Source organism: Stegodyphus dumicola, chromosome 1, assembly GCF_044657685.1.
Source record: "Stegodyphus dumicola isolate Sdum_Otavi_A_Nest chromosome 1, ASM4465768v1".
NCBI lineage: Eukaryota > Metazoa > Arthropoda > Arachnida > Araneae > Eresidae > Stegodyphus > Stegodyphus dumicola.
In genome coordinates, this window is record NC_140768.1 from 205,206,239 (window position 1) to 205,278,327 (window position 72,089).

General features: G+C 33.0%; 1 protein-coding gene and 1 long non-coding RNA gene across 2 annotated transcripts; one reads left to right on the forward strand and one right to left on the reverse strand.

The window, feature by feature from the left end:
* The first annotated feature begins 7,470 nt into the window (after positions 1 to 7,470).
* On the forward strand, positions 7,471 to 7,968 carry LOC146999448 (histone-lysine N-methyltransferase SETMAR-like). The gene has a single exon (XM_085806649.1). It carries the CDS (start codon positions 7,471 to 7,473, stop codon positions 7,966 to 7,968), a length of 498 nt encoding a protein of 165 aa, XP_085662775.1.
* Positions 7,969 to 20,368: 12,400 nt separating this feature from the next.
* LOC146999449 (uncharacterized) lies at positions 20,369 to 24,890 on the reverse strand. Its single transcript, XR_015039694.1, has 2 exons — positions 24,406 to 24,890; positions 20,369 to 20,532 (listed from the first exon to the last, which is right to left on the reverse strand). It is a non-coding gene; the product is annotated as an uncharacterized LOC146999449 (long non-coding RNA).
* Between the last annotated feature and the right edge of the window lie 47,199 nt (positions 24,891 to 72,089).

The window sequence follows — 72,089 nt, forward strand, 5'->3', positions numbered from 1 at the left end:
TCTTCATATAGAATGAGCAAAGCAATTGTTAGTCGATCTTCTTGTTATTTCCTTGACTTTAAATCTCGTGTCATTCAGTATTTTCCGCTGAACACGAACAAGATTGTTGAGAAAGATAGCTTCCCCGCAAAGCTGTTTTAGGGTTGCAGGGAAAGACAGGGTTGCTAGATTTGGCACGAAATCGTCCATTTGGCGACCAAATAGGCAATATGCCATAAACGGGGCGAGAGCATTCTAGAACTCAGTCATAACCCCAGAATATTCTCGAAGGTAGATTAAAGCTTTATACAACCTGCCTGTACGTGGAATAGTAGTATCTTAAATTGAGTATGCAGTAGTAATGTCTCGAGTTCAGAGATTGATTTAGCGATTGACCGAGTCGGTAGATGTAATTTAGAGCTTTGTCGTAAGGCCATCTTTACCGTTATAGCCTGAAGGTTGTGTTGCTGATTGTTTCAGAGTGTTTATCGTAGATTTTCGACGACTGTAAACATGTCCTTGGAGCTCTTCTGTATAATAATAACAAATAAATTGTGTTTTGATTCTTCATTAAGTGTTATCATCAGTTACTGCAAATCCACGAGCCCGTATAAGGCAACAATATTTTCTGATGCTAATGCCTCAAAAGATTGAACTTCACAAAAATCATCTTCTATAATTCTTGGTCTGTGCCCTTTTTTTACCGCTTCTTAGGAAGGGAATAAATCACCGTAGCACAAAATTAAGTAACATTGCCCTTTTTCTCTGGGACTAAGGCCATCTTCAGGCAAAAATTTGATCAGAGAACGATGCTAAATTAAACATTTCTGAGCAAATTAACACATTTACATCATTCTTTAAAGACTTCTTTTTATTATACTTCCAAACGCGTACGAAACTTCCTTACTTATTCATTGAATATTGCCACTACATGTTTGAAAAAAAAAAAAAAAAAAGAAAAAAAGAACCTATTCCAAACAATTTTTTATACATGACGCCGAGAACTTTCTTATATAGTACCTATTCTAGTTTATAAAGTATCTAAATAAGTAAACTGAACTATTTTTGTAGTTTCATTATAATACCTTTCAGATTAGTTACCTCACACTCTCTCCTTTTTACCTGTCGCCAATCTAGTGTGTAGTATATATGTACATAAGTGAGGGAGGTAGTGATTTTATCAAAAATTTCGACAGTTAATTTTCAGTAAATTAGAGTCCCCATAACCTGTTGCTTTGCTATTTTGGAGTAGTATCTGCTTGTGTATATGTATGTAACAATTTGTTCGCCTATGATAAGTCTTCAGACTTCCAAAATTTCCTTATCCGTGTTTAACTTTCCTGAATTCATATTGTTGCGAATTTTGTACATAGATATATGATTCTAGTGCAGTTATATGTAAAATTGTTCTAATTTTTTTTTTTTTTTTTTTTTTTGTGTGTGTGTGTGTGTGTGTGTGTAATGTAACACGAAACAAATTTTAAGCTATGCCGGAAAAGTAACATTAGAAGGACAAGTGCATTTAACATTGAGTAAATGGGTATCTCGGTAATTTGGTGAGATATCGCCAAGCTGACAACTATTTTTGCGACTTATTTTGTCAATAAATTTGATATTGTCTGCACAATATCCCCCCGCCTTATATATCAAGTTGTTTGAATCCAACCTATAAATAATGGGTTTAATAATTATTCCTGGTGTTTCTCAGGGAAGAATGATTTAATTTTGAATTTTAACTTAAACGCCTTCTTTATGATCAAAATATACAACGAGAATCGAAAACAACTTTGAATCTTTCGCATTTGAAGGATTTGTGTAAATGGCTTTGAAACCAGCATTTTCTAATTTGTTTTCAGAGTGGCGATCATGGTTTTTATCACCTCTTTAACTACACCTCAGTTTTTGCAAATGCACAACAGAATTTATTTTCGAACAATGCTTTGAATAATTTTGAAGTACAATGAAAGTCTAATTGTGCGCAATAGAATAAAAATAAAAATAATCCTGGAATAAAAATAGTCCTTCGGTCAGTGCATGCTGTTGTTCCTCCTCATCATATTCGTTTTTGCAAAATATTGCGCGACATTATAGGAAGATACTGTTGTTTGATTCTCTTTCTTATACTGTCAGAGGCCATCCGACCGGGATAGTGGTTAGCGAAGCTGACTGCCGTATCGCAGGCCCTGGTTCGAATCCCAGACAAGACATGGATGACTGTAAATGTACAGTGTCTTTGCAGCATGGAGGGCCCTTTAATTATGCGGCGACTCGAAATTCCTCTCGAGAGATTAATGGTAGGGGAAGATGGGTTAGAATCTCTTGGGCCCGTCCCCCGCGGCGCGCTATATCAAAATTGGGTGAGAAACTGAGCAAAGTCATACTGTCACCTGTTAGATGCTCAAGGATGTTGCCAACAGCAGGCGCAATCTTGTGTTCCTTGCTACGATGGATTTCGTGGGCTTGTTCTGATGTTACAGTCAGACAAGTGCGAAAAGTCCGGGACACAATATGTCATGTACCGTCCAGCTAGGATACAAGACATTATCGTAATTGAAAATGTTAAATAGCGTCGAATGTAGTGAATATCAGAATCAATTTTTGTCGGCTTTATTAAAGGAAATTCTTTCGCCATTTCGTTATTAAATTTGCAACTACATTTTTGTCTGCCACTTTGAAGTATTTTGAAAAAAATCCAATTTAAAATTTTTGTTAATTGTACTAAAACTTAGATTATTAAATAATTGTGCCAACCAAGCACTAGTACATACGCAAGTCCGGTGGTCCTTTGCAGGAAGAAAAATGGGCTACCACCCGATCACCCGGGCACATATAGCTTTTTTATTATCGCAAACTTAACAGTATAACAAAATATCCTACGTATCCCCTACCAATAATTGATCAAATCATTAGAAAAATTCGTTCGATTAAGTTTATGACAACCGTCTGGTTATTTTCAAATCGCCATAAGACCTGAAGATGTTCAAAAGACTGCGTTCATTACAAAGTCAGACGCCTATGCCTTCTTAAAAATGCCCTTTGGGTTAAGCGGAGCGTCGGCTACTTTTCAAAAAGCAATGGAAATAGGTTTAAGGCCAAATTTGGGTAAAAGTACAATCATTTATCTTGATGATGTAATAGTTACCAGCGAAACATTGGATTAACATGTGAAACATTTGGAAGAAGGTTTTGCCTTACTTAACGAGGCCGGTTTTAAAATAAATGCAAGAAAGTTCAAGTTCGCGGGGAAGGAATTGCGGTACCTTGGGTACAAGATTTCAAATAAGGGCATAGAGACCGATAATTTCAAAATATTAGCGATTAAGAGTTATCCTCCCACAAACACGGCTAAGAAATTATCTTCGTTTTTGGGCTCGTGTTCCTATTACAGAATGTTAATCAAAGACTTCGCTAAAATTGTGAATCCTCTTCTAGTGATGAAAAGAAAGAAAGCTGGATTTTTTGGACAGCCGAGGCGAACACCGCTTTTGAACAACTAAAAAATGCCCTAATTAATGCCCCAGTCCTTAAATTCTCAGAAGGCGAACAATGCCTAGAGATTGCTGCAGATGCATCCGATTATGCAATTGGAGCGGTGCTTTCCCAGAATGGGCAACTTATAGCCTTCTTTTCGAAAACTCTAAATTCTACCTAAAGGAACTATTCAGCAACAGAGCGAGAAACGATCGCTGTTTTATTAGAGGTTCAGAAATTTCGTGTCTACTTCGGAAGTTCTCCGATAGCAGTATACTCGGACCATGCGGCAGGGGGTCGCTTGTATTCGGGGAACCATTTATAGTTTCGCCTGATACGGTGGACATTAAAGTTACAACAATTCAATTTAATTATAAAACACATGCCGGGAAAAGAGTATTTAGTTGCCGATGCCCTTTCAAGAATAAAAATAGATGTGAAAGGAAATACAGTTAAGTGTGCTATGTTCACCTCAAAAGTTAATGAGTCCCTGGAAACAACAGTTGAGGAATTAAGAAAGGACTCGGAATTCAAAGATATTTACGCTTATCTTGAAGACTCTGTAAAGTTTGAACATACAGATTTAACAGCTATTCGCAATAAGGCACAGCACTACGAAATAATCGACAAACTTCTATTCTATACCAAAGTAACAAATGATAATCAGGAATAACGACCAGTGATCCCAGCGAGTCTACGTTTAATTTTTTTTAGAAGATTTGCATGATCTGCCCTCCGCTGATCATTTCGGAATTCGAAAAACCGTACAGAGGGTACGCAATTTTCCCTAGTTACAAATACTAGTTACGGCGTATGTTAAAGCGTGCCATATGTGCCAGTTAATAAATTATGTTAATTACAGCCCGGTCGGGTATTTAAAAAACATAAAGACCACTTTCCCAAATGAAATGCTTGGCATAGATTTGCTTGGACCCTACCCTAAGACGGACAAAAATAAATAAAAATAGATATTTGTTAACTATTGTAGACCATTTTTCAAAATCGGTAGAAATGGTCCCTCTTAAACGAGCTTCAGCTAAAATAGTCGCAGATTCGTTTTTAAATAAGTATGTGATGTAGCCGTTCCTCAATAGACACTAATGCCGGCTAGCTTTAAACGGATTTATTAACAGAGCACACAGGAACGGTTACAAACAAAAGAAATATACATAAAAATGAAACATATACCAAATGGAACATCAAACATTGAGAATAACATAACATAGTAAGCTATCATCATGGCGCCTGGAGGTCGACTGACGTTTTTTCATATCGCCACGAGATGGCGTTTAAATAAAATAGTTCGGTTACAGTTCATGAGTTCATGGCGTGAATAAAATAGTTCAATTACACTTAAATAGGTCTGTTACAAGTATATTTTAAAATACGAGGCCCCACTAAAAGTAATATCAGATAAAAGAAAACAGTTTGTTAGCAGTATATTTAAAAAATTGTGCACAGGACTTATCATACGCCATCTAAAAATGGTACCATATAGACCACAATGGAATATTGCGGAACGCGTAAATAAGAATATTGTAAAAATTATCAGGGATACGTTAAGAATTTTCATGACCACTGAGACAGCTATGTCAATGAGTTAGGTTTTGCCTTGAGAACAGTAAAGTACGATACTACACAGAAGACTCCCGCGAAAATACTTTTAGGAAGAAAAATCATCGCCTTCGGATAAGCTCTTCTTTGTACAGCAAAGGCAAGAAGAATTCAAGTTAAAAGACACACAGAGGGTTATCGACGAAGCAATTAAGAACTCTAATGTAGCAAGACGGAAGCAAAAGTTGTATTACGATAGAAATGGAATATAAAGTGGGGCAGAAAGTACTCAAGTTGAAACACTCATTATCATCCGCACGCAAAAACAGGGTGGCGAAGTTTCAGTCCAGGTTTTTGAAGGCCCGTACATTGTTGAGAGAATACGGGAAGCCACGTTTTATTTAAATGCCGAAAATGTCCAACAACTGGTCGCAAATATCGACCACATAAAGCCTTACTATAGCCGAAATGATTTTCAAATTTTACAGGATCCTGGAAGGGAGAAAAGAATTCCGCCAGCTCAAAAGCCCAGCTGGGTCCCCAAGACAAAAAAGAAAACAGACTGATCAATCACCGACCATGCGGATTCAACCAGGTAAAGGTCCAGGCGCACAGAAACGTAGGAAGGTGACGCCGACGGACCAAAGAGCCAGAACCGAGGATTCAACGAAAACACCAGTACCGCCGGCTAAGAGAGTGAGGCCTGTAGAGGAGGTTCCAGCGAGACGGAATTTTCAATGACGTACAGAATCAAGAATACGTAGACCGCGTTTTCCATCGGCAACAACTGCGAGGGAGGTCCAAGGAGATCCAGAATTGAGGACGAGAAGAGATGAAAGACCAGCTGATACAACCGTGACTGACCAGAAGTTAGAAGGTCCAAGCGCAAGTTCAAAGACCCTGAAGGACGGATGGCCCCGCCAAAGCTCAAGAGGAGACTGAAGTTCCAAAACCCACAGCCGTTACACAAGAATTTCAAATTCCTAGACAAGGGGGAAAAGAGAAAAAGGAGTGAAGCGAACGGCACGGAAGCATCAAAGTTCTAGAAGAAGGTTGGGGGTCATGAGGTTTCCGAGTTTGAACAATTCTGCCAGATCAGGATGGAGGAGTACAGAAAAAGATAAGTGACAATTTCTTTGAAGTTCAACTTATATCATCTTGTTATAAGTTGCTAAAGATTCTTAGTATATTTAAATCGCAAATTTCGAAACTTAACTGTAAATAGTTTGAAATCGAATAAATTTATGTTTGCAATTTGGCGAGAAGCTACTAGCAGTAAAAAAAAAAAAAAAAAAAAAAAAAACAAGACCTTTTAAGTTGCGAGAATTAAATTGTGAATATGTTTAGTCGGAAAGACTCTTTGAATACTGAAATCTGTTAACTTATAGTTAAGATTTCGTGTATAGATGGTAAATTGTAACAAAGCAACTATGACTGTTGATGTAAAGTGAATTCAAAAGTGATGTGTAAATATCTAAATGTTCATGTTAAAGTAGAAATGTTTAACCTTTCTGTCGTAAATTTAAAACTTTTAGAGGAGATAAATTTTGGCATCCCTGTAAATGAATTTGTGAAAGAATTGAATGCTTTAGAATATATGTATATGTCTGTTTAATGTTAGGCTATCCAGTTAACACTTTTAAAAGTAAATTTAAGCTTTCGCTTAGTACATTAGGAAAGTGAGGTCGTGTAGGGAGTCTAGTGAGGTCTAGTATGTCAAATGTAACAAGTTAGATGTTGTGCAGCGGTAGGTTTGTTCGCGGTAACACAAAATAAGTGCCCTTAGTACAAGGGGCGATCAAATGAAAAGGTACGAAACGACGTAAAATCGTAACAGTTAAATTTTTGCATATTCCGCTATGGCAGAACGTAAAGAGACATCTCGGGATGCGATTGGAGTCTCTGACTGGGATCGAAGCATGCGGGGTCGCCCGCATGGGCAGGAAAGAGCAGAGGCTCTTATCAAAAGGGCGTTCAAATGATGCGGCAGTCCGTATGAGGACAGGATGGCGTTCGCGTTGCAAAATTCGACGAATGAGCAGCGAGGTGTTATCCGATTTCTGACAGCGGAAGGTGAAAACTGGCAGTTACTCATCGCCGGATGGTGACAGTTTACGGGGAGAAATGTGTCTCTGACAAGTCTTTCAGAAAATGGAGTGCTCGTTTTCGTGCAGGCCGTGAGAGTGTGGGTGATGACCCGAGACCAGGCCAGGTAAACACTGTCATCACGAGCGATCTCATCGACAAGGTGGACGACCAAGTGAGAAATAATCGGCGTGTCACATTGCGAATGTTGGCGGTGAAGGTCGATGTCAGCTATGGAACCGTGTGGACAGTTGTTCACGACAGGTTGTGATATCGGAAGGTGTGTGCCGCTTGGATTCCGAAGCAGCTCACCGACCAGCAAAACGAACTGCGTATGAGGCACTGCAACATCTGTTTCGGTATCAGGAAGACCCCGCTTTCATGGGGCGGATCGTCACAGATGATGAGACCTGCTGCCATCACTACGAGTCAGAGACAAAGTGGGACAGCATGCAGTGGAAGCATGTGTCGTCACCTCCCCCTAAAAAGTTCAAAGCTGCACCGTCAGCAGGCAAGGTGTTGCTCACTGTCGTTTTCGACGTTCAAGGTCCGCTACTTGTAGAATTCCTCGAGCGCAGAAAAACCATTATCTCCGATGTGTACTGTGAAATACTCGGACGCCTACGCAGGTCTATCAAGAAGAAAAGACCGGAGCTGCTCACGGAGGGTATGGTTCTGCTCCATGATAACGCGCGTCCACACGTCTCCAGAGTCACACACATGGAACTGTCCAAGTTCAAGTGGGAGACGTTGGACCATCCGCCCTACAGTCCGGACATGTCGCCCTGCGATTTCCATGTTTTTGGTCCACTGAAGAAACACCTGAAAGGGGAGCGCTTCAACTCGGACGACGTACTCAAGGACGCTGTGGAGGACTAGGTCTCGTCACGGCCACAGGAATTCTGGGAACAAGGAATTCTGCGGCTTGTTCATCAGTGGGATCGTTGTGCTCAGGCCTATGGTATATATTTTGAATAAAGTCTACATTTGTACCCACCGTGTCGTTTCGTACCTTTTCATTTGATCACCCCTTGTATATTTCACAACATTTGCTGGAGACCACGGGGGAGACAGAAGTTTAAGTATGAATGAAAGTGTATGAGGGCCAAATGAGGCAAATAAGGAGTAATTGTAGGAGATATGGAAAATATTTGCAATGTACAAAACTAATGTTGTTTCCTTCCATATATGGAAGGTCCAAGACTAAAAACAGCTGAATAACGTATGGATTAATAGAAGAAGTTGATGTTTGTCCAAAAATAGATGAAAATTATAAAATTTTATAAAATTGTCTAGCTTTAGTCTAGCTTTAGATTTGTTGTAAAGTTGGTCCTAACAACAGAAGTTCACGTTCAACAGTAACTCAGCATTACACTGTGAGGAATCCTACAATTATGAAAACGGAAAGACGGTTCTCAGACAAAATCTTCAACAATGAAACCCCGATCCCATCCAACCCAGTAGTAGACTTTATCCGTAGACTTCTTATCGTATGAGGGTAAGCATAGCTTTATGGCGCACTTACTAAGAGACTGGCATCCCTCTTCGTCGATGGTCATTTATTTACTACCAACATAAAAGTATACATTCAGTTGTAATATCTAATTGTTTACCTTCTGATGTGACAGCTAAATACGCGTAGGAACCACACAGGAGAAAAGTAAAAAGAACACTTTATTAAAATCTTTGTTGTTCACAGTGTATCGACTTGATGCTAACAAACCGCGCCTCACTCGGCTGGTAACTCAAATAACAAGAACTAAGCTAAAAATTCGAAGATATTAGCAAGCAGTAGAATTACTCTACAGGTCTCAGATAATCTTAATACAATATCTCGTATCTTAACCCGCGTGGAACTCTAGTGGCAACAAAATAATAGCTGTTACCCCACTTTAACCAGCAATAAAAGCAGAACCAGAAGCTCAGGCTACAAAGGTACGTCGCTTGCCCACACTCTGTAACTTTCCCTTCGAGAACTCAGTATTTAAACCTTTTCTGCCTCAAGGTAGAATTTGCATTACTTCACGCGCGCTATCAAATTTAAATATTCTGTCATTGAGAAATAGGAGAATTAGGCTTATAGGAAAGAAAGGAAACTTAAATTGAACTGGTTATTAAAATTAAATGTAAATCTCCTACACATTTAGCAAATTTCTGATAACAAGCTGTAAGATATAATACTGCACTTACCTATTTTTAATACAATCTGCCTTTTTCAATACAGCAATCTTACTTTGGACTTTCGAGAAAGCAGCCGTAAATGCCAAATTTTAAGAAAAAATGAACTCGAGCCAGTAGATTTGTAAGTGGATGTTTTCGTATGATTATTTTGTCGCGTCGAAAAGGCAGTCATGGCAGTGCTGGAAAAAACTTTAGTAGAATTTCGGGCAGACGCATAAATTTCATTTCTCACTTCGTTGCATTTCGCCAGCTTTGCATTTCGTCACGAGGATCTGGATTTCAGGAAACGTAGAACTCGGCAATATGATGAAAAATTCAAAAGAGACTCTAGGGCGCTGTAGCAGATTTTTTTAGCGAATAAAAAAGAGCAGAGATCTCATATATAGAACTGCTGTCTCTAATACTTTAAGCCAATAATGCAGTATAAAAAATTGTTTCCTCATAAAAATATGTCATATAATTACATTTCTTCCTTTTTTTTACTCTTATACAAAGTATATTTTTATTTGCTGTTTGAAACAAGCACATGCTTTTATTTTATATACAGATTTTAGTTGTACGGTAGGACTAATGCAGAGAATTTTCCTAAAATTGTGTTAGGGTCTAGTGTTAGATTCTGCGCAGGAAAGGATTATGCAATTTACTCTAAAAATGTTATTATAATTAACACCTGACAGAGATTATGAAAAACATTTCAGTATTTCAATGCTATGCATTAAGCACCTAACTGTCAAGCTGATGGGACAAATGTCCCTTTTTAAAAAGTATGTTTTATTAATCTGCTTATTACTTAAGCAGATTAATAAAACATATTTTATTAATTACTTCGAAAATTAAAATGCAATTACTGTGCATTTTAATTTTCGAATTGGAATTATTAATGCAGTCTTTAAAACTTTTATTGGACTGTTTTTCAAAAAGACAATGTTCTGAGATTTGAAACAGATGAATTTAAGAGGCAAAAATTCTTATCAGATACGAAACTCATCTCTTGAACAGCTTAGCCATTTTAATGTTTAAGTTACACAAATAAACTACTAAATTAATGAAATATTGAAAATAATCACATCAGTAAAGCAAATTAAAAAATATGGTAATAACAAGCTTAATCATTAAATCTAAAATAAATTAGTAAGAAGATACTGAAAGATTACAAATCTCAAAACGTTTTCTTTCTACTATTTCTACTAAATTTTTATTCGATTAAAACAGTAACAGACGATTATTGTTAAAGTTTAAAAAATTAATATTTAAGATAACTGAGGCTTTACCTTTGCTCAAATGGAAAAATATTAGATACAGATAAATGAAAAAGTATTCTTCTCTACGCTAACTGCAGAACAGACAATTCTGCTACGTTTGCATTGTCCTTAGAGATAGCAAATTAAGCAGTCCTTTTCCGGATTCGGTTAAGAATGCCTTTGAGAATTGTTGCTTAGACTAGGCACGAGAATTGTTTCCGTTAATTGAAGATTGTTCTGGTTTTTTTCATCGTAAGTTTATACATATAACTCCAGTTGCTCCTAAAAACGAAATCCATCGCAGATTTTCCATATACATCCATTCTATCCCAGATAGTAATCCATTACATAAATTTCGTTGTTCTGGAAAATGACAATTAATGTTTAACATTGTGCTAAAATGTTTAGGATTGTTGTACAATCCTTAAAAAGACTATAGTGTGCCATTAATGTGATAATTTTTAAGCCTCTTTCTACCACGCGGTCACTATAATGGTTAGCAATGCTGACTGTCGTACCGATAGTCACGGGCTTGGATCCCGGAGAAAGCTTAAATATTTGTTAAGCGCACAGTACCTATGCGACATGAGAACATTTGAAATAATGGTGTATTGAAAGTATGTAAGGCCCAAACTTTTTAGCTATCATGCAACGTGACTAAATCTCAATTTCCAACCTGGCGAATACTCGCACAGGCGTAAAGATTAACGCAATAGGAAAAGTGTGTAAAACGCCCTTTTTTTAATCGCAGTTCTTTAATTGAAAGGCGCAGATTTGCTTGTGGGAATCATATCGACTACGACTACCTGCGGTGAGTACTTAAAGATAATTTAACAATAAATTCAAAAGTTAAAAAGTAGTGCTAGTCTGCACAATTTAATTTAGTCTAACAGGCTGACTCGGCAACCTACAGCAGCGACAGACTAAATAAACGGCCAGAATGCGTAGCCGCTACTAATGCTGTTATCATATACGACATTTGTTGTCGGAACAAAACGTTTGGTGGAACAGTTCTGAGAATCGCTCTTCTGCAAAATAGGGTTCGCATCTTCACTTGGTAAACAGGCTGAAAGCCAAACAAGAAACAGTTATCGCTCAGACGTTTCCTTTCAAGTGACGTTTGCTCCTTCGTGCTGTTTTGTATAGCTCACACTCTTTTCGTTTTAAACTTTATTGTTAGTTATGGAAGATAATAGAAAGGTAATTGCTATCAAGTTAATCACTTTGAGCTCCACTCTGGCACTTCAAGTAACAGATAAGCACACTTCTGGTTATAGCAATCAATTACATCAGTAATTCAATTACATTCTGTATGCACTAAGAATAGTTTAAATCGTGTGCTGGATAAGTCTATTTATCAGACATTACTTATGTGTATATTCTGATGTCTGCATTCCAATGAAAATTTGATGGCTCACTGGAAAACTGGTGACTTGGTGAAAGCGTTTTCTTGACTAACTTTATGGCTCATAATTACTGATCTGTCCATAAATATAAGCAAACAGACAAAAAAAAATCTAGACCTTCTATGACAAAAATCCATATGGCTGATATTTACATCCTCACAGCCAGCAGATACTATTCAGCAAAATGAAGATTAAATGAAACATATGAATACATGAACAATCAAACATGTGCGAGTTGTTTACTGTCCCATAAAACACTCAGTAATATACCTAAAACACATTAATTATACCAACTCTAGAAATTAGGAGGTGCGCATGATGAGTTTGTTTTATGTAATTACGGGAAAGCCTCGAGGGATATCTGCATAACAGAAGGCATCCTTATGTAGAAGATTTTTTGAAACTGGCTCGTATACCAGTTACAAATGAAGAAAACCAAGAAGACGCCCATCTAGCCAGCCCGTTCGCGGCATTCTAACCTCAGACAGAACTACCAGTGTTCAACGACGATTCGGCCACTAGTAGGCCCGTGCACATAATTAGAAAGTACAATGCATTATGTAAACATACATGAAAGTTATAATCAGTTGTGCACTGTTTTAAGTAATCAAATGTTATAAATGCACGGCTGTTACATTTCTTATTATTTATTAGCCATGTTTATATTATGTAGTTATACATATGATATAATTATGAATTCAACCAAAAACAAAATGTGTACACACTTTAGTACTCAAATTTTCATCAATTATTTTTCAACTGATCATTGCATATCCATAATAATTTGCAAATAACTGATGACTACAGTTACTGCCAATTACATGATCGTTATATGAATTAGAAGTAACTTCAAATAAACGTTTTGGCGATGTTCACTTTTTTATTTATACATACATATATATACACATCTAATAATCATATATTTACATACAGATAAAGAGATTCAATGGTTTAGAAGTTGTTGATATATATTTATTAGTATTGTTGTAATGAATATGATTTATATTAATGAATGTATATACAAATGTTTTTCATCATGTATAATAATAAATCCATAAATTTCCAATGTTCCAATATGTAGCATTTACAATAAAAGTATAGTTTCTAATGTATTATAATCCAAAAAGAATTTCATTAATAACATGAAAATAATAGACAAATTTAATGAGTATTCTTATTATTACATAAGCTATGCTTTTTTTTATGCCTCTTTTATGCTGTTTAAAATGTGCCACTGATTATGCAGTTAACAATTTAAAATATAAGTAATTAGGAGAAAAGCCGCGCTTATACAAAAGGATTTAAAAAAATTATTCAACTTAAATTTAAAAAATAAAATTCCATTATTTAACAGTGATAATATAGGATCAGCACGAAATACAGCAAACTTGGCGAACTTTGGGCGACGAACCATTTGTAAACATATCCGAACTGCAAAAACGTCGTAAAATGCTGTCAGTTCTGAAATTTCCACGATTATATATTTAATGAATATATAACATTTTTAAAATGACTCAGGCAGTTATATTACAACAAAACAGCAATAAATAAATCGGCCTGTACTTCCACCTTCCAGGACTTCACAGCGAGACCCATCGCCATATTGAAAGTTACCCGTGATCCTTCAGAAGGAGAACTTATGCCTGATTGGTTGAACGTACGAGGAACACGTCTCGAGACGGAACATTTTCGGGAAAGTTTCAAAATGTTTCTCATAGCCGGGACATGTTCCGCCTAGCTAGACGAAACATTTCTCGGAACCCTCCCGCTTAAAGCAGTGCTACTAGAATCTCGTTTCTCGGAATTGTTCCGCGTAGCCGCGCGCGTTCCTAGAAGTGATAGCCTCTGATTAACGGTCGGAGGGCAAAATAAGAAACGTGCACTCCTCTAGCGAAATCATGCTCTGTCTAACTTTCTCGTTTCACTCGTATAAATGCTCTCTTTCATCTATTTAATTTGTTTCCTGTCGAGTAAATGCGAGGAGAAATAGAGAATTCAGACAAAATACCAAAATTAAAATAACTTTAGTGAACCAAAGGGAACCCTGCAGGTACGTATAGTAGCAGAAGAAAAGATAGGCAACCGCTCGGGTGTAATTCTTTCGCCAGCTCTGGTGCACGCTTGACAATGATCTAAAGACACAGCTGAATAATAGATGGATATTAGCTACTCTTGCGTTAAGTTGTAAGTTTCCAGCCGTTTGGAATAATAACAAAATATCCTTTCTCTGGTGAAGTAAAAGTAGGTTCTCTTAGCAATTGTATGAAACTTCAGAATGAGTTTTCGGATCTTTTATATTAAAGAATTTCCATATTTCATTTTACGGGTTTTGATTTCTGCTCTGCCTAACTTTCAGCAGTATATATACTTTGTGAAGTAATGGTGAGCATGACCTTTTTTCAGACAAGGCGGACGTACTGAGAGATTGTTTAGCTACATTTTTCAAAAACTAGGAGAAAGTTAACAGCTTTCAACACGATTTGTTAGGTTTCTGTTATTGAATATACCTCAGGTTATATACTTTTGAATATACCTATGGAAATATGGATGCAACTGGTTAGCGTAACCTACTATTATGGTTTAAATATTGTCACCTTAAATCTTGAAAATTAATTTTATGCTATTTTCTCTAAGCAAAAGTAAAGTTGTGACAGAGTAAGTAAGTCACCTATACTCTAGTTTGTCTAGCGTTCGAATCTCGGCAAACAAGCTGGCTGAATGGATGTTTTCGTGGTTTTCCCTAGTGGTAAGGGCAAATCGATCCAGTGTCCATTAGAAAATTCTCTAAAAAGACGACCCACCACTAAGTAAATAGTCCTAATGTGCTCTGACAGAATTAAATAATGCAATCTAATTTTTATTTTCTGTATGTGTTGGCCCACCAGCGGCCGAGCGGTAAAGACGCTGAACACTGGTAGTTCGGTTCGAGGTTCGAATCCCGCGAAGGGGCTGGCTGCCAGGGTGTTTTCGTAGTGTAACGTGTATACGATCCAGTTTAACTTAGAAAGTCCTCCACGAAGGCATCCCTCCCCTTAGGCGTGTGCTTTGCCATAATTGAATAATCCAATCCAATTTGTATGTGTTGATGTTATTACCATGTAAAGAAACATGAAAGAAAATATTTTTTAAATAAACATTTTACTGTAGATGTCTTCTTATAGTAAAGCAGTAATAAACTGATTTTCTTTTAAAATTAGTTCAGTGTGTAAAATCCAAACTTTATAAAGTCCAATTAAGAAACCTAATGATTTGTCTTCTTTTTTTTTTTCAAGTGCATGTTAGTTGCATAAGTATTATTTTTTCGCATAAAATTCTTAATCACACCCTTATTTTTTACAGAAGTTACTTTATATATTATACTTGTTATATGCAAACAAATTATGTATATTTATAGTTATCACATACAAACAAAAGTGAGGATTAAATCCCAGGCACAGGAAGAATTGAATCTCGGAACAAATAACATAAATTATGCATAAAAATTCTTGGTTTATTAAAATCGGTTTTAGCAGAAAACATTATTTTTCTATCGCATAGACTCTTCTCTTCTCTTTTTTTCCCTTCTTTCATTTTCCCTCTTATATTATTACTCAATCATGACCATGGTTGGGTCAATTATTACTCAACCAATGTAGAAAGACAATTTTTAGGCTACAATAAGTTTAGTTTTCCTTTAAAAGTACAAAGCTAAAGTTGTTTTTAGTTTATAAATGAAGTGATGTGTCTATAAGAGTCCTCATACCGCCTTTATTTTTGCAAAAGTCTTGCAGATATAGAGAAAATAATCATGTTACAGCATCTATAAATTTAAAAAATCTTAAAAAAAAGAATTTTAGAAAAATTACAACTTGCAAAGTTTCATGCGCCGGCTCGTATAGTGGAAGTATGTTAAAATTTATTTTCATTCTGAAGTTTAAAACATAAAGCATTTTGTTACTGTGCATTAGATATTCATCCACATATTTGATTGAGATATGAGATCTTGTTCTAGGCTCATACATTTTGAATGATGAAATATTTGTATTTGTGTGTAACTAAAAATTAAATATTAATAGAAAGCGTTCCCGTGTTAATATTTTAAGTGACGCCTGTAGTTATGTGGTGGGTGATTCTTGAAAAATAATGATCAATATCATATATTTAAAAAAATCTGATGTGGACAGAGCATACTTCTTTGTAAAGCCTATTAAATTATTCACATTTTTCATGCATTTTATTTAAACTTAATTCCTCGGATTTCATTAGATATATATTTCTCATTCATTTAATTCACTTCTAAATTCGTGTCAAAGCGAAATTACATAAAATCTAAAAGTATCTTCATTAAAAATTGTAAAATATAGAAAAAATATAAAACACCAAATACAGTTAAAAAACAATTATTACAGTTAAAATTAAAGTTTCTACGGAAAACAAGCAACTCGGTCAGAGGGCAAGAGGGCAGATTTTCTATGCACAAAACCGAAAGTTTATATTGGGTCTCATTTATCACAAAAATGCTGTAGGTGCAGAAACTGACTTAAATCACGATTTTGCCAAGTTTCAAATGTAAACAAGTTGCTGCTCCGTTCCTCTTAGTTGCACTTAAATTTAAATTGTTGATAATTCTACAGCTATTGCATGAAGGTCAAGTAAAGACATAAAATCCTTAATCGGAACATAAAAGCCACATAATTCAATAACTTTTAAAGCAAACAATGCACAATTTACCAACATATAAAAATAAAAATTCTAAGCTCATCGAGCCAAGTAACAGAGTGGAATTATATATATACGATTGGTGCAACCGATTGCAATGAAAACGGGAGGTGCACAACTACATATTACAGCAGTCTCATACACAAAATTTCAAAGTTCTCGTTCTTGAGTTATGCGAGATACATGCATACGTATTTACTCACATACAGACGTAAAGAAAAAATCTCTTCTGAATCCATTTTACAATCCTTTTCGGCAAAAACAGTCCTTTTTTATGTCCGTACGAACAGATGTCAACTAAAAGCATCAAACAAATAGATTCGAGACCGGTTGAAATGGATATTTTCGCTGAAATATGAGACTCGAAATTTTTCGCGATTAGAATACTTCCTTTACTCCGTACAAGGAAGTAAAAAGAATATGTTATTCACAAATTTTTACATTAATTCTGCTCTGTACAGAAATGACCGTCTTTAATTCTGTCACTTAAATAACTTGTAACATCAGTTAATTGTTCAAATTAAAATTCAAAATTATTTCCGGTTAGATTAAATTATTTGTACTGTGATAAATTCTTAGGCTATAAGTTATAACTTATAGTATTAAATTAGTAATATATGAGAATACTTACATTGCATTTTTTTAGCATTTGGAAGCTTATAAATTATTGTCTGAAAATTATTTTGTCATGGTTTATGTAATAATATTATAAAATTAAATAATATTTACGCAGCCAGCCAGATAGGAAAAAAATCACTCTTGAAGTATTTAAATTTTTTCTTAACAGATCCCTCAAGAAATTCCCAAAAGATGTCAGATAACCCAAATTTTCAAATTAAACACTTTATCGGTTTCTGTCGTACGGTACATTTTTTATGTTTTATTTTTTCAAACTGAGTATAAACTTTTATTATAGGTATTGAGGGAACTGTATAAAATGTTAAATTTCGTAGGATTTACAAAATTGATTTTTTAACTTTAAAAATGTTAAACATGATTATTTTCCTTAATTAAAGCATTTTTTTTTATTTGGAAGTGTCTGTGAACAAGAAATGCAAACACAAATGTCGCATAAAGACTTTCAAACATGGTGTTTAATAGCAATTTTTATATTTGAGCTAATTCGTTTTTTTTTTCCTGTCTATGGCAAAATCTTTATAGTTCTAAGAAGCCTACATGATTTCTCTGCAACAGAGAAATTCCCTCCGCCTTTCCATAATATGATGATACAAAAGACTTTTAATGGTATTTTTGGGAATATTTAAGTAAGTAAAGCTTAAGAATTGAATCAAGATGAAAAGTAAATTGAGATAACTAGGAAAAATAACTTTCTTGTTGAATTTCATCATTTTCAAGTACAGTGCGTTATTAATTTGGAAACGCGTGCACTTTTGTAGAATACTTTACTCGGTAAGTTAATAGAATATTTATTTCTTTTCTGTCTCATAAGGATGCGTACACATAAGAATGAAACTTTTAAATTTTTAAGATAAGAGAAAATAAAATTGAAATGTGCCATATAAAACTGAAATAAGAAAGGAGGAAAAGATGTTTACGCTGCTCTAAAAAATGGCTTCAATTCGCAATAAAAATGGAAATTTTTAAGAGAATTTCATGTTTGTTTATAAGATCAAGATAGGATAGAATTTGTTATCTTGGAAGAACACTGGAAAAAGTAATATTAAAAATGAAACCTAGGAAAATATTTTTTATTCAGTAACAAAGTTTTTGTTCATGATATTTTCTTTTTCGTTTGCTTACTGTTCTCTCTGGTGCCTTTACACTAGAGACAGTACTGCAATATAAAAAGGTACTTTTTGTGAAAATGAAAAAATATAGTACTGGTTGAATGTAAGGAGGCTTCATATGTAGCAGATATTTTACAAGGGAGAAAAAGGCTTGCATGTAATACACTGTAAAAAAAAAATCTGTAAAGTTACTAAGAAAACTCATGGAAACTGGGATGCCATGGGTTATTTGAGTAACAGAAACAGGTGTTTTCTTTGTAACATTACAAGAGTTTTGCCTGTAATGGTTACAGATCTTTTTCTTGTAATATCACAGCATATAGTTATGTAAGTAGAACATATTTTTCTCATGTAAATTCCCAAACAATATATCTTTAATAATTACAGATTATTTGCGTGTAATATTACAGCAAATAATTATGTAAAAAGAACATGTTTTTCTCATGTAAAATCCCAAACGATATATCTGTAATGGTTACAGATTATTTGCGTGTAATATTACAGCAAATAATTATGTAGAAAGAACATGTTTTTCTCATGTAAAATCTCAACAGATATATCTGTAACCGTTACAGGTTATTTACTTGTATTATTATAGCAAGTTATTATGTGAGTAGAAGATACTTTTCTTACGTAAAATTCCAATGGTTGTATCTGTAAAGGTTTCAGATTATTTCCTTCTAATATCCCATTAAGTAATTATGTGTGTAGAATATATTTTTCATAGATAATACTAAAGGATATGTTTATAAAAGTAGTAGATTTTTTTTGTCTAAAATGATGCTTATTATAATAAAATATATTGAAATCAAGATATTTTGAGTAAAACAATATCTTCATGTGTATATCATTATACAGATATATGCAAGTGAAGCATAATAGTTTGGCTTTTTAAATTAGTCAATTTGACCTCAGAATAGCATTAATTTAAAAGATGTGCTTTCAACAGCAATGTTCTTTTTTCAAAAAGTAACATTAGTCTGTTGCAGAGTATTTTTGTTTTATGAAGAGAAACTTATGTCTGATATTATTGAAAGGCCTTTCATATTATCATTTTGATTAATTTAAAAGTTCAAATTGATATGCTACTCCTTATATTTGCCCTGTAAAATAGCTGAAAAAATAGTATGTTTTATTTGCATGTTTTAGTGTCAGTTAATAAGATATGTTCTAGAACTTTCTTTTTAGTAATTTTAGCTAAAATAGACATATGTTGCTTTAGATTTAACTTATATGAGTAAACGTGTTGCATGTTGATATGATCATATTATTACAGTAAAAGACATTTTGTGAAATATTTCTATGAAGAACTCAGAACAGCTGTTCTTCATATTTCAAAAATATATTCTCTCCTTCTAAAAAATGACATTTTCCGTAAATTAAAGAATTCAACATAGCAATGAACTTCATTTTCTTACTACAAGGAATTCAAATTTTGCTCATACGTTTGAATTACAACGTCTAACTAATTTTTTTATTCTTATCTGCACTCTGTTTGTCAACAGTCTGCTATTGTTTGAAATAATGCATAACTTTTTTACTTACCTTCAAATAATTTCCTTTGCATTAACAGATAGAAGTCTTTCATTAAAAACCTAATGTCATGCTTTTTGAATAAGCATAAAACTTTGCCAACTGACCTTAATTTTTAAAGCCTTGTTTCCCTTAAAATTCTTAATACAATTATGCCTTTAAGAAATTTATTTCTAAAATTAATACTTCAGTTTAGCTTAAAATTTAATGCATTTATTTTTACCAATAATTTTTTACAAACATAATATGTAATAAATCTAAGCTTAATATTTACCATTTCGAAAGTGATACTAAAAAAGTATTCCTAGATATTATAAATTTCGAGATTCGCATACAAAATTGTGAAATAAACATGTGACAACAGAAAACAAACTTTATGCTCTCTTTATATTACAGCATGTTAATTAAGAAGTTTATTGAATTTATAATTTTATTGTGAAACACTATGAAGCAAATAATATGCTAATTAAAATACAGAAGTAAAAATAATTTATTACTTAATTCATAAACTTTACATAAAACCTGAAAAAAAGAATTAATTAAAAAATAACATAATTTAATAAACATTTCATAAAAACTCGTTTCGACTGCTTGGAAAAAATGAATGGTTTTTCTCCTCTTTGTAAACCATGTCTCCTAAATAAAGAAAAAAACATTTCTTTTAAAATCATAATCATGCTCTTAAAAAGCTTATAAAAATTATTTTAATAGATGTTTTAAACATGTGCTTATATAACACTTTTAATCATATTTCTTTATAATATCTTAATTAATTAAGAACAGCTTAAATTCTTTAAAAAATTGGATTACAGTGAACCGTCTCATTACGACAAGCTACCTCAGTCAATCACTTTTTAAATTTAATCAGCATCCCTCATAAAATAACGAATTAGTAAACATAACTTCGCTAGGATGCCCACTATCATTTAAAGATCAAAATTTTCAGGAATCACGTAGCTTAGAGAAGGTTCATTGTACAAAAACAGCCAATATTCAAATATTTTCATAAATGAAGCCACCATAGTTATTAAATATAATATACAGTATACTTATATTCAGAATTCAGAACTTGAATAAATTTCTCGAACTGTTTTAGCATTCGAAAAATATTATATTTATTACCTTAAATTTCTAAAACAATATTACATATTCGTCCAAAGGAATCACTGGGACTCGGACAACATTTTCCCCCTACCTTTCTTTTAGCACAGGATTCTGAATATGTTTTAAAGATTTAGGTAATGTTTGTCTTCCTTAAGGCGCTCACAAAACAAGTTACCCTAAATGTTTTGTCCGCATAGTGGTCATTTTCATCTTACTAACTGATTTGCTAGTGGATTTTGGATGCATTGCCTATCATTGATGAAACAATAATAGTGAACAGCTTCAAGAAAATGGGGATATCTAATGCTCTTGATGCCATATTCCCACTTATTTTTACTAATTTTATCTTCCGAAAATTAAGAGGGAGAAATTAAACGAATAATTTAATTTCCAAAGGACAGTCACAGTAGGAATATAACAAATGAAAAGTAATCATGGATAAACTACTACTATCACAATATTATTTATTTAAAAGAAACCTCTATTTCAATAAGAATACACACAATTGCAACATCTAATAAGTTATCTCATTTCTTCTTTATAATTTGAACTTCTGTCATTCTCATTGTTGTTCTTGCAAATCCTTAGGCCTCAGATCATACATAAATAATTAGAGAAGGTTGTGGTCCGATGCTTGCTAGGGTGATCATTCAGCTGATATGGCAAAATTGCACAGTGAATGGCAGTTGGTATTTGCTTTCACTATCATAGATCATTGTTTGTATTAGGCTGACGTAATATTCAACAGTTAGAAGAGAAAGATTCAACGGGGGCCTTAAGTGTGCAAAAGTTTGCCTTTGTTAGTATGACGAAAACAATCATTATGTTGATAAATCCATTTTAAAATCTTGGAATATTCATTTTCTGAATGCATTAAAAGGGAGAAAATTATGTAAATATTTTTTTAATTTTCCGAATCTGGTTCTAAAGCTGGGTGGGGTGGAATATGCAACGCAATACGATAATTCTGAAGATCATTGCTCGTGGCAGTACAAACTAAACGGTGATAACTTGCATGCTGTAGAAAAAGACACAAATTGCAGTTCCAGATGCATTAAATGCTTTGAGGTCTAGGGAGTAGCAGTGGGCGATACTAAGAGTGAAATTCAATGTATAGGGAAGTAGGAATGAAAATTACTTTTATTAGATAACTTAAATGGTTATGTTACTAAGCGTTCTTATTGGAATGTAGGTTTCTTTTAAATAATAATACTATGATAGTTACCAGTAGTTCATTCATGAATATTTTTGATTGGTTATGATCTTATTGTAATCACATCCTTCAAAATTAAATTGATTGCTTAATTTCCCCCTTGATTTTCATACTATAATATAAAAGGAGGAAAATAGTCTGGAAGTAAACATAACTCCTCTTTCTCTCTATATATATAGACATGTATCTTCGTGTGCAACTAAGCAAAACAAATGTGACTTTTTCTTCTTTAAAAAAATTGTGTAAATAAATTGAATTAAGTTCATTTCAAAGACTTATGACACATGAAATATACATGATCAAAATAAATTAGAAAATTAAGTTCAAATAAATTTTAAGCTAAATTACGTGTTGCAATAATTCAGTTGTAATAATTAATACTAACAAAACCAAACATCATATTCCCATTCTGCAAAGTATAAAAATTCTTCTGCAAAACTGAAAAAATGACCAACACTTTGGCTTATTTGATAACTTTCAAATTCACTCATTTGTTTGCATTTAGAATTTATAACTTTAATTTTCCACAGAAATTTGTTTTTGATTTTAAAAAATTTCACTGGCATAATTTCATTCACTTCATATATTAATAGATGCAGAAGGTTTTTGTACCTTACATAATTTTAAATCTTATGTAAACTAACGTAATTAATAACAAAATCAAAACATAGATCAGAAACAGCATAAAATTTAATTAATAATTACTACTAGTGTCACACAAAATGCTATGAAATTAATTAATAAAATAAGAATGAGATAAAATATATAGAATTAATATTCCACATGTGTGAAGTTTGGAAGTTTTACTTTAAATATTTTTTTTAATTAAGTATTTTTAAAAATGACCCCTTAAATCATGGGACCTTTCGTAATTAGAACTTGCAAATCTGCTTCGCTAGTCTTTCATAACATTGCTTTTCTTTTATTAACAAGAAATATTGCATTCAGTTATTTAATTTAAGATATAAAAAATAATGCTACTGAAAGGCATGAATACTTACTTAAATTTGAAATTAATTTGGTTGACTTAAAATAATATTTAAAAAAAATAAATCTTCATATATAGGTCTAAAAATCAGACCTTATTAATTTTCTTTTATTTGAACGATATCTGAATTCTGCCTTAGTTTGGACTAGTAAATCATTGGGCAATTAAATGCCAAGCTATAAGAGAACTAATGTAGTTAACAAATGCACTGAATTTTATTTCCGGTATTAACTTTCAAAGAAAGTAAAATTTTCTGCATATTTGCATCATTTGGATTGATAGAATATGGCAAAGCATGCAAAGGCTATCAGCCTAAAGGAAAGTATATATTCATAGGCGGTTTTGTAAGGAAAAGTAGCTTGCATTTCCATTTATTCATGTGTATATATATATATATTGTTAATGCTAAAATCAATGCTTCATTAAAAATTCATTATTATTTTATTTTTAATACAACATACAGATACAGAATTGTTTTAAATTCCAATAAACAATAATAATTTATTTTTAAGAAAACTTATTTTATGATTTATATATCATATTACATGAATAAGAGAAACATTTGTCAAGAAATGTATTAAACTTGTATTAGCAGATTCATGCTATCCTAGTAACAAGACTATCATACTTCAAAACTGTATTAAAACTGGGCAAAATAAAATCAACATAAATTCTACATTAAATGTTTAAAAACTTATAAGTATGCAATGGTAGTTATATATACAATATAATATATGTTGTCATTTATAAAATATTAATGAAATGATATTTTTGGAAATAATGCACAAAATTTTAGTTTTGTTTTATAATTAGTTTAACGAATTGTTAGAAAAATATTTTAGGTCATTTCCATTTTTCCCCTGTTGATATTGGTATATTAAAATATATGGAATAATTAAGTTGCATCTACTTAGTAAAACAAAACATTACGAAAAGTATGATACGGCATATTTTTAATCAATATAATTACTTCATTTTGGAATTATAATATTTTCGTAAGAAATTAATACCACTGAAAAAAATATTATTACACTAAAGGAATAAACGAGATTCTCGACCGCGTTGTTCAAGTTTTTGTAATTTTACTTCATAACACACTCGTACATAAACATATTAGACTGAATTATAAACCAAGTATAACTAATTAGATAATCCTAGAAAAAGAATAAACTAAACCTAGTAAGCAAAAAAATATATACATTACATTCAGAATTCTAAATGTTTATATAAACGTTTCTCGCAAGGCCTGCCGGGAAAAAGATGTCAAACGTTCTTTGGTCAGACGATTGGAAAAGAACGCTAAAATGATTAGTTTTGTTTTCAACAACCACATTACCATTTCAATTATATACCACAAACAGTGATTAAATTTTGGAATAATTAGTTTTAAATAATAATAAGGGCAGTTGAAGGCGTAATTTATCGGATGCACAATGCCAAAATACTACTATTAGATCTGCATTTGGAATAAATATTTTGCACTCTTTCAACTCATTAGACATTACGAACACTGATATTAATTAATCGCAATGCTTAAACGTTTAAATACTTACTCACTACATATAACAGTGCAAAGTGCATGAGAATAATCTGCATAAAATGAACAAAAAATATTTCAAGTAGTAATTGTAAACATTTTCTTACTTACCTGCGCTATACAACCAACATGCATTCAGCCATGTTTTTTTCTGCAACTAGCTTTCAAACACTTTTCTCCTGATTGGCTAATTTCCAGTCAGTCACGTGATTCTTCCGCGCGGCTACTGAAACATTATCTGTAATCTTACAAGCAAATCTGCTGTTACCGCTACAGTTTGCTTTCAACCTGTTACCATTACAGGAAATTCTTCTGTAACTTTTTGATTTCTGTAACTTTACAAAACTTTTGCCTGTAAAGAGCGAACTTTTTTTTTACAGTGTAGCCTGATATATTCGAACTTGATATACTGAAAATTATTTACAGGAGATATAAGTTATAGATCTAAATGTTATATTTTAAACGAAACTGAGTGAATATGGTTTATAGCTATATAACTAACTGAAATTATTCCTCTATTAACTCATATTGGTATTGCAATGATGTAAGTGAAACAAGTTATCTCATAGTAATGAGGGAACAGTAATATATAAGATTGAACAGCTCCGTTTTGTAATCATAAATTACGCAACATGTAGTTCCTAGCACAAGATGTCAACAGTCCGTAACAATGGCTCCCCTCATTCACTTATGCATCCCTTCTAACAGTTCTAGTTTTCGGTGCTCTATGAAATCAGTATATTTGGCATGAAATAAAAATTAAACATATTTATTAGTTAAACCATAATATACTTTTATTACGTTAGCTAAAAGTACAGAGGACGTCAAGCATTTTTAGAACAATTCCAATAAAAAATTTTAAAAAGCAAATGTTTTGGAATAAACATTTCTGTCAACAGATTATTATTTGAAATGAGAAATATCTCCTACTATATTTTAATTTATTTCTCTTTCGAATGTCACATGTAAATAAGCTTCAGAGTGAAGGATATGTTTTTTGCAGAATCTAAAGTAGTTCTATTTTATAATTCATAAACTTTGTGAAATGCATAGTATTAACATTTCTAAATGCAAAATAAGCAGCCTTATTAATCTAAGAGGGAAAAGCTGTCAATCATCATTTCTACATGGAAAGAAGAATCCTAATAAATACGCGAAAAAGTTAAAGTATATGACTTAATACACGTACTGTTTCTAATGTAAAAGTCAAATCGGCAGTAACAACTAAAAATTCAGCGATGCAGAAATCAATTGCAGAGTATTTAAATACATCTGTAGTAGCAATAAATAAAATGATAAACAAAGATTTGAAATTAAATAAAGCTAAAAAACATAATGTTCACTGGCTTCTGCCAAGGCATGTGCTGAACGCAGAACAATTTCTAGAACCCTGTATGAAAAGTATTTAGAGAGAGATAAATGTAAATACATTATGGCCCTTGATGAAGTATAGCTTTAACTAAAGGATTGAAAAACAAAAGTCTGCTTATTATCGAAAACAAAAAAAGAAAATTATATAGACTCGGTTCCGCAATGCAAAGAAAGTTTGAATAAAGGGTTTATAACCGTCACAGGTTTCTCTCGCATTACAAAATTTAAAATAAGAAGAACGGGGAGTCACGTTAAAAATCAACATATTATTAAGAGAATGTCTTGAGTTCAACATTTACAGAAAAAAATTACATTTCTTTATTGCAATGACTTTCAAAGAATGAAATTTTATCAAGACGAAGCAACAAGTCATACTTCGAAAAGTACCACTGCATTTATCAACAAAATGAAAGCTGCTACAGGTATTGCATATATCTCATTTCAGTGTATTTCTGCAAAGCCCAATAGTGTTTAACCTGCGAACTGTTGTGCCTTTGGTCTCTTGAAAAGAGCTCATTCTAAGAGCCAACCCACCGCGATTGAGGGACTCTGGAAAGCAGAGGAAAAGGAATGGAAATCAATACCCCTGGAAATTTAACGAAAACGTAAACACTCTCCGTACAATATTAAGATTTTGAAACTATTATAAATGAACATATTATAAATTTGCGTTTCGTTCATGAGGCATAGGAGTCTATAATGTTATAATGCAATCATTGAACAATATCATTCTTACAGACGGCAATGTAAGAAGATTCACAAAGTTTTGACGCCAAACAAATTTTATCAGTTTAATCTTAACACACTTCCTGTATGCTAAATATACTGATACTTGGAGCTATCAAAATATTATTATTATTAAGTATTGATCATCGTAGGATGACCAATACATTAGGATATGTATTTTGTAAGTACGAGATTAAATGAGCATAGAGATTAACTCCTTTTGATGTCTGTGGCTACTCCGGAAATGAAATCCTGTAAACTGAATAAGCATATGATCTTTTTTTGGTGACTGACAAACTGACATATTCTTACTACAATTTCAGCTGTCGTTTACATTAAATGCAAATTTTTACGGTTTTATATTTATCATCTATTCTCTCTTTTCCCTCAGTATCACCGAGAAGTGATCAGTGTATGCTCATCATATTGAGCTGTTCAGATCATTTCTTCATTGAACAAAATGTTTGATGGATAAGAATTTAGGATCGAACGTTCATGTCTTGCGTAAAATTGTGAAGATTTTAAATAGAGGCTTGTAAAGTTGCGCGCTTCCAACCTGCACGCAACAAAGTGGTGACTGCTGAGAACTGGAAATAGACCAAAGTCTTGAGAAGGGTTTAAATCCCTTTTTATTCAACTTTAGAAATTACAATTGCGTGCTCTTGACGCTCACAAACTACGCCGACCCGGCGGTAAAATAAAAATAAGAACCTGAAAAGAAATAATAACAAGAGACTAACTACGAGGCTTTCTAAACGTAACTAACCTCACCGCGTTCTACAATACCGCTGATAATTCAGCAACTCTGAATATTACGTTGAAAGATTAACAATTTGCCGAGGCAAGCACACAGGCCGAAACGCGTGGTTCTTCAATTTCTGACTAACTACCTCCGCGCTCGTGAAGTAAGAAAGCACACTTCGAACTCGTTTCCTTTCTATTTAACTCAGAATACTTCCGCTGATAATTTGAATCCTTGCGCGTTCTACTAAAATTTACATACTCTGGCATTGGCAATTCCAGGGGAAAGTAAGGCTTGACAGGAAAGATAGTTTAAAATTAAAATAAATGTTAGTTAAAATAAATATAAACCCTACAAGCTCAATAACTAATGGTTCTTCCAAATTTTATGCGTTGGCCATTGCACTTTAAACTCCTGCAACAATACAAGGTCATTCCACATCTTTTAAACGTAATTTGGTTTTAAGATTTCACATGAGGATATTCAAAAATCATCTTACGTGACTAATTTGTAATGTTAGAGTACATTATTTCACAGTCCTTTCACGGGAACTATCTTCTCTACCCGTAGAGCAAGTCGGCTGACTATGTCGCGTATGCTGAAAACAGGGCCTACATAATTACAAGCCTACGTTCAGCAATTAATTACTAATCAAATAAAGATATAATGTAAAGTTCAGTGCATAAGGAACACACACACATACGAAATAAAATAAAGCTTGTAATTTAAAATTATGTTTTGCTGACACAAAAAAACTTAAAATATACAGTTTCTGTAATACTAGCAATATTTCCAAATTTTGGCTACAAACTTTTATAAATTGTGTCTATATTTATCAAACATTGCATAGAGCCGCGGTAAGTGTCTCATGAGTGTTTTTACTTCGGATAGCATCGTATGTCTTCGATATTCCTCTAACGTGTTCGGCCGATGTTGATCTTAGACTGGCTGACTAAATGAGTTTCGCGTCGGTTCTTTAGTTCAGTCAGTCACCATCAGTGATAGTTCAGAGAACTGTGGAAAACAAAATGCCAGCATCCAAGAAAATCATTACAATAAAGGATTTAGAATGTATAATATTCGGTAATCCAAGAGAGTTTAGGTAAGTCAAGAAATAATACAAGAGAATTTTGGCAAGCCAAGAGGTATAACGAGATAGTTTTGACAAACCAAGAGGTAATCCAAGAGAAAGCTAAGAGCAATGAGCTGCAACCCCATGAAAGTGTATCGAGTAAGTGTCTGGAGACGTATACTAACATTGTGATACTGAACAGATACAACTGAGTGAAGATTCTTTTCGTTTAAATGATCCTAATAGCGTTGATGTATTCCAGAATCAGTTGCGGAATCAATTACAAAAACAGTGGCAGATAAGGATTAAACTAAAAACAACATCATTGGTCAGTAATCAGTTTGGAGAGGATTACGTATGTGTTATTAAAATCTGCCAGTCTTTGTTGAAACGTTCTGTTGCCTCTGTGAAAATACGTAAATCACTAATTTAGAGACAATTAAAATAATCCGGAAGAACAGTATGGAAGGCATATACACTTTCTGAAGGGGTTTAGAAAACAATAGATAGAGTAAATCTCTTTACTTTCCGGTCAGGAGTCAAGTTTAGAGTCAAGATTTAGAGTCAAGTTCTCACAGAAAGGTTTAACAATTTAATCGTGGCTTTTGAAATTTGGAACTGTGAATTCGCGACAGCAAATAACCTGAATTTTTGGAACAAGTTTTAGATCTCATTTTTGGGACCGTAGTTTTGAACTATGAAAATTTACTGATTTTATGAATGATTCTAATAACTTCTTTAGATCTTATGGAATTTTAATTCTCTCCTTGTTTATTGGCAGTAAACTGCAATAAAGCATTACGGTTTCGTTTTCGTTTGCCTGACTGTTTGGGAAATAAAACAAGAAACCGTTAACACCCAACAATAGTCAGCAATTTTTTTATCAGATTGAGCCTCTTTGATGGCCAAACGTAATACTTCTGCTGCACAATATGGCTTGTTCCACAGCCATTATTACCATCCTTCGCTCGTACCTTCAAGATCTAACTGTATAAGTAACTTCAGACAGTTGCATTTATGTCAAAAATGTCTCGATAATGTTCCTGCTCATAGGGGTCATAGGTGCCCACAGGGGTCATGCCTAGGACCAACACTGTGGAATATAGTGGAAAACTCGGCATTTCATCAGTTCGAGAGCGTAGAATATGCTTGAATTATAACCTAGGCGGACGATTTTAAACTAGTTGTGGCAGGAAGTAGCAACCTCGAAATGAGATCTCTGTACTGTCTCGATTTATTCTCCCAATGGGCAGAACACATAAGCTTCAGATTTCAGCATTGAAACCTAAACCTTTACTCATTGGATGAAGCAGCTAGCTTAGACGAAACTCGAGTGTTAAACTCCATGGGATACTGGTAAAATATTTACCCCAATGGATATACCTTTGGCTATTACTGGACAGCAGACTTTCTTGGATGCCACATGTCAGGAATCTTAAGACTCGAATTAGCATCCTAAGCAATAACATGAGACGCATGACTTCACATAAATGGAGTATCTCGTCTAAGCTACTAAAAATTTGGATAGAACTATTACAGAAAGAGTAATCACATACGAAGCGGCAAATCTGGGGTGGTGAATTTACTTCTAACATGAGAAGATACCTGCCTTCTATTCACAGACAGCAGCTACTTTAAATATGAAAGGTAGCTCGTCAACACTATCCCTACAACAACTGGCAGGAATTTCTCTCCTAGATCTGATAGTTGAAAGATAGGCAGCTGTCGTAAGGGTAACCAGGCTGGTTCAAACGTCAATACTCTGGGGTCTTATCAATACTTGGAATATGAGGAGCAAAATGTCTGCAATAACTTTCATCCAGCTGCTTTTGATCACTCCGTTGGTATCAACATAAACGACGAACCAGTTCTAAGCAACAATAATAATCTTTTTATAGATGGCTCCCAAACCGGAGAATGGCACGAGCAGTGCCTTCTATGGACTGGAAAATGATATTGCAACATTTGAATGAAAGAGAAAAGTAGGTTTGAGCCACTCGGTATACCAAGCAGAGCTCCTAGCTATCAGCTCTGCAATGAGGTATACTAGCACATGCCAGCAGCAGAAATTCTCCGTACTCAACGGTGGGGCATCAAGACTGGCGGCTCTCGTAGGTCAAAACAACTGGCGTCCCTTGGTATACGTAATTCGAAACAGCTTCTGGCAATGCCTATCTCATACAGATCCACTTCAAAATGGTTCCTGCTCATACAGGGTTTCGAGACAATGGAGCCGTTGACGTTCTGGCCAAGCATGCAGCTAATGGCACGGATTTACTAGAACGACCAATTAAACGTCTTTCGTCTAACATTAAACGAACAATATTGACAAGTTTACTACCAAATTGGCAAAGTAGATGGTCAGAAGTAGACGGAGGACGAAAGACATACTGCCAAAAGTTAACAGGTAAATCAAGTCCCACCGTGCTAACCTAACACGATTCTTGACAGGTCATGAGCCTTTCCCAATATACGTATCTCAATAGATTTAGACTTCGGGATACTCCTTTTCGCGAATGCGGTGAGGAAGGCGACACGGACCGTTATTACATTCATTGTGTTCATACAAGAACCTTGCACTTAAAGAAACCAGCGGACTGTGCCTGGACAATATGCTCGTCTAACACACTCAAAAGCAGAGTAGTCCTTGGTGAAATAGACAAAATCTCAAGAATCCGGTGAGTAATATTATATTTGAAGTGATCAGAATTTAAGGCAGATAATCAGGATAACTGTTGGTGTCTGCAATTATTAAGCTAAATAATCCTCGTACTACTAATAAGTTTATCACGGAATAGTAAGGCTTGTTTCCATTCAGCAAGAAGTATGAATCTGAGCGATTGTTTCAGTTACTCAATACGATTATTGGTATGAACTAATTTTGGACAAGAAAGACTTCATAAAACATAGAAACGACTTTTAGTATATAATGTTCAACATTGAAATTTTGGAGTTTTACCCGCTGTGATCATATATGTCAGTTGGTTCATGTCCGTGGTCGGAAGCTATCATGATGGTGCACTCGCTCACTCACTCACAACACAAGTGAGAATTGTGTGATAATTCGACCCACAATTAACTGGTTAGAACACGAACCCTTATTAAAATCGTAGCTATTGGATAGATACATTAGGTGATAATTTAGCTTTTGACATATTTAACAGAATAGAAGTCATAAATATAATAATATTTTCCTTCAAAATGTATTTTATGTTTTCTCTTCTTTTAACTCTTCCTATAAGGGTATATGGAATCATAAGAAAATACATAATAATTAGAAATGCCTAAATGATTTCGTGTAAAAAATGATAATGCAGTGAATAAAATTAAAATTGAAAATTTTCGTGATTTAAATTTATCATTCGTGTTACAGAAATAAAACAACGATCTGTCAAAAAGTAAAATTTTCCTACTTTACTGACAGAATCCAAACTCAAAGCTTTTCTTTCCTTTATTATAAAGTCTTTACAAGGCTTCGTATTTCATGAAATTTTCAGCTCACATTTATGGGCGTAACAAAAATATTACACTATAAGAATGTAAAAATAAACTTTTATTAGTAATAGTTCTCGAGAGCTGGTAAAAAAACCTAATTCTTAAACCGAATCATTGCCTTATATTCCCTAAATTAATCTGTGGAAATTAACCGTCCATTTGCAGAATGACAATTTTGAATCCTCGTTGAGAACAAAACATAAAATAAGTATAATCGTGTATCATTTGCAGAAAACGCAACACATTTAAAAGTCACGAAAATGTTGTTATGAAAACTTTAAAAAAATATTTAAAAGAATGTGAGATTAAAACCAGGAATTCCGTATTACTGATAGAGGAGAAAAAAGAAAAGAACTGGAAATACGTTTCATTTTTCTGTATCAACTTTTGATTAGCATATAAGTGCCAGTTTTTTCCATAATGCATTTAAATTGTTAATAAAAGCCTTATGAAATTAAAATATATAATTTTCTAACATAAAAAACATGTTGTTCCATCATTATCATCTGCTTGGTTAAAAGTTTCTCTTCTTTACGTTTTTAACTTAGCTTATTTTTTTGTTCTTTCTAATATATTAAGAGTTTCTTTCACGAACGTCTGCAATTTTCCTTCAACGAGACATTTTTCTTTTAAATGAATGATGCAGCTAATGTCATTTTAGTACCAGTTATTTAATTTTCTTTTTCATGCATTAAATTCAATTTGATATAGTTGTAACTATTTTTGGTACATTAAAAACATAACAAAATAACCTCAAGCAATGTGAAGAAACTAATGATTCAAAAGCGTAATTCTGCCATACTAGAAACTTATTATTTTTTTATTACTTTACAAAATCCCACCTTAAAACTATGGATTAATCAAATCATTATTAATATAAATAATAAGTTATTAATGGTTAGCGTATAAGGATAGATTAATTAATATTCGTTAATAATGGGTTATGGTTATGGGTTATTCAGTTATGGCAAAGCACACGAGGGCTATCTGCCTAAAGGGAGGGATTCCTTCGTAGAGGACTTTCTAATATTCGTTAATAAATACATAAGTGATTTAGAAAGATCGCATGGTTGATATTTTTTGAATGCTCGTCGTTAACTCGTAAACCCTTTTTAATAAATAGACCGAAATAAACACCATGACTATGACAGCCACGTGATAGCTTTTAATAAATCTACAGGGAACCCTTAAACTTTCTTACGTTCCCGCAAGAAAAACTTTCAGTGATAAAAGTGTTTCTTATTATCAAAACCAATAAAAAAAAAAAAAAAAGCTAAAAGCTTTCAGATTTTACATTATACCAAAAAGGGTATTCTTTTATTTACACACACATACATATTTCGAGAGCGCTTGGGCTAACGCCCCTTGAAATATTTAAAAACTGCATATGTTTAGAATTCCCGATAAATAGCTTCACGCGCTGAAGATAAAAATATTTTATTCCATTCAGTTTTGCCACTACTCGCTGGTGTCCATATTCCAGTGGAGGGCTACATTATTCAAAATTTGATGGCTCTACGTACCGCTTTTTTTTTCTACGATAGGAGAAACATACATATATTCATACAGATTCTTCATTATTTCATTTATTATTTATTCTTTAAATATAATACAAAATGATACTGACGCAAGTGACCTAGTGACCATTTCGAGACTACTAGCCCTTCTAGGGTTAGTTCCCCTTTGGGCTAAAAATCATACAACTAAAGCATCTTTAAATGTTTTCATGATCGGTCTAGAAAATACTCCTAAAGGTACTGCTTGTAAAGGTTCCAAATGTAAATTTCTAAAAAGTATATTTTATATCATAGAAGTATTAATTTAGAAATATAATTTCAAAATTATGTTCAACCAAGATGCTAAAATTCGAAATTATATAGTTAACAAAATTCTCTGGTATAATTACCAGTGAATGGTACTATAATGGTACTATAATTACCAATAATGTTACTATAATTACCAGTAATGGTACTATAATTGAAGATTTTCCAAGTGTTAACTGAGATTTTAAACTGCATAATTTTAACTATTTTTCTCAGGGTTTCATTTTACGGCATTTTGCAGAATCAGTGATCCAGTATGGCATATGACTAAGGTTCCCATAATCAAAACGCCTACAGCATTTCACTTATTTCCCAAACCGGGACCACTAACAAGAATCTGTGACTATTTGTTCAAGTCATGTTTAATTTTTAAAATGTGCTATGTAACCGAAAAACAAAATTCACAAATTTTTTTATTGGCAGTTTAACAACTGTTTGTGGTTTGTCAAGTGTAGTAATTACGTAGTACGGTTTTTGCACACGAAAGAAAAATACCGCTTCTTAAGTGAGTAACTGACGATTTTAATTGGTCTTTCTTTAACCTTAACAGAATAGATGAACATTGCATGCTAAACCATGACATGAAAAAAGCAAGATAAATGATGTTTTGATAGTTAAAACTTTTGCTTTATTTCAGGTCTGAATTGGCATTATATCCGCCGTTAAGTACCTGATAACAAGTCGATACGTTGTTTCATAGCAAATACGACCCGGGTTGGAGAGTCTCGCGCTCTCAAAGTACTCCTATTGCCGTTTCTGTCTTCGGAAGCTAAATCCACCGTAGCACGTCGTGTAAAGAAACACCTCTTTCAAAATGGACAGAACCACAGCTAGGATCACTATGATAACTTCACGGATAGCCACATCAGAATCATACGTAGTTGGGGCTTCTACTAGGCATTAAATATAGGCATATTCCATCCTTTTTAGCTTTGCGCGGACGGAAGGAGTGATGTAAATTTCCCGAAACGTTCTCTCGTAGAGCTGAAAATGGAAGAAATACATTCATGAGTTAAAACTTCAAGACCTAGTAGATTCATACGATTTCCGTTCTCGTCTCTGCTAGATTCTTTGTTAAAATATCAATGGATATTTTTTCTGCAGACACATACTTAACGTCAATTTCCTTTTTGTCATGTAACTCTGTAACGTAGTGAAAATGCGCTTAGATCTGTTTCGCTCCAGAAATCTGAACTCAAATTTTCACTAAATTCTGTACACTTTGTCATCATACAGCATAGTTGGCTTCTTAAGTGACAGATATAAAAATCGAGTCCTCTCAATAGCAAACGCAAGTGCATCGCTTGTTTTTAAATTTCGGTTAACGCTATTTATTATACTTCAGCGCTTGACAGCGCTATAATTATTTGCTTATGGGATTCTCAAGAAATCGTACATCCAGCTAAAATAAAATCATAACCACTAAACGTTTGTATATGGAGAGTACTTTCCGCGCAATCTACGTCTTCTTAACATTTAAGACATGCATTTGTTTTTCCGAAATAAGTTATTTTCATCTTTACCATGGATTTAGATTCTAAGTAAATTAGGAAACTAATTAAGAACAGATACTTGTGATCCCACTAGCAGTCGAGCAATAAAGTCGCTGAATACTTGTAATTCTAACTGGGCTCGATTTAAGCGAACGGGCTGGCTGCATGGGCCATGATTTTCCCTATATAATGGATTTACAAACCAGTTTCCCTCAGAAAGTCCTTTATGAAGGCATATTTTTATATCCTAAACTGAGATCCCCAGCATGATTTGCCGTAATCAAATAACCCCCCAAAAAAGATTCTTCTTTTTACCTACGTCTTCATTTTCTTTGCTACATTTGAGGATTCGCATAATTTAATGTTAGGCTCTAACGGTGTTCATACAGGCTTACTTGCATACCGTAATTAGCTAAAAGTTATTTTATGTACTGAATTTAGCTGATTGATATATATTCACCTTGTTCAATGTTAATGACTAAACACTGTTTTATCTTACATAAGTCCCTAATTTCAAAGTTTTCAGTGAGTGTTTTCTTGATCTTTGTCATGGATGATTCGCTTTTTATCTTCATAAATAACTATCATACAGTCATCTGTTCTTTTCTCAACATAAATAAAATTGTCAAATGTTAGAATTTTGGATTTAAGTAAAATTTCGTGTTGTGTTACTTCCAGAGTTTTTGAGCTTGTAAACTTTGCATTTGTATGTTTTCAAACCTTCTGGTTGGGATACGAAAATCTCTTCATCAATTTTTCCTTGCAAATAAGTTGTTGGAACATCAATTTGATGTATCTTTTGATCACATTCGGTGGCAAATGTGAGCAATGTGCCTGTAAAATTATAATTAACTTACTAGTTAAAATATTTCTGTGTAGTCTATACCATACTTTTGCAGGCATCCTTTGGTAATGAGTCTGGCTTTGTACCGATCGACAGTGCTATCCGCCTTTCGCTTTATTTGGAATGTCCATTTGCAGCCAACAACTTTTCTGTTATCTGGCAAGTCTGTTAATTCTGTCTTTAGTCTGTTAATTCTTGTTTCTCATTAGGGAATTATATTCGTCTTGCAAAGCATTTTTCCATTTTACTTCGTCTGGCCTAAATAAATCTTCTACAGTTTCTAGACACGCAAAAATTCAGTTCAGAAATGTTTTTAGATTTCAGTTTTCATAAATGTGGGTCTTCTTAATCATCTTTCAAAAATGGGATCTTTAATTTCGTTTTCTTCAACATCTGCTCTTTCTTCATTTGGTACATTGAAATTCTTGTTGGCTTCCGAAATTTTTTGTGGGAAAACAAACTCGATAAAGTTCTTTTCGTTAGCTGTTAAATTTGCCGATGCATTTTAAGTTTCTGACAGTCCCAAAAACTGAATATGACGACTTTGTGTTATTTTACAAGTTTCTGCAGACAATGTGTTTCCGCTTCCTCAGAGTATCCAGAAAGAATATGGTTTTTCACAATTGAGGGACTTTTATTTTCTAATGGGATTGATTAATGCAAAAACGTTTCTTCTTATGGTACTGAGCTACAATACAGTAAATTTTATTTTAGACCAAGATTGACCAAGATCCATCAGTTTGACCAAGATATTTGATTTGCCTTTTGTAGGACATTGATTACGTGCGTAAGCGGATGCTACTAACATTTCTGTCTATAACTCTTGGGGTGGACACCAGCGGTCGAATGATACAACCGCTGAGGCCGAGCAATAAAGGCGATGCTTCTACTTTCCGGGCGAGCCGACTGGCTCCATGCGCGTATTCGTGTTTTTTCCCATACATAACGTGGATTAAAAATTTCGACGTTAAAACATTGGAATTCCCACGTTCCAATATTTCCATGTTAAAACAGTTATTCCAGTTTCCCTTAAAACATCCTCTACGAGGCATCCCTTCCTCTCCGCGCGGTGCCAAATGACCAAGCACGTAATAAATAAATACGTAAAAGCCTTGCGGTAATTTTAATTTTAACAGCAGACATCTGGCCATTTCATTTCCTGGCTATTCAGACGATTGACACATTCTACAACTTTTTATTGCGGTCTATACTCGACTCAGAAATTGACGTTTAATATCCTCCTTTTCTAAAAATTAGTTGAATTCATGGTTTTTGAATTTTCGGTGTGTACACAGTTATCGGTGTGTACAAGTTAAAGTATCTAACAATTTACTGGATGTGCTACTTTTGGGAATGGTAAACGAGTCTGTTTTAATTTTGTATAAGTTTCACAAATAAAGTCCCATAATTGCATTTTAGAATTTTTAGACCGTGTGTCATCGTTTTCGAACGATGACTTCTATAATTTTAACGAATGATTTTAAGTCTTCTAAATTTAAAATACCACACCTTTCTTCCCAGAGTTTCAGTTTACTGTTTTTAAGATTTGCACCTTTAACCCGTGCATGGATATTTCTAAATTAAACAGTGCCTTTACTTTCACTAGATTAATTGAAACTAAGCTCATTTTTGGCAGCAGAATTATAATAATCACTAAGTATTATGTATTGTGAAGTTCAATTGAGACTACATAAACTTTAAACTTTTCTTTCCTTAAATTGCTTTCCTCTTTTCTATTATTTTGTTAACAGAATTTTATTTTCTGTTTCAGTTATAAATGTCAATTTACTTCCGTCATTTGCACGTGTGTACGGTTGCTCCAGAATCAATGTACCAATTATGTGTTCTTAGTTCCAGAGTTACATTCACAATTCTGAGCGAACAAATATGTTTACTGGATTCTTAATTACGATTTTTTGCTACTATCTTTTCTACAGTCTGACGCTTATGCCCCTTTTCTCTTGCAATTATAGCACTTAAAGATTTTCACATTCTTGGTCATAACTTTTGCGTTCCGATGGTATTTAGCAACTAAAACATCCTGAACTTGATAATTCCCTGCGCTTTAAATTGGCGACTTTTAGATGCTTCTAGTAATTGAAATTTAGTGCGTTTTATGTCGGGAAATTTATAACAAAACTCGATCGCCATTCTGAGATTTTCGAGTTATTTGGTTATGCTACATAACAGCAAAATAGTTAGAAACTTCTCTGGAATTTCAGATCCTATTTCTGCAAATTTATCTACAATTCTGAAAAATTTAATTAAGTAATCTTGCATTGTTTGTGTAATTTAATCCACGGTTAATACGAAGTTTTACACTTTTTATGTGCACTACCTCAGCTAATTTCTCTCTAAAAACAATAATTTCTAAAGCTTTCTGTTCATTTTGGGAACATTTTTCAAGTTTCTAGCTGCATTAACTGCCCACTCGCGACTTTTTAATGATCGGATTGAATTAAAATCATTTCACTTTGAAACACCATATTTCAAATTTAGTTGTATCTAATTTTTCAGTCTGTATGTTAGGGATGATGATACATATCGCCATCAACACTGTATTAGTCAAGTGAAAACAAAAGGTTTCTGTCTCCATTACACTAATATTATGAAACTTCATTACACGTTTTACACTAATATTATTACTGTGTCTTTAATAAGTTGTAATATAAAAGTTAATAATGACATTCAGAATAATTAGAGACTTATGTGAGATCTAAGCATTTTTATGCTTCTCCACTATAAATTTGAGTTGGCAGTGTATGAAATATAAGCATTTGTATGTTCTTTGGTTTTTGTATATTGAGTTTAAATGTTGAATTTTGCATTAATAAATTCATGTTGACAATGCCGTCACTTATCAACCACAACAGTATAATATAATCATTATGTATGATATATCTTCTTTATGTATTGAATTGTAAACTGTATATGTAACTTGCTAAAATTACTTGCTAGGATTGTAATCTTATGTGTCACTTGCTAAAGTTTTGTTCATAAGTACTTTGTTCACACAGATGTAACCATTTTTAATATCTATGTTTTGTAACACTAATCAATGTGCTTTATGAGTGGATTTCATGTGGCCCTAACATAAGTCGGCTTTAGATAAGGGTGGACGTGGCGCTAAACCAATTAACCATAATGGTAAAGGGGTGGTGCCCACGTCCTCCGTCACTAAACTAAACTAAACTAAACTAATATTATTAGAGCATCACGCCTGCTACGTATTAGAATATAAAATTTTATAAAGTAATTTTTTATCAGAAATACGTCAGCAAAAACTATGTATTTAATATTTATGTTTTTAGATACGGTAAAGTTCAAAATATTTATCTGATGAAATTAAATTTTTATAAATTACTCAGTTCGTCGTCCGACAGCTCATTTTCCTGTGATGAAATTGATTTAAATAATGATTTATATAATTAATGTTTTCATGGCAAACTAAGTGTTTGATGGAACATTAAAAGAAAAGGAGTAAAGTTTTCACTCAATTAAGAAACGGCATGCCAAAAGGAAGGCCTACGTTAAATACGTATGTTTCCTGAAATTTTTATTGACACATTTCGAGGGACCATATTTGTCTCTCTCTGAGAGACTCTTATCTGATTCACAAGCAAAACTCGAACAATTCTTCTATCATCACTCATTCAAAACATATTCAGTTGTGTAATATTTTTCAGTGAAAATGCATACGTTTTCAAATCATCTTGATATGAGTTCAGTTTGAATTTAGTCTTTGAACGTAATATGCAAAGAGGTACCTAAATTTCAATGTGACAATAAAAATAGCATTTTGCATTATAAACAATCGATATTAATATGACAGGAATGACGATAAAATGTCGTAAGAAGTTTGTATTTCACTCAATACCAAACTACGAATTTCTGTTCTGTACCAAATACGATTACCTGAAGAAAGATGACGGGTAAAGTAAAGTTAAACCAGTTAAGGATCTGAAAACTTCCTAGGTATCCATCATTCATTACGATGGGTAAGACAATCAAAAGCTTCCATAAAAGAAAGATTATTTCAGAGATTTTAAAAACTTCAGAGCTATGATGGCAGCTTGTTGTTATAAATGAATTCATATCTTGTTTCTGTACAATGTAGAAACAAATGCCAGAATGTTTTCACTCAAAATATTTATGCGAAACAATATGCAAGTAAAAGATGCAAAAGAAATTAATTTGTAGAGTTATGTGTAATATCATCGGTTTCTTTCTATTTTAATAGTGAAATTGGTTTTGCATAGTTCTCTATAATGCGTTTCTTGTAAATAGTTATCTTGTATACTTTAACTGCCTTACATGATAATATTCATGGTACTGATGAATATGTAATTTCGTTTTGTAACAGTTTACCTTATTTAATAGCGTAAAGGATTACTCGCTTTTCAACGATAGGCTTTCTCGTTTTCTTCATATTTATCGTAATTTTATTATTATTATCTTATAATAGCTGCTTATGGCAAGTTTATTTTCATTAGATCTATTTTTTCATTTTATATGGCAGATTTAAAAAAGTGAAGACTATACTGATATGTACAAATAATAATAAAAACACTGGTAGATATTTTACATATTTTATTTAGAAACGAAGTATCATTAAGAAAGCAAACGTCTCCCTTTTCGCACTACAGAACAGCATAAGGTTAAAATTTGGAAGATGATTCTAAGAATCCTCACAGCCAGCAACAATTCATTGATCGCCTGCTGCATTGTTTTTTATCTCATTTTTATTGCTTTCACTTAATATTTAAAATCCTGTTGTGATAAAACTAACGAATAAGATATAGGGAAAGATCTAGAAACAACCAATGGTAAATGTTGCCACCGCGCGAAATATAAAATTATCAGTTTATCATCCACGCTTTCTCACGCATAGCAGATTCTCAAACTGTTCCCATAATATAAAGTACATTTTTCTTCCAAATGTAATCAGTTTCATACTGACTTATAACTGAGTTGTTTAAAAACAATGCACTGCGCTGCATGTAGCAAATCTATCGTCTGCGCTCCCTTGCCCATACCAAATGTTCTCAAACATTTGTCTTCCGATAAAACGTTCTTGAATATATTTTTTCACATTAAATCAGTTTGTTATTTATTGAGAACTGAGTGATTTCAAAGCAAAAATGTATACTTTCATAGTTTATACCCTTAATCTCTTTTCTTAGTAACGTATCTAACAGATAAATAGTAGCATACAAGTGCAATTCAGATATAGGGGACGGCACCAAGCATAACGAACATAAGTTGTAACCTAAGCTGCTGATTTATCTAAGAACCTTAGCTAAATTATTGTCATAAATGTAAAATAAATAAAGGTATACTTTTATTTGAATTTGTACTATGTCTAAATTATACGTAATGGCAAATATATTGATAGCCTAGTACGAGAAAACTGCTGACACTGATCTGTTTACATCGATGATATTTATAGCTAATTGATATATCATTGAATATAAATTACATACATTTAATTTATCTAGGTGGCCAATGAAAAAATGCCTGTCTGCTTGTTACAAGCTTGCTTTGCAGTTATGTTTTCCTAGCGGCATATAACTGATATATTGTTACGCCTTTAGTAGTATGAAGCATTTAGATTATAATTTTACTTTTTGTTTCGTCTTTCTTTGCCGTAAAACATTCTGAATGATTGTTGACTGTTGACTGTTGACTGTTGACTGCAAACTGTATTATTTGCTCTTCATTGCTTCTAAGCTATTTACTTTTTTTATTTGAAAATTTAAACATCTTAACATTTTCCTTTACTGTAGTCTGGTATACATAAAGCATATAATTTTGTTTTTGAAAGCGTACGCAGGGAACATTAAGTGTGCTTTTATAAATTCTCGAGACCAAAATACAACTGGAAGACTGAAAAAGATTGTTTCCCATTTTCAACGATTACCAGTTTTCCTAGTTCTGTAGTCTTTAACCTGTCGAATACATACACAACGACGAGAATGTGAAATCGATCACCCTTTGAAATTATATGTTTGACAGCAAATTAACTATTTAATGCGGGCCTCAAAGAGTAACTTATATAGTCAATACTTTGTTCGAATCAACTTCAATGTGTTTGTCGCTACCATATGCTTAAAACGTGATTAATGGATTCGAGGAAAATTAGCCAGTTACTTAAAATAATATTCATTATTACAATGTTTAATTTCGGATAGTGCTTGGTACATAATTTGTTTAATAAGCGCTAAACGCCTGTAAAAATTATTTAAATTTAAGGAGAGGAGAGCTCTTTTCTATTTCATTTGATTTCAATAAAATTTTCTTATTATAGCTCCCATTTTCGTGTTCTTGAAAATGTAGTTTTCATCTAAGCATCAAAAAGTGACTTATCTGGGAAAGTTGTAAACAACAGCAGAGATAATTGTTAAACTTTATATTTCGAAATTTATCATTTTCCTATTTGATGTTTTGAAGCAAATGAAATTTTGTAGATTCCAACTGAACTTTATAATTAAATCTGTCAATCATTAAACACTCCAGTTTTATCTTTTAACACGTTGACTGCCACTATAGTTTGTAAGAAAATTTCCGTTAGGTGACGAGCGCTGCTATACCATGCATCAATTGCTTCCGATCGTAGGAGTTCAGAAAGTCTGAAACGAAATATTTTGGGACATGCATTCAGTTTAAAATCTTTCCTCAAGAACAAGTGAAGAAAGGGTGTGAGATTAAAAAATTATTTCTTATTTTCCAAACGTTCTTTCACTAGTAAAAATGGTTAAAATTTTTTTGTGTTTAAATTGCGAGGATTTATCTGTTTATTTTTTACTATTGTTCAATTTTGATTTAAAGCATTTTTCTTATATAACTTACTATAAACAACAACTCGGGTGCGAACGATTCGTTACAAGAGCGTTTCCGTAGTTCACTTCACGTGTAATCTGACTGAGAAACATTTTGTCTTTGATCTCTGCGAAGGATCAAATGCAAATATGCAAATATTCCACTAATGCAAATATTACTGGCATATTTTACTGTTATCAGAACAATACAAGGTCTAAGAAGACCATTTATGAATGCGTCCAATATGCCCAAGAACACAAATTAAATTCATTCCCTAAAAAAACCGCTTCGTAATTCTATCGACATCCCATATTTACTAAAATTTTAGCTAAAGTGTTGAATTTCGGTATCGGGATGCAATATACTATGTAGTATACAAATTATAAAACGAAAAAAATAATGTAATTTTCAATTTTTACAAGAAAACTAAGTCTCATCAATTATTTTGAAATTATAGTCTTTAATTTTATTTTGTAAACAGTTTAAAAGTTTTTAGTTAAAGCATTTTTCGAAATACGACCCTGAGGTTTCAGACTGAAATTAATTTTTAGCAATTATTATATGTTATTAATAACTACATATCTCACAAGCAAGGCAATGACCTGAAAGTGTTTTCGTTAAATAATGTTTTAAAAAGATAAGGATATTAAGATTTGATGATGAAAATAATTATTTTAATTTATTGAACTTGAATTTATTAAACATGTATTGTCCCTAATTTAATTATAAAACAGAAACCGAAGTTCACGTCACCTTACCTGTTTGAAGCTCACAATATTATCACTTTTGTCCTATAAAATAGGAATATACGCTTATAGTATTTTCACTTTGAAATTTACAATATTGTCATTGTGATTTTCGTCGTCAGAAATTGTATATTTCAGTGAGAAAGATAATATTACGGAAGCCGTATATTTCGGAAGGTTTTTATATAAGTCGCGTGTTTCGGTAAAATTAAATCTTTCTCTTCTGTATGGTCCTATTCCTGTTGTACTCATTAAAGAATTGTTTCGCTTAAAAAGTTAATGCCAATGGATGTTATGAAATATCTTCTGCGATAGGTGTGAATAATTCAACTTATCCTGAAATATCATTATTAGAATTTGATCTGTGAACCAAATACTTTTAAGCGCTTTATTTTACTTCCAAGTTTCCGCCTTCACTTCTGTTATTTTCTTCTGATCATTAGTTTTCCCTGCAGCTTTCTCAGATAATAAGAAAAATTATGTAGAAGGTCATTGGTGTGATCCAAGTCAAGGCTTTTCATAGTTATTGCCATGGTGAGATCCCTAACAATAAGAAATTATGTTTGTCGTTACATCAAATAATCTCATGCGAGATGACAGAAGCTTGTAATTCAGAACTGGTAAGATGATATAAGAAATCGGGCAACTAGATAGACCAAAAAAAGCTATAATGAGATATATTAACTATTTTTTATCTAAATTTGCGTAAAGACTAAGAATACGATATTACATTCACCGCGAAATTTTAAGAAGTAATTAGTGCATTTGGAAACTTAAATAAATTTTTTGGGCTACGTTTTATCACAAATTCTGTCAAACGAGAACAGAATCTGTTTGTAATTTTAGTCCCGGATGAAGTTTCAATGTCATATTAATAAATGCAAAGTTGAGCCTTTCCAAAGAAATTTTTTCAAACCTGTTACTTCTTTACAGTATTTTTAAACTTGTATGTTATAGAAACATTGAATAAAATTATAAAATTAAAGAAAAGTCTTATTAATGATGATTAAATAAAATGCCGTCTTTCTGGTTCAACATAATTTGGTGCATCTTACACATTGGAAGAGACATGCATAATAGTTAATGATAAATCATCCGGTGACTAATAATTTTATGAACGGTATCTGCGAGTAGAACTTTCTAAGGAATATTTTCTCTTACCTGGCTTACACAGATAGAAACCACGGTACTATTCATTCCACGAGCCCATTTTATCAGAAATTAAATCCTGAATGTGCATTTAGAAATAATACATATATATATATAGAGAGAAACGTATACTATATTAAAGAAACTTTTGCTTGCTATGAAAACTTTTTCTAAGAAAGGCTATGAAAATTTTTCTAAGATTACTTCTTATTCATAATGCCCTGAAACCCTTTAAAAATTCATAACTAAAACTCGCAGTCGATATCGTATATTATTGCACGGAAACTAAGATTAACCCTTAGCGCTCCGTTGGCTCCGCTACGAAGCCATCCGTCATTTGTTCCGTAACTCCGTAGGCTCCACTGCGGAGCCCAATGTTTTTAGCATGATTAGACTTAAGATGTTACGGAATCGTCGGCGTTGGCAATTGTTACCTGTAGTTAAAACGTGCTCAGTCTCGCTACTGTTACGATTGAAACATTATTTGACCCATTTAATGTTTAGCAACATGGAGAAAAATAATTATTGTGATGAGAATATAGAGTTGAGTGATAGTGAAGTTGAGTGATAGTTTTTCATTGTTAGAAGATATTGTGGAAGACAATGTTGATTCTAATTCTGAAACTTCAAGTAGTGATTCCGAAATTATACTACCAAAGAGACGACGAATGGTAGTTATTGAAAGTGAAAGCGAAGAGTCGCCGGAAGACTTAGATGAATGGCGCAATGTCACGGAAGAATTAGATATTCCGGATAGAATACAATTTAGTGTATCGCCAAAGGTCATTGGACCCCAAATTCCTACAAATATTGTACAGCCGACACAATATTTCAAGTTATTTTTCACAAACGAACTGGTAAATGAAATTATAAAAGAAACCTACAATTAGGCAGAAAATGTTCTAAAGAATAAAGAAATATCTAGTAATTCTATTTGGAAAACGTGGCCTGCGGTGAAAGAGGATGAGTTTTGGGCTTTTATTGGAGTTGTTATTAATATGGGTACGATACCCCCGCCGAATTATTGGTCAGTTAAGGAGAATAGTCACATCCCTTTCTTTGGTAAAATATTTACAAGAAAGAGATTTATGCAGATATTCTGGATGCTGCATTCCGCTGCGAAAATGGGTCGGAGTTGCTGCTAGGCAGTGCTACAAAAACGGGTGGAGCGCTAAGGGTTAACTAACTCATACAGTTTTCTTTACATGTTCCACAATTGCTCAATATTTTCACCTCTGCGGGTAAAGTATATTAGTACCACACTTGAATGAAAACAGTGATTACCTCTTTCACGAGAGACATACAGGTTGAAACAAGGCCGGCACCTCAGTAGATATACAGGATGATTCTAAACTGTTTTTACAAATTAAAAGAAAAGAGGCAGAAAAGAGGAATATTAGAATTCCAACCTGAACTTAGATCAGTGTTACGAGAGCGAATGAACGAGACCAAATGTTGCACAGTCAATTTAGTGAAAAACTCACAGAGAATGCACAAAACGGATAAAACTGAAATTTTGATGTTCGAGTGTTAATTCGAGCTCAGACTCAGCTTCAGATGGCAAACACTCAAATCCACATCTTTGGTTGGCAAGGACTCAACCTCGCAAACGATTGCAAAAAGTAAATTATCTAATCAAGGGCTGAATATTATCAACTAACTCCAACTTTCTGTCTGCTGAGATTAGCATGAAACGTTCATGCTGTATTCCGGCTGTCAGAACTTCGTGTTTCGTAGAAAAGCGCTTCAAGTAGAATGAGCGCAGCTCAGCAAGTCCAGGAAAACAGGATAGAAGATGGCAAAGGGGAAAAATACTGCTACCTTGATACTTGATATCAAGACAGCAATGTTTTCTCTCTAATAGATAATTCGCCTTAATAATTTAGATAATTGTTGCAATCGTTTGAGAGGTTGAGACCTCGCCAACCAAGGATGTACATTTGAGTGTTTTCCATTAAAGTCTGAGCTTGAATTAACACTCAAACACCAAATTTTCGGTTTTATCCGTTTTGTGCACTCTCTGTGAGTTTTTCACCAAATTGATTGCGCAACTTTTGGGCTCATTCATACGCTCTCCCAACACTGTTGTAACTTCAGGTTGGAATTCTAATATTCCTCTTTCCTGCCTCTCAGAGTGGAATGCGACCCTATGTTCTATGGTAACTTTTTTTTTTTTTTACTTTTACACTGCTAAGGAGGACTACTGACCGGGAACAAGCCCTTGCAGTATGATGTCCGCCCTGCAGACATTTGTTACGTCTAAATTAAAAAAAAATAGATTACAGTCACATCTAGATAGGGAATACAAAGGACTACCTTGAATACATATGACGTTCCTGATAGCATAGATTTAAAAAAAAAATACTTAGAAGTACAAAGCTGCATTGATACAAAACTGGTAAAGGTAAAACAAAAACAGTAAAATTTAAGACTAACATTGGAATTTCAAGCCTGCAGTTATACATCACACTGACTTACTATTATACACTTACTATAATTCCGCACATTACAACATATTATGCAATATATTACTATAATACTGAAAAACACACTAACATAGTAAAACTGATACTACAAATAAAACACACTATATACACTGCTCGTATCAGAAAAGTACACACTGACATAGTAAAGCTGATACTACAAATAAAACACAACATATACACTGCTCGTATCAGAAAAGTAGACAATTCTGTACATGATGCTGTACTGTAACACTAAAACTAAAGAACACTAGACAATAACCTTTGGAAACAGTCACAGTGAAATTAGGAATATAATATATTGTAGCAGAGTTAGAATAAGAGTCATTTCAAAACATTAAATCCGGCAAAATATTTCAATACATATTTACAAAGTTCTACAACCAAGAAAGTCTGGTTCAATATTACTATTATACATCACACTTACTTATCATTATACGACCCTAAACTATTATACTCCACATTAATAGAAAAAATTATACAAGATACTTAATGGAATACTGTACATACACTGAAATAAAATGGCGAATACTACAAAATAACAATCAATATACAATGTGCTTATCAGAAAGTTGGTTCTGCGGCCACGAATATTTGTTATAAACTGTTGCATTTTGCACAATAATAGAAACTGTTACAAAACATTTGCACACAATATTTCATGGTACTAGCCGAGAGCTCTATATATGTATTTACTATTATACCGCAAACTTAATTTGAAAGCCATAACACAACGCACTTACTACTTAACAGGTCAATACACTAAGACAATATGTAAATTGAAATACACAGAATACAATACAAAAATTAAGTAAACACAATAAAATTTAAAGATTAATAATGGATAGAAGCGACACTGAAGTTCAAATAGACAGACATTGATTGTGGTAATCTGCATCTAGGAGGTAACATGTTCCAGCAAAGTTATTCATGTACTGCACTAAACATGGCTGTCATGCATATACGTAACATAGGCACACTGCTCAAAAAAAAAAAAAAAAAAAAAAAAAAAAAAAAATGGGACAGCCCTACATTTCCCGATCTACTGCGCCGATTGACAAAATTCAAACCGCGCCCCCCACGTCTCGAAAGCGCGACCCAGGAAACATACCAGACCCATATACAGCACCACCCCAACATAGGCACCTTGACACAAAATCGGACCCCCTCCGAAACAACATACCATTTCCCCTACATATTTCGATTCTACGACTCAAACTACGCCTAAATATGAAATTTTGTAAAATTTGGAGCGAAATTTACGGAGAAATTCACAAATTTATGTTGGCACTTTTTTGTCATTTTGCGCCAAGAATACTTCACTTGGCCAACTTCTTAATATATGGCAACCTAGTTTCCTTTCCCGTGAGAGGCAAAAAAGTCACCATCGTTCCTTTTTTCCAAATAATATTCTTTATATTATATTTTTAATTATAACTTATTATTTTAAGTAATTTTTTCTTTTTCGAATTTCATTTTAATTGTTTAAGTTGCACGTTTTTTTTTCGAATAACTGTTTTAAAAATTTCTATTTACCTATTCGAACTGCGTAAATAAAGGTGCAGCGTTTAGTTTTTTTTCAAATAGTTTTCTTTATATATATTTTTCGTCATAGTTATTATTTTAGGTAATTTTAAAAATTTTATACTTTTATTTTAATTGTTTGTGTTGCATTGTCTCTTCAGATAATTGTTTTAAAATTTTTTATTTATTCCTTCGAACTGAGCATTTTAAATATATTTATTAATATCAATTTTCCAGAATTTGATTTTATTTATTTGAACTGCGTTTCTTTCGGAAGAATACTTTGTAACCCAGACTACGATGAGTTTGAAAACTGCATACTATATTAAAAGAGAAAATACAGTAAAGCATAGTTTTACACGCCTTTCAATGTTCCGTTCAGAAAAGATATATATAAATAAGAGAGATGTATAACGGACATTTTAACTTAGGATGACTTGCATACACTGCTTTAAACAGTTTTATCAGTGTGCCCATTGCTTTACACAATTTTATCCTACATTTGGTTTCTTAAAATGTTATTTATATTTTAGTCAAATATTTTATTTTTGAAATCGCAAGAATCAAATATCATAACATTGAAAAATTTTAAAAAATACAAATACTAAATTTTACGAAAAAATTTATTTTTCTTCTCTTTTTCTTTAAGCATTCTGAAAGTATATTAAAAAGTATCCAACTTTTCGAAACATTTTGGTATTTCTGACAATCATTTTAAATAAAGTTATCGCCTTCCATTTCATAAAGGCCCACAAGCGAGCGGTAAAGATTCTGATCACTGGTAGTTCGGTCCGAGTTCTATGGTAACTATTACTCATCTGAATGAATACTATCACCCCTCTTAATCTGTAAAAGCAATTTAGAATGATCCTGTATAAGGCACATTAAGTGTCGCCGAGCTTTACTAACTGTCATGCTCTCCCCCAATTTTCATGAAGATCACCCCAGGGTGCGGTGCCGTCCGAGGATCTTATACTTCTGTTCCCTTCCCAACCACTCGAAAAGAATTTTAGCTCGCCGCATATTTTGAGTTTTCCTTGACGCTCAGACACTAGTATACACCTACAAACATCCATGCCTTCTCAGAGATTCAAACCCTGGCCAAGTGGTGCGACAGCCAGAGTCACTAACCGCTATAAAACCTGGGCGACTCTTTCGCAAAACAGATATCCAGATCACTATCAAAGAAAATATTAACAGACCTTCCGAGAAAGTATGTCGGGAAAAAATTGTCACAAAAATGAAACAGTGAGCTCAGAATGACAATTTGATATACAATTATCTCTTCTGGCAACTCCCGTCTTCGGATTTAATCCAACTTGATTTTTTTCTTCTGGAAGGTTTTATTCAAATCATTGTCTGTATTCTTGCACTCTTCGTTCATAGCCAAGGTATAATACTCAACCGTATGACCTTTAATATATAGTCGATCAGGATATACTGATATATATATATATATACATATTATGTTTATTATATATATATATATATTATGTTTATTATATATATGTTATATATATATATATATATATATATATATATATATATATATATATATATATATATATATATTATGTATATTTTATATATATATATTGATCGTGGTACTTATTTGATTTAGGATAGTTGTAAGGAATTAAAGTTCCTACTGTCAGGTGTGCTTGCTAATAATTAAGGGTTCTCCGATCGATTAGGAGATTTAAAGTTATCGAGGTCCACTCCGGGCAAAGAAGAAAAAATTCATTAGTTCCTCTCTCTTCCATACTCCTCTTATCTCCAAATGGCAATTTAAAGTACGTAATTTATTACAGCAATGAATTCAAGATTTATATAGTTTAGCAATAATGGAGAGCTTCCGAAGGAAAGCTATCTCTTATTTCAGTTGCACATAAAAATTTCTCAAAAACAAGTATAACGAACCCCGAGGATGTGAAACCAAAACGTGGTATCAGCAGTCGCATACTTTATGCACTCGAACAACTTTGGGTCATTTTTGAAGATGTAAATTATTAAAAGTAAAGAATTCCAGAAGTAATGCGTTATCAGTTAACAATTCAACTTACAATTTCGAGTGACACTTAAATTGTAAAGACACTTATTTCGTATAACAGTCTTTTCATTTAAATGTTTTTCCACATACACACTGTATAATTTTTTTTTGAACTTCAATTTTAGTCAAAAGATACTTTCGAGAAGAATTTAAGCTAAGTATTTGTATATTTTAAATATTTTGCATCAATCTTTAGAGAGATTTGTATCAAATTTCATATTATAAACATAGCTTTGGATCAGGTCATACATCAATCATGCGATGAAAGGCAGCTTATGTAAAGCAAGTAAACCTCTTCATCTTTTCTTTGCACCGTGGGTTCAGGCTCTCAAAACCAACATTTTTCACGTCTAAGATTTCAGATCGCTTACTCTGAAAGATAGTGCCATCTATTCACAGAGACGTGATATTTTTTATCTCCAGTATCTGCATTTTAATTAATTAAATGAAATTCTACATTCATTCTTGAAGTAATGCCTGTAATTAATGAACGCTAAGTTCTCGCATAAAGCAATGTTATCAGGATGAATATAAAATTCCATATCAGGAATACTATGATGACATTCACTCATCTATTATATATATCTTTTATACATGTTCCAGCTCAATGTTATTTTGAAGAGACAATATTGTGATATATTAAATGAGGAAACACAATGTATTTGCAATCCATTAAACTCAACTCACATCCAAGAGCTAAGAGGTATCCTCATAATATATCAAAATTCTGAGAAAGCCGAATTTGAATTCACATACTAGACACTTGGCTAAGATGAGATGCATGTCACTACAGTGATAACGTTATTAATCTCTAAATAAATGGTTTCCCTCTAATCTATCATAAATCACAAATATCACATATTAGTTACCACGAATTTCATGTATAGTGTATATATGTGTGTGTGTCAGATATAATTCTAATTTTAATTTGTAATAAATGTAAATTTTGCATGTGAATATAAAATTTGTTTGTAGAATGACCGCGCATTGGAGAAAAATTGCTAAAAATGATCTTCATCTCCAATTGTGAATGCTCCCTAATGAGTTGGGTTCTTTTTTTTTTATTAATTTCCGAATAAAGTGATTATTCTTAGTGCAAAAATTCACAGGGTTCAAAAATTCAAATTGTTTCAGATTTTAAATTATGTCCAAAGGGGCGTTTTTTTACCGTTTTGTGTGTTACCTTTATAGAGACATTAGGAGTTTTTTGGAAGCAGGCAAGATGAAAAATTAGCAGCCGCCTTCGCCGGGAATTGAACCACGGACCTCCGGAATACCGCCCCAGCGTGCAAAACCACTACACCACGAAGGTACGCTAGGAAAGTGGGAGAAGTACCTTATACCTTTATTAGTCCAAAGGGGCTTTGTCCCTGAAGGACTATTGTTTTCGTTTTGCGATTTTGCTTTGAATCACTATAAATGTCCGTTTCACTTTTCAAACTGTTGCCACCAAATCTTAGAGTCCTGCATTATATTTGACGAAATTAAATAATGAAAATTCTGCATAAATGTATGCATATTTCTCGCATTGTGATCAAACAACGGTACATAGAGCTATCGAATTTTGAATGACGTAATCCTCCTACGAATATGGGCGTGTGGAAAAGCAAATTTGAAATTTGGCATTTGTTTTATTATCGATTTTATATTTCGTAAAACTTTAACGAATTTTTGATTTACAAACTCAACGATTTAAAAGCGAGCTATGGCATCACTCTATGGAGAAAAAAATACCTTTTTATCTCCAGCGCCGCGGAACTGTGTATCGGAAATTCTAAAGATATGCTCATTTTAAAATTATTTTGCGACATTGCTATTGAACTGAATTTTATGGTTTAAGTACAAAGAACATGATACTTAATAAACAAAGGTAACACACAAAACGTTAAAAAAACGCCCCTTTGGACGTAATTTAAAATCTGAAACCTTTCAGAATTTTTTATTTATTAAATATCACGTTCTTTGTACTTAAGCCATAAAATTCAGTTCAATAGCAATGTCGCAAAATATTTTTTAAATAAGCATATCTTTAGAATTTCCGATACACAGTTCCGCGCTCGCTGGAGATAAAAAGGTTTTGTTTTCCCCTGTAGAGTGTTGCCATTGCTCGCTTTTAAATCGTTGTCTTTGTTACTCAAAAATTCGTTAAAGTTTTACAAAATATGAAACCGATAATAAAACAAATTTTCAATTTCAAATTTGGTCTTCCACATGCCCATATTCGTAGGAGGATTGCGTCGTTCAAAATTCGATGGCTCTATGTACCGTTGTTTTATCACAATGCGATAAATATATATACATTTATGCAGATTTTTCATTAATTAATTTCTTCAAATATAATGCAGGACTCTAACATTTGGTGGAAACTGTTTGAAAAGTGAAACAGACATTTATAGTGATTAAACGCAAAATCGCACAAAGAAAACAATAGTCCTTCAGAGAAAAAGTCCATTTGGACTAACAATTCCTCCTAAGTTTTCTTTTTAATTTCGTTACTTCCTCTTTCTATTCTAAATATAGTAAAATGCTTGTAATAAACTTCCTGATCATTACAAAATGAATCACTTCCATATCATTCATGTATAACGCTTACGACGCAACGATTTAGATGGCGGTAAAAGGGAACGTAAATCTTTTATCAAGTTACAATTAAATCCAACCCTCTGATGAAACGTACAGTAATATGACCGTTATTAATCTAGTATAACAGAACAATATTTGATTTTGTCACGCCTGCTGTTGTCTTGCAAACATGTTGTCTTGAGCTTCTTCCTTTGCTATCGCCATTTGTAGTGTTGCAATATATGAAATTTCTGCGTGACATTGTGGTGCATTGGATGCACTTGATTCTCCACTTTAGTTGCTTGGTTGTGTTCATTATTCATCCCAAATATTTCTAATATGTATGATCATCAAGCATTCAGTATCATTATCATGTTATACATCACCACTTGAATTCTAATATTTATATAATATATATATATAGATAGATATATATAAGCTCACAGAGATTTTCACCCAATATCACATACGTATTTCACATTTTTCAGTGACGAGAAAAATGAGAGAAACCTGTTTACAGCATACTCGCAAAACAGAATCAAATTTTAAAAATCTGATGTGTACACCACATGACTTCCTTGTACGGAATATTAAATTATACGCATTTTTCTTGCATTTCATTTAAACTTATTGGATTGAATTAAGTCTACTTCGCCGACATCGCCTAAACCACAATAGAATAAATGCATTCTTTAAAATGCACTCTAGTATTTGTTTTCCATAGCGACGCTCTGGCGCTAGATTCACTTTAAAATTATTACTGTAACTAAATTTGTATTACTGTTAGTTTGCGCGCAGTGCTTCAGTACAAATTTTAAATTTTCGGAAAATACAGTTAGTTTTTTTCTTTATAAAACAAATTCTTATACACTATTAAGTAAAATAAATCACGAAAGATAATCATCTATGTATAAAGATGACACACTGAAAATTTCATATATATGTGACAAAAACAATTAAAACTCGAAAATCAGCTAAAATTCTCACTTTTTGTGTTGCGCAAAACTGATGACTCCCCTTCAGTATTATATTTCGTTCACATTATAACTCATAATGCACAAAATTTATATTATTTAAAGAACAGAATTATCTAATCGTTGCCACATGTTCTATTCAAATACTATAAAAGAGCTAGAATGATGTATAAAAGAAATTAAGCAAAAAAAAAAGAAAAAAAAGTTTTTCACAGACGATTGAGTATTTCTCGTTTAATTAATTCAGTTCTCACTTCGCGAGAAGGCAAAAATACATAAAAACTCAAAATATCTATATTAAAAATTACGAAGTAAATGTCAAACACTTATTTTCTCGAAAAAATTTTAGAAAAAATTAAGCATGATTGAATTGGCAAAAATGAATGCGTTATCTTTGTTGTTGCGAAGCTAAGTTTCTCAAGATTGGCAACAAATCCACTAGTCTCCTGTTTCAAATGTAAACATCAATGGCCGCCATTAAAAAGGGCTTAGCGACACTTAAACAACTTTAAAATTGTTGATAATTCTAAAAATACTGCATACAGATTTACTAAAGGCATAAAAACCTTAACCGAAGATAAGAACAATATAATTCAATCATTTTTAAAGCAAAAAATGTACAATTTACGAACATATAAGAGTAAAGAAACTGAGATCACTGAGCCGGGTAACAGAGTGGATATATATATAAATATATTTATATACGTTTGGTGCGGCCGATTGCAACCAAAATACGAGGTGCACATCTACATGTATTAGCAGTTCTATATACAAAATTTCAACGTTCTGAGGCTACTCGTTTTTGAGTTATGCGAGATACGTACGTACGTACACGCACGTACGTACATACGTTCGTACAGACACCAAGGAAAATTCTCTTCAGAATTCATTTTAAAGCAGTTTTATAATTTTTTTGAAGGAAAAGAGTATTTTATTCTGTCCTTACGTACAGATATCACGCAAAAACATCGTTAAATTGCTTTCGATAGCGGTCAAAATGGATATTTTCGTTAAAATATACTGCCTGAAACTTTTCGCGATTACAATACTTCCTTTTTACTTCGTACAAGGAAGTAAAAAGATAGCATTTTTTAATCCTTTGAATAATTTATAGGGTATTTCTCCCGCCTTCCTAGCATGCCTTCGTAATGTGGTGCTCTGCACGCTGGGCGCGTAGTGTATTCCAGAGGTCCGTGGGTTGATTCCCGGCGAAGGTGATTTTAATTTTTCACCTTTTCTGCTTCCAAAAATTACCTAATGTCTCTGCAAGTTAATTTAATCATTTTCAATTTACTACGAGTACATTTATTTTACCTTTTTTTATTTTAAATCTATATATGTGCATGCCACTGTTAAACACCAATTCTGACAAATGCTGATAATCTCTGGTGAAAGTCAGCATTCATGTAACCGATTGGTGAATATCCAAAATATTTTCTAAATATCATCATCTCTCACTGACTCCCGTAAATATCGACATTTAGGAAGCACTGAGGATGAATGCTGAATAAAAATACCTTTGTTGCCTTAAGACAAAAATTCTATTTTTAAATCATATTTTTAAATCTCCCGACAAAACACCGAATCTTCCGGTTTTAATTTTTAGTCTTTACTATAGTGTTTCAAAAAATAAATGAAATTATTATATTAATATCCGAAGTGTCTTAATCTACTGTAGACATTTGTAGAACTTTGGAAGAGGATTCACCCATTGCTTAGGCAGTAAATATTTGTATTTAATTTTCTTTTACGTCACATATAGTACATTAATAAATTTATCCATTGAGCAGTATGCACCCTGAATTATTAATTTTACTTTCATCGTGTTTAAAATTACTTTGATATAATAAAAATTACATTTTCCCTTCCCTATTCGGGATTTTCGTAGTATAAAAATTCTTATAATTCGCAACTTAAAATTACTCAAATAGCTTAAAATTTATAATATCATAATAATAGGTTGTAAAATAATGCAAATACCTCTTAGTACAAATAATTGAAAAACCTGAATCATGTGCTATGAAAGAATTTTACGTCCATTTTAAGTTCTTTTGAAGCTATGCAACCACGTAAAGCGAAAACCTCTCGCAAACTTCCAAGTTTTCATATTTAAAGTTTGGTAGTTGTAGGTTAATATCTGTGACATTAGCAACATACAAAAAAATAATAAAGCATCAAACACATAGCACAAGAAGGCCAGAAAAAAGCAACACGTAAAATGAAACTACTAGGCAGAACCGGAAACTGGTTTCAGCTGGATATTTGATTTTGATTAATGTCTCGAAAGTAAACTGTAAATCATTAGACTATCCACATTTAATTCGAAAACGTTTAATGTGAACAACGATTGTTTACCTGAAGAAAGCAGAAACTGGCATTAATAAAACATAAATTGCAAAATGTAGTTTTGCGATTTGCGGTGCGCAAACACTTCAAGGTATTCCAGAAAAATAAACAGGCACTACTTGCGTATTTTTCGTCCTTTTTATTACTAATCTTATCGTACATACACCAACAGGGAAAAGTTATTTGAATTAGTATTTAATTTTTGAAGGACGCGGTTGCAGTAAGCACAAAATAAATGTAAAGTCTTAACAAATAAACGACTGCTAACTGGTAACTATCGCATTATTATTCAGTTAAAAGAAACCTTCATATGATAAAAATATGTAGAAATAAAAATAGTTGAACTACCTGAATTATGTGCTATAAAGAGAAATTTAAGTTCTTTTCAAAATGCATATTGCACTATATAATAAAATATCTTCATTTCTGTTTTCCTTTATTTTGAATCACGCTCACTTTTATTGTTGTTTATTGCTAATCCCTAAGACATCAATTGTTTAATGTGGCTGAAAGTTATGTCTGTGTCATTGGTCACAAATGGCAAGTAGTTGTTATTATTACCCGTCGTCATCGTCTCTGTGACTGTACAGTCTGTCTTCCTAATGTTCAGTCTGTTTTCTCATGATCTTCAGAAATATCAGATTTCGGTTTTGTTTGAAGTTAGATATCTCAGTTTGTTTGAAGTTCTTCACTATTATTGCTTTATCAAGCAGAAAACGTGCACCCAAATTCTACGTGAAATCGGTTAATAAAGCGAAAACGATCACTACATAAACGAATCTAGTATTTTAATATTTAGAGAAGCTCTTTTTTGAATGTCTTGAGAAAGGGAAGAGGGAAAATATGCAAGTTCTATGCATATTTATATACATATTCGTTTTATAGGTGAATATCCAGTGAATCCTTTCATGGGTCTTATTCTTTTCCTGGGAAAATATGCATATTCTTTTCGTGGGTGACAATTCAATATGTCATTCAACAGCCGCTGCCCGGGAGTGTCTGAATAGCAATACTCATATGGCCAGCACATTCTTCAGATCTGAATTCCATTGACAATGTCTGGAATGTTTTGGGGGGGGGGGAATCTTGCTGGCATTTTACACAGTTTACAGTAGGTGTAGTTGCTTAATGTCAAACAAAAACGTGGCTGCGCAAGAAAGGAAATGTTCATCGAAGTTTCATAAACACTAATGATACGGAAATAAATGAAAACAGAGTTGTTATTGTTGTGACTAATCTCCATTGTCTGATATCAGATCAAGCCCACCAAATTTGTCGTGGCAAGTTTGCGCCTGTCTTCGGCAAGAACCTTAACCATCATACAGGTGACAGTACGACTTTGCTCAGTTACACCCTCAATTTTGAAGGAGAGCACCCCGGGAAGGTCAGGTCTGAGGGTCTCCCACCCTCTTTACCTATCACCAACATCTCGAGAGGAATTTTGGCTTGCCGTGTATTTTAAGCGCACAGACACTGTACATCCAGGATTCTTCAGGATTCTAACCGGGCTCTTCGGTACGGCAGTCAGAGACACTAGTCACTATCCCGTTTGGACGGCATTAAGATACAGATTACTAGTAACCATTTTTTGTCCAATTTGTATACTGTTCTTAATTCAATATTATATATGATAATTTTTATTTTGGCAACATCTTAATGTGAGCAATAACAATCATCACATAAATATTCTTTGATAATAACAACAATAATTCCCTAAACAAAAATGATTGTTTTGTAGAACTGACATCTAATTCAAAATACTAAACACTTGAAGAATAATATTTCAACTAAAGGAAACATTGAAAGAATAATATTTTTACATTTGCATATTTTTAATAAGCTTCTACTATGTTCTGCTTATTACAGTACGCCTAGAGGAAATAGGGCTTCGCAGCAAATAGTTGCACATTTTAAAGTTATTCTAAATGTGTATGGCCTCATCAAAATAAGCTTGAAATAATCTATGCTAGGTAATTTTCCAGTCATGCAGGAGATAGGCAAAATGACGGCGCTCTTTGCATGAGCAGGGTTTTTCAATTAGCCTATGACATATGCGCTCATACGTTTACATTTAACATTATTTCTGGACGTATAAGTTGAGTAAATTAAAGAGATTTTTCTCCCTCACAATATAAAATTCGTCGTCTAATTCATTACGCTATGAAATCAATGTTTGCCCCCCTTCAAAGAAGTTTATCAGTTTGATTTTGACGTCAGAGGAAACCTTCTTTGAGATTTCTACTTCATTCTCTATGCACGGAACTTTATTAGGATTCTTTCAAAGAATTTGAGACATATAGCTAATATTTTTCAGACTCATCTTTAGATCCTAAAGGCTTTTGACTCTCCAGAGTTTCTTCATTTTTTCGTCTTACTTTTAACGCATTTTATGAGCTACTTTATTTTATTTTATGCTATTACTTTATCCAAGTCTAAGCATTCACTTTACGTATCTCCAACCATACATTAGCACAAATTTTATTATTTCTATTTCTATGTATGTACATTCTATTCATATAAAGTCCCAAAAGAAATAAGAACAACACTAAACGTCCACTGAAATTTTGTTTGCAAAATAAAAAAACCTTTCTGAATTGCTATCAAACCCTCTTGAGGAAATATATATCGTGATTGCTTTTACCGAGAATTTTTAATCCAAGGATGATATAAGATTTATTAAAGAGTTTTACGAGTAAAAGAGTTTTCCACTTATTCATTGTAAGTACAGTACATGAGAAATAATTTTAGCGTAAATATAGTGATTAATTTCAGTATCAAGGTCATTTTGTAAGATTAGTCCTTTAACCATTCTCTGCTTCTCCATGAATTCTTTGACGAATTCTCGTTTTGATATTTAATAGAACTTACTTCAGGGCATGAACAGAGGTAAACATTAACGAAAAGATTTGTTAAATGTAGGTACAAATTACAAATACTAGCCTTTTCTATTTGCGTGATTTCCGTATTTCAAAAATTTAAATAATTACGATACATAATTAAATTTTAACTATTAATAAATTCTATCCAGTTAAAAGATATTTCAATGAAGCTCGCTAGGAAATGCAAAAATCATGTACTAAACACTCAGATCGGCTATAGTTAGATGCCTCAATTGCGGACTCTCTGGCAAAGGTTGCTGCTTTAGAGATTTCGCAGTCAGATATAATTTGCACCCATTGTGAGGTGTTCGAGTGTAACAAATCACCTAAGGATCTCTGAAGTCTCCCTCTAATACATGACTGGTACTCAAGAGTTCGCCATGGCGGCGCACTACTTTTTGGGATCCAAAAGCCAGTAGACCTCGCATGTCTAGTTTCGCCAGGGGACACTTGAGAACACTGTTCTATAGACTGAAGGGCATTAAGATTTTAAGACGAAGTGTAATGCTGCTCAGGCATCACTTGGGCAGCATTATTTTATTTCATAATTCATTTTGTTTTGGTTTGATCTTGGAAGAGATTTCTTTCGAAAACTCTTCTCTTTTCAGACTTTTTACAGTTGTTTGGACTCAGGGAATTGATCTACAAATGTTTGATCACATTGGGGATTAGAAATGACAACAATAACAGATGTCTCAAGGTAAGCAGCTTTACAGGTGAATTCCAGTTTCTTTCTCTCTATCTAGGCTAGAAACTCTCTCGTTATTTAAACTCTATGAAAGTTGCGTTCTGTTCAACGAAAAGAAACAGAAGATATAGAGTCAATTTGACTGCTGTCGAATGCAATTTAACGATGTTATTGCGTGGCATCTGTACGTAATGACAGGATAAAAGATTCTTTTCCTCCAAAAAATTATAAAACAGCTTTAAAATGAATTCTGAAGAAAATGTTTCGTCGCGTCTGTGCGTACGTACGTATGTACGTATCTCGCATAACTCAAAAACGAGTAACCTCAGAACGTTGAAATTTTGTATACAGGACTGCTATAACATATAGATGTGCACCCCGTATTTTGGTTGCAATCGGCCACACCAAACGTTATATAAATATATTTATATATATATCCACTCTGTTACCCAGCTCAGTGAATATATATTTGAAAATTGTGCATTATTTGCTTTAAAAATTATTGAACTATGTTTTTCTTATCTTCCGATTAAGGTTTTTATGCCTTTAGTAAATCTGCAAGCAATATTTGTACATTTATCAACAATTTAAAAGCTGTTTAAGTGCGGTTAAGCCTAATTTTTAAATAACATATTTGTTTACATTTGAAACAGCAGAATAGTAGATTTGTTGCCAATCTACAGAGTCTAAGTTTCGCAACAACAAAGATAACGCCTTCATTTATTATTGCGAATTAAATCATGCTGAATCCTTTCTGAATTTTTTTCGAGGAAATAAGGATTTACTTCGTAATTTTTAATATAGATATTTTGAGTTTTTATGTATTTTTGTCTTATTGCGAAGTGGGAACTGAATTAATTGAATTAGAAATACTAAATCGTCTGTAAAAATTTGTTTATTTATTTTTTTTCTTAATTTCTTTTATACATCATTGTAGATTTATTATAGTATTTGAATAGAACATGTGGCAACGATTAGAGAATTCTTCAAATGATATAAATTTTGTGCGTTTTGAGTTATAATATGAGCCAAAGTATAACGTTGTTATGTGAACCTAGCGCCAGAGTATGGTAACAAATGGTATGGTACACTATGGTAAACAAACAAAGTGAATTTTAAAGAGTGCATTTATTCGCTTTATGCGCTATCGAAGAAGAAGATTTAATTCAATCCAATAAGTTTAAATGAAATCAAGAAAAATTGAGTATAATTTAATTTTCCGTACGAAGAAGTCATGTGGTGTACACATCAGATTTCCTATTCTAGCATTCATTGGACAATAATGACTATACGTCCTTATGCATACATCCGTTCTCACTCTTTGATTAAAAAATATCGCATCTATCTTGGTATATCCTGTGGTTATATAGTGTTTCGGATTGACAATTCAATGATTAAACAAACACAAAATTTTTCAAAACGACATACCTTCAGAATTTTCGATACAGTGCTAGGTTTTCGCCACACATTTCTTTTTGTGTCATTCCTCAATTTAACATTTATTTGTATTTAGATCTAATTAGATTATCACCATTTTTATTTGACATTTTAGATTTATTTATTTAAAACCGCTTTTTTTTGTATACGGTAGTTATAATTAAAGTTACCCTGTTCAGACCCATGTCGAACCAGTTCTTATCGGATAAAACAATAGTTCACATTTTGGCTAACAGATGGGAATTTTCAAAACTTCCTTATGCATATTCGTCAAACCTATAAATAGACTTGCATTCAGAGCCAGAAAATCATTCTGCGTGCCTTTGCCATCGTTAATCATGCCCCTGCAGAGGAAAGATCGAGATTTACTGGTAAAACCTTGTTATCAGAACGGCAGCGATAGCTTAGCTGCATTGCGTAAATATCGTCGTTTAAAGGAATTGCGAAAAGAGCCCATGTCGAACTATTCTTTTATTGCAGAAATCATTTTCCCATGGTCCATATAGCATATATACCAAATTTCATCAAAACTCAATAAATAGAACAGGTTCTAGAGGGGGTGTGAATAGGGTCGCTTTAATTTTAACCACCCTGTACGTAAAGACCTTGCATACGTAGCAAGCTAGACTCGGCGACAGCGGTAACTGTAACTGAAACTTTTGTACGTAAAGCCGTATAAAATTCAACAAATTCTTTAAAATTAGCATATCTTCTAAAACTCCAAATGGAACGTTTGTTGCCATATATATATTTTACATTCACTACATTATATATATTTATTTTCTTTATAAACAATAAATAGCAATAGCATTTGGTGGTAAGAACTTTTCAGTTCGACACAAAAGAGAAACGAACATAAAATTGAGGATTGAGGCTAATACATTTAATCACTTTATAACGAGACCTCGTCTTTGTTATGAGCTTATTATCGTAGCATTTAGCACAATTCTAAGAATACATTTAATGATTGTAAGGTTATACTTGATCTAGTACTACTACTTTAATTCTATAACCCTAACAGACACGTGGCGAGTTATCTCTGTGTACGAGATAAAAGGACAGTCTTAGGTTTGTTAAAAATGTAAAAACCTATTGTGAGGATCCTAATAAATATCGCAAAATTTAAATTAAATTGCTGTCGATCTTGGTATGAGATTTCAATTATATTACCTGAAACTATCTTAACTCTCAGAAAAAAGGCTCAGAAAAAAGGCAATTAACTTTTTCAGCAAAACTCTTATTTATTTACTATAGCAGTTTTATTTGTTTTACTCTTGTTTTATTTACCATAGCAGATGTTACAACGAAATTATTTGTGACAATTACACATATTTTGTACAAGACGCGTGAAAAACTTGACCACTTCTGGTGGTTAGTGTCAGTGACCACCGCCCGCAGAACACATTCCTACAAATCAGTTTGTATAGTACACATGGAAACAGTTTTCTTTTTCAAGCAGAATGCACTTTGCCTGGGCTGCATTCTCATCTTGTTCTTACAGGCTTTTCTTGATGTTGCAGTGTGGACATAGTGTAGACGTTGTCTCCGGTGGCTGATGCTTATTTTCTTGAAGAACGAATTGCTGCATCAACTACTGGCATATGTTTCTTGATTGGCTTATGTTTCTTGATTGGCTTATATGTTTCTTGATTGGTTTATGTTTCTTGATTGGTTTATGTTTCTTGATTGGCTTATGTTTTTTGATTGGCTTATGTTTCTTGATTAGCGTATATGTTTCTTGATTGACAACTAGTGAGCTACAAGGGAACTTCAGAAACGGTCAGTCTTGAAAACCACTGACACGAGTGAGTAAGACGTTCTATAGAAAAGGTAGGTAACCACCGCCGTTACTGTAGGTAACCACCGCCGTTCAAAGAGTTAAGCCAAGTACTTACAATAAGAGCTGCCAAGTACTTACAATAAGAGCTACCAAGTACTTACAATAAGATAATTTTAGAATTTTTTCTTAAGAAATTAAAAAGAGAAAACACAAAATCTTGCATTTAAAATTAAAAATTACCTATTTTAAAGGATCAGCGAACTCATGAGATAAACTGGGTAAGATGAATTGCTATTATATATAAATATATGTTACATGTAGGATTATCGTATTTTACATCCTGTACCTGTGCTACATTATATATATATATAGTTTCTCTTTCGTAATATGTATTTTATGTCTCTTTTGTATTCGGTTTATGTATATGTTGCTCCTCACATATATAAGATACGTAGCTGTACTATATTTATGTTTATATTGAGATATTTATGATTTTGTGACGTAAATAGTTACAAAGTGGTGACCCGTTACCTCCATCGCATTTTAATTCGGGCACTTATTGTAGAGATCTAAAATTTTCTGAGTCTGAAAGCAAGAGAAAATCAATCCCTGTTCTCTATGGGATTGAAACTACGACTCTTTCAGTTGGAAAGTGGAGGATCGAACCACCTGCATCATGACAGCCTGCAAAACCTGTATGCAACCCGTATGGGAGTGTAATAATTCTTTACAAGCTGTTGTTCTGTTTTGACATCAGACAATACAAAATATTCTTGGAGTTTACTTGCTTCTTACTAGAACAAGGATATCACCTAGCTATTCTTTGTAATAAGCTTGGGATGCTGTGATATCTAGTAGCTATTTTAAAATCGTAACTACATCTAATTGAGTTTGTTACCTTGCGAATTCTCGCAAAGGAGTGAAGATGAACACAACAGGAAAAAGTCGTAAAGACTCTTTTATATATGTGCTTACAAGCAAAACACCGTCCACTTGCAGAACTTAAACAATAGTGTAACAATAAACTTAAAAGGTAAAAATGTAATGTTAGACTACAAAAGGCTAGAATGCGTAGCGCTACTAAACTTAACAGCTGAAGAACAAACTAGCCAACTTGTGCTTTTAATAGCGAAATCACACTTTGTCTAACCTTTTCGAAAATAAGAAAATTCAGGAAGGGCTCACAAATTAAAAATACTGTTAGTAAAACTAAGTAAGAGCCTTCAAGAATTATATATAATACATATCTCAAAATGTGTGTTTTCCTGAATAGTTTCCATTTTTATCCTACTACCGTCTTCGATATTTCTTCCATTAGTCGAAGAGCAGCCCAACAGAATGATGAGGGTGTAAAAACGTAAGTATAAAAATTAGCCTCCTTAGAGTTGTCTGTAATGAACTTTAAAACAATACGACAGTTCTTGAGGTGTTCTACATCTATATTGCTTTGATGCCACAGAGGGCAACAAGCTGAATCCTTGACTCCAATCCAATGTAAATGCTGCTGTAAATAATCATGACCAGTTGTCAAACGGAATCAAGCAACTCCAACAACCTGAGGTAAGGAAATGGGGATTTTATTTCTTTTGTTCAGCAGAATATTCTACTTCTTATCCATTGCTGCATCAACATATAAGGATATACTGCTATTTTTTATTTTATTGTATATAATTCTTTTAATATTGCTCAAAGGTAAAGGGGAATCAGGTTGGATCATAAGAGATCCCGCCTTGGCAAGTTGAATAGTTTACTGAATGGGTTTCAATTGAATAATTCATTTAATTGTATTATTAAATTAAATGGTAACTGGCTGTTTTCATGAAATAAATTATAAAGTAAACATAAGACTCATAACAGGTATTTGATCTTAGTTTTTACTTTAAATAACTCTCCTATTCTCGACAACGCTTTCTTAAAAAAACTTTGGTTAGAAGCAATATTTTGACAGTATTTGTTGCCGAATAAATGTTCTTTAACGCTTCACAACATTTATTAATGTATTAAACACCAGGAGCATTTGCATATAAGGTGATATGCCAGTCACCGGCAATGATAGACAGCAAATTTATACGACGTCCCGATTCTCTTCTTGAAGGTCTTTATCGCAGTGTGAGGCAACCCCATCTCACGGCGGAAGCTGATGTCATCCGTTATGTGAACGCGAACATTAGTCACGCTTGCAGTGACACCTTCGCTTCATAACAGAGCAGCTCTGCGCGCCCTAATCCAACCATCGCCGGATCTCATCTCGTGTAAAAGATAGGGATGCTTTTCTTCCTTTTTCCACTTCTCGTCACCTTTAGAAAAATGTTGGAATGGAGAAAAGTTAAGGCAGCTTTTTTTATTGCACGCTGGCTTTTACCGGAGCAACATTTCATGCTTCAGCTTAGGCGTACCTGGAAATGAGTGTCTGCGGGTGACATCCAAAAAATGGGGAAAAAAGAAAAAATTGTGATGTATGCCTCTTTCTGATATCCGTAATACATGCATGGTAATTAAAACTCTAAACTGTGAAGTTGATGGCACTAGATCATGGATTTTTTCCTATTGCTTTCTTGAATAAAATTTAGGAAAGTTTATACCAACTGAAAAATAGAAAAATCTCATCGAAAACATCATGTTCGTTAAAAAAAATTCTTAACATTAGCTTTTATTGAGATTATTTTTAATTTTGGTAAATTTGCATCAGTAAACTGTTTAAAGAAAAATTTTCAAAGTAGTATTTTTAAAAGCTTTCAGCACTTTAGATACTTCGAAATAAACTAATTTAAACAATCATAAGGTATTGATAACATGATATCCGAGTTAGAAATTCATAAAATCGCATTTAACTTGAATAATTCTATTTTTAAGGATTTCTTATTCTCTTTTGTGATAATTAAATCCGTGAACTGTAATAAATCATTTCTGTTTAATGTTGAAATAAAAACTTCAAAGCACAATTCATCATGACAAATATTGCAAAGTGGTAACACCACAGAAACTAAGCATTACATCCTGGTTTCACTTCCCACATTCACGGGCTGGCTGCATGGTAGTTTTCGTGGTTTTCATCATGTGTAAAATGAATATGAAAGAGTTTCCTTGTATAAATCCTTCTCGAAGATACCCCTAGTATATTTTGCTATAATCCAAATATTAATTAAATCAGAAATTTAATACATAGATCATTCTTATGCACATAATAGTTGTTTCAAATGGCCAGATGGAGATGGTTTCCTCGAGTATTCATCGGGAATTGCAGAGTCTGTCGATTAAGAGGCTTTTATCAGGCAATCTCATTAATAGGCTTCGCCCGAGTTTTTTTCCCTGGGCTAAACCAATCAGTTGCATGTACGAAAGAAAGCTACATACAAACAATCAAACATTACCGAAATATGAGCCTGCACACTCGAATTTGTAATTTCAATAAATAATAAGTTTGTAATAACACTGAAATTTGTAATAATTTGTAACAGCCTCCGCTAACCACTATAAATCTCCAAAGCGGCACACACATAATAGGTGAAAATTAGGCATCTGACAAAAAGGAAAATGATAAACGTTCATTACAATTTCAATACATGCGGGAATTTCGCATCATCTGTTTTCGGAGAACGCAATACTCAGTATAATAGAATATTCAGTTCAGTTCTGGGTGTCGAGGAGAATGATTGATTTTGTTTATTTGATTATGGCGGCAAAGCACACGAGGACTATCTGTCTAAGAGGAGGAATTCCTTCATGGATTACTTTCTAAGAGGATCTGGATCATATCCACGTTACACGTTAAGGTATTTCTCCCGCCTTCTTAGCATTCCTTGTCGTATAATGGTCCGCACGCATGCTCGGCGCGTATCGAGAGTTCGAGAGGTTCGAGTCTTGGCGAGTGCATTACATATTTTTCATGTCTCATGCTTCGAAATAACCTATATCTCTACAACACATGTGGATCAGAATGATAGTATCTATGTATATTCAATGAAATGCAAACTGTGTTGTCATAACAAAATTTAACTGTATTAAAATTTAATTTATATTAAAATTTAACTGTATTAAGAAATTGGAAAGTTTATTTTATTGGTTTATGAAGAGTAATAAGTTTATTAGAAAAAATAATTAAATAAAATATTAAAAATGGAGGTTTTAAAACGTTAGAGAAATTGTCTTCATCGTAAAGGGTTGTAACGTTGCGCGCTTCCAACCTGCACGCAACAATAGTGGTGACTGCTAAGAATTGGAAGTAGACCAAAGTCTTCAGAAGGGTTTAAATCCCTTTTTATTCAACTTTAGAAATTACAAATGCGTGCTCTTGACGCTCACAAACTACGCCGACCGAGCGGTAAAATAAAAATAAGGAAACTAAGAAAAGAATAGTAACAAGTGACTAACTACGAGGCTCTCTAAACGTAACTAACCTCACCGCGTTCTAAAATACCGCTGATAATTCAGCAAACTCGAAATATTACGTTGAAAGATTAACAAACTTATAACAATTAAGAGCTCAGAATTCTGATTGCTACTCTAATCACCTACAGATTACTTTTTTTGTGATTATGTGAAATCAGTAGTCTATGCCAGCAGTTCTCAAACTTTTAACTAACGCGAACCATCTGAACAAAAACTGAAAAACTTTAGTACCACCACTACATTTTACAATGATAATTTTTCAATTTCTCAATAGAAAAATTAAAATATATATATATATATATTGCCATTTGCACAACCTATTGGCTATTTGTATTAAATATGCACACATAAAAAAGATTAAAAATTGGTTACCATTTTAATTATCAAAATTTAAGTTATAATACTTGTAAAGTTGCGCGCTTCCAACCTGCACGCAACAAAGTGGTGACTGCTGAGAACTGGAAATAGACCAAAGTCTTGAGAAGGGTTTAAATCCCTTTTTATTCAACTTTAGAAATTACAATTGCGTGCTCTTGACGCTCACAAACTACGCCGACCCGGCGGTAAAATAAAAATAAGAAACTGAAAAAGAGATAATAACAAGTGACTAACTACGAGGCTCTCTAAACGTGACTAACCTCACCGCGTTCTAAAATACCGCTGATAATTCAGCAACTCTGAATATTACGTTGAAAGATTAACAATTTGCCGAGGCAAGCACACAGGCCGAAACGCGTGGTTCTTCAATTTCTGACTAACTACCTCCGCGCTCGTGAAGTAAGAAAAGCACACTTCGAACTCGTTTCCCTTCTATTTAACTCAGATTACTTCCGCTGACAATTTGAATCCTTGCGCGTTCTACTAAAATTTACATACTCTGGCATTGGCAATTCCAGGGGAAAGTAAGGCTTGACAGGAAAGATAGTTTAAACTTAAAATAAATGTTAGTTAAAATAAATATAAACCCTACAGGGTTATCCTAAAAGCAGTGGAAACATAAAATGTCTTAAACATAAAAACAGCAGTTTTAAAAGCACGACGGAAAAAAATATGATATTAAAACCCTTGTGCCTATAAGTTTCTAATAAATTGTCGTTATCTGAACTCTTGCTTAGAAGAATATCCCTGCTGAAATATTTATAAGTTTTCTATGTTTACAAATGCAACACGACAGTTATTAATGCAAAAGTCAAGTTTTTCCTAAACACATCTCAGCATGCCCGTGTCAACAGTCACAACAGCTGGTCTGATGTTCTGATGTATTGCTTAAGACTGCCTGTGTAAGAAGGGAAAGAATAAAAGTTCTTTCTTTGAAGTGTCCCAAACGAAGTGTAATAAATCCAGGCCTCTTGATAGCCAATATGACTGAGTCCTGTTCTGGTTTATTGGACGACATTCCAGAGCCGAAACAGATGCAGATTTTCCTCCACACCGTGTTCTAAAATGACGATGTACAACGGTAACAATATCTGTTTTCCTATCTTTAAATGCACAAAAAAGGTTTTTCCTAATTTGTTGTCATACTGCTCAATTGATGTCAAAAACGCTTGTGGGATGGTTACGTCACAGAGGTAAACAGAAGGGAAAAAATGTAAAATTTAAAGGTATCCTTTTTAATTTATACTAAATACCTCCTAATAAAAACCAAAACTTTTTAATTTATAACCCTTAAATATGTCTCTTTCTTTTAGGTAAATCTTTTATATTACAAAAAATATAGTTTATTAGTAGCATCAGTATGCCTCAAACGCATCAGTATGTTTTTTGCTATTCTTCTTATGAAAAATTCTTAATATTCTTGATTTCTTAAAATATTCTAATAACAACATTAAAATAGCGTTTTAATTTTCTAGTTAAATTCTTTTTAGCTTCCTTAGATACTTTTGATCTTGATACTAACTTATCCGCAACTTTGTAATCGTTGCCGCTTAATAAATGATTAAAGGGCGATTAATCCTTCCGATCTTTGCTTACGTACATTGGGGATCATTGTTCAAATACATTTGGGATTGACTACTACGTTAATTAGTTTAATCTCTAGCCTAATTTAGGAATTTTTAACATACCTTTTAGACTAAACATTGGAACATGTTTTTTCTAGTACTTTAACATCTGAATGGGTTGCAATTCTAATTCTTCTCCAAAAAAAGTAATGTAGAGGTTTCTTAAATTAAATCGTTATTCAGGCTAGCTAAAACATTTCGTGCAGCATTAAGTAAATATGCAAATTACTTGAATGTTAGGAGGTAGATTCGAGGTCTGAGGCATCTATTTTTGGCTGTTTAAATTTTAAGAATTCCAAAGATCTGTTATAAAACATACTATTAATAAATATTTTATACATTTAGGAAGAAAAGAAAGGAATTTCACGATCTGCATTTTACGCAATTATTCACAAATACATCATTATTCTAAATTTAAAGTTTTATTTAATTTAAAGTTCAGATATACGCCTTGACATGATGCTACTCTGTCCAATTTCATCAGTCTCTTTTTCCTATGTTTAATGTTTCATTTTTGCCAGATTAATGTTAATGCAAGGTAATAAGCGAATTTAATTCAGGGATAAAATGTTTCGCGATGTTTTTTCCCTCTTATTTGAATTAATTCGTGTGTTTTAAAACTTGTTTCAGTAATTTCTTCTTAAATTATTTCAATACTATTTTAGAATAACCTACTATTGATTTTTTAACAGATCACGGATTTTTGGGTCATATACAAAGAATACAGTAATTAAGGACATGTTTAACAAGAGAGTCTTAAGCATAAATCTCCACGTCTTAGAATCGGTGCGTTACCTAAATATTGCGTTCTAATCAGTCTATTTCAAAATTAATCAAGGTAAATTACGAAGGTCTCACTGCAACAATATATCTGCTAGATGTAATATTTTCCTACATTTTAAAATCTACTGCTTAAGAACACCATTAAATATGCCCCAGATGTTTGGAGTTTTCGTAAGGAAATTCCTGCATCGTTGAAAATGATCTTAAATAATTCATCTGTTAAACGTTATATATTTATTATAATAATGCTGTTGGATCGGTTTCATTTCATATCCCTGTAGCGCTTGTGAGAATGAAAAGGAAGAGTCTTAGTCTATGGGAAAAAGAAGTTCAGTTATGTTTAAATGCAGTTTCACAAATTTTGACTAGACTAAACAGAAGGTATGTATAAAAATACTTGTCAAGTATAAGTAAGAGAGATATGTTGGCCTATCAACATTTTTAATTCGCACATTACCTCAGTGCTTCCCACTAGTGTAAAGTAGGCCATCATAGAAGTTCATTAGTGGATATATACCCAACAAAATATCCTCTTACAAGAGAAACTAAAATACTTTCCAGAATGTTAGGAGAACTGCATTGCAGCCAGTTACTTATTTAAATAACGAACATGTTCGCAAAGATGCGAAGTTATCCTAAAATAGATAAAACACATATAAACTGAAACGTGTTTCTTATAAGAAAACATATAGTACCGTTTTATAGAGAAATTCGTTTAGGACATTCTTCTTTCATTTGTTTTTTGACATCAATAGCATGTGAGATTTTGACGGCAGCCGAGCAAACAGCATCGTTTCAAAATACTTTAACATGCTGGTCACCAGGAAGTCCGATTTAAAAATCATATGACTATTATTTGTAGGGATAAATAGGGACATGCATTCTTAGTTCCACCCATTCTTACACTTAAGAAATTTTAAACAATGCATGACAATCACTTTTAAGACAGCTGGCATGGACATGCTGTGAGGTGTTCGGAAAGAACGTGACCATCGCACTGATATCTGTCTCGTTACAAAAGGTTACCTATAGAAAATTTGCAACTTAGTCATGTAAACTTCGAGACATGCTCTTCTAATAGGGTGAATATTAAATCATGCTATTAAAACTCTAAAATGAAACTTTGCAAATGTCTATTTTATTAGAATAAACGTGCTTACCAGCTGCACTTTA

Bases quoted from the DNA above. Each gene is read 5' to 3' on its own strand.
- LOC146999448 (XM_085806649.1), top strand. From the start codon at position 7,471: ATGGGGCGGATCGTCACAGATGATGAGACCTGCTGCCATCACTACGAG.